The sequence below is a fragment of the Miscanthus floridulus genome, chromosome 7 (genome assembly GCF_019320115.1).
Source record: "Miscanthus floridulus cultivar M001 chromosome 7, ASM1932011v1, whole genome shotgun sequence".
NCBI classification, from domain to species: domain Eukaryota; kingdom Viridiplantae; phylum Streptophyta; class Magnoliopsida; order Poales; family Poaceae; genus Miscanthus; species Miscanthus floridulus.
The window spans coordinates 57,630,532-57,702,620 of NC_089586.1; the positions used below are offsets into that span (position 1 = coordinate 57,630,532).

The 72,089-nt window shown below is 44.0% G+C and overlaps 2 protein-coding genes across 2 annotated transcripts; one reads left to right on the top strand and one right to left on the bottom strand.

The window, feature by feature from the left end:
• Positions 1-19,702: 19,702 nt before the first annotated feature.
• LOC136465559 (proline-rich receptor-like protein kinase PERK8) lies at positions 19,703-20,833 on the bottom strand. The gene is made up of 3 exons (XM_066464242.1): positions 20,591-20,833; positions 19,809-19,890; positions 19,703-19,713 (listed from the first exon to the last, which is right to left on the bottom strand). The coding sequence occupies exons 1-3, from the start codon at positions 20,831-20,833 to the stop codon at positions 19,703-19,705; spliced, it is 336 nt and encodes a 111-aa protein (XP_066320339.1).
• Positions 20,834-25,567: 4,734 nt separating this feature from the next.
• On the top strand, positions 25,568-29,393 carry LOC136463295 (uncharacterized). The gene is made up of 2 exons (XM_066462304.1): positions 25,568-26,087; positions 29,101-29,393. Exons 1-2 carry the CDS (start codon positions 25,692-25,694, stop codon positions 29,131-29,133), a joined length of 429 nt encoding a protein of 142 aa, XP_066318401.1. The 5' UTR covers positions 25,568-25,691; the 3' UTR covers positions 29,134-29,393.
• Positions 29,394-72,089: the final 42,696 nt, after the last annotated feature.

The following is a 72,089-nucleotide window of genomic DNA, read 5'->3' on the forward strand; positions in this document are numbered from 1 at the left end:
ACAAGAGCATGACCTGCCTGTAACCCCACGTGGAAAGCCTATCATCACTAGTTCACCTTTAGGAGACCTAAAGTGCACCCATATCTATAAGGGAGTGAGTCTTACCATTGAGGGTCTTATCTTTAAAGCTGACCTAACCCTGTTACCTTCCACAAACCTAGATGTCATCTTAGGCATGGATTGGCTAACCATTCACCGAGGTATCATATCATGTTCACCTAGATACGTCCAAGTGACCCACCCATCAGGCCAAGTTATTAGGTGTGAACCTCAGTCCGGAAAGTCCACTTCTATCCTATGTGCCCTTAAAGCGAGTTTAGAATCGTAGAAAGAGGAGAAGACAGTTCATGATGTGCCTGTGGTCAGAGACTATCCCGATGTATTCCCTAAAGAATTACTGGGTATGCCACCAGACCATGATGTAGAGTTCATCATTAATCTTTTGCCGAGAATAGGACCCATTGCTAAGAGACCCTATCGCATGTCAGTTGATGAACTGGCCGAGCTCAAGAAATAGCTTGATGAGCTCATCTCGAAGGGATATATCAGACCTAGTGCTTTGCCCTAGGGATCCCCTGTTCTGTTTGTTAAGAAGAAGGATGGCTCGATGAGAATGTGCATTGACTACCAGAACTTGAACGCAGTCACCATCAAGAACAAGTACCCTCTGCTGAGAATCGATGATCTGCTTGATCAACTTTGAGGTGCCAAGTATTTCTCCAAGATTGATCTCAGATCTGGCTATCATTAGATGAAGATTCGAGAGAGTGACATCCCGAAGATAGCTTTCGTGACTAGGTATGGGCAGTTTGAGTTCACCGTGGTGTCCTTTGGACTCACGAATGCTCCCGCATACTTCATGAACATGATGAATAAGGTTTTCATGAATGAACTAGATAAGTTCGTGGTGGTATTCATTGATGACATCCTTGTCTATTCACCCACCGTTGAAGAACATGAACATCATCTGAGAACTGTGCTTGAGAAACTAGCCCAACATTAGCTCTACGCAAAGTTCAGCAAATGTGAATTTTGGCTACAGGAAGTTGCCTTCTTAGGCCATGTACTATCAGCTGAAGGTGTCGTAGTTGACCCGCCCAAGATTGAAGCTACGAAAGAGTGGGATCAACCCCGTAATGTGATAGAAGTTAGAAGTTTCTTGGGATTGGCTGGATATTATCGCCGATTCATTGAGAACTTCTCCAAGATAGCCCATCCAATGACCAACCTCCTGAAGAAGACTAAGGAGTTTGAATGGATGCCCGAGTGCAAACAAAGCTTCTAGGAATTGAAACAGAAGCTTACCACAACTCCTGTGCTAGCATTGCCTGATATCAGCAAAGATTTCATGGTCTATTGTGACGCATCCCATTAAGGACTTGGTTGTGTATTGATGCAAGGTGCAAGAGTGATTGCATATGCTTCCCGACAGTTGAAAGAACATGAGAACCGTTACCCAACCCATGATCTTGAGTTAGCAGCAGTTGTGCATGCCTTGAAGATCTGGAGACACTACTTGATAGGCAACAAGTGTGATATCTATACGGATCACAAGAGCTTGAAGCACTTTTTCACTCAGGAAGATCTAAATATGAGGCAACGCCGATGGCTAGAGTTGATCAAGGACTACGACCTAGAAATTCACTATCATCCAGGAAAAGCTAATGTAGTCGCAGATGCTCTCAGTCGCAAGAGTTACTGTCACACTTTGATCACTGAATCTATACCACCTGAGCTCAAGGAAGAAATTAAAGATTTCCAACTTGAGATACTACCGCATGACTTGTTGAATGAGCTCCGCATATAGTATGATCTCACAGATCGCATCCGTCAAGCTCAGAAAAGTTGCGAAGAGATCGAATATCTCCATGGTCTGATGAAACTAGGCTACAAGACTAGCCACCAGGAAGATGAACAAGGAACCATCTGGTTCAAGAACAGAATCTATGTTCCATCTAACCCAGCACTACAGGAGGAAATTCTATCCGAAGCCCATGATTCTAAGTACTATATCCACCCTGGAGGTTCAAAGATGTATCAAGACTTGAAGAAACACTTTTGGTGGAAAGGCATGAAGACAGACATTATGGGACATGTGGCATGATGTGACACCTGTAATAGAGTCAAGGCTGAACATCAAAGGCCTGCAGGATTGCTGAAGCCTCTTAACGTTCCCGAGTGGAAATGGGAGAGCATATCCATGGATTTCATAGTTGAATTGCCCCGTTCATAGAAAGGCAATGATTCCATCTGGGTGATTGTTGATCGTTTGACCAAGATTGCTCACTTTGTACCAGTTAAGACCAAAACCAATGCAGAAAAATTAGCAGATCTATATGTTGAGCATATTCTCAGACTGCATGGAGCTCCCTCTAGTATTATATCTGATCATGGTCCTCAGTTTATGTCCCGATTCTGGGAAGCCCTACACAAGTCCATTGGAACCAAACTTGATTTCAATACCGCTTACCACCCATAGACAGATGGACAGACTGAATGAGTAAATCAGATCTTAGAAGACATGCTTCGCGCTAGTGTACTGAATTATGGCTCTGATTGGGAGAAATGCTTACCCTATGCAGAGTTCTCTTACAATAACAGCTACCAAGCCAGCATCAAGATGTCGCTGTTTGAAGCCCTATATGGCAGATCTTGTAGAACACCTTTGATGTGGTCTCAATCGGGTGAAAGATCGTTCTTTGACTCCACTAAGATTCAAGATGCCGAAGGAGTTGCTCAAGTGAAGATGAATTTAAGAATTGCCCAAAGTCGATACAAGAGCTATGCTGACAAAAGAAGAAGAGAACTTGAGTTCAATGTGGAAGACTTTGTCTACCTCAAGGTATCCCCGCTACGTGGAACTGTCAGATTCCATGTGAAAGGAAAGCTAGCCCCTAGATTTGTTGGGCCATACAAGATCCGCAAAAGAATTGGAAAACTCGCTTACAAACTTGAGCTACCTGAGGAATTGGTGGGTGTACATCCCGTATTCCATGTCTCACAGCTACGCAAGTGTTTGAGAGTGCCCGATGAAGTAATTCCAACTGATACACTTGACATCCAGAACACTCTCGAGTATAAAGAGCATCCTATCAGAATTCTAGGTAGAGATACCAAAGAGACCCGAAGCAAAACTATTCCTATGTGCAAGATCCAATGGAGCAACCACACTGAGAGAGAAGCAACATGGGAGAAAGAGTATGACCTCCGGCTACGATACCCTTACCTCTTCGAAGAGTACGTTACGCTTTAATCTTGGGGATGAGATTCTGTTAAGGGGGTAGGACTGTAACAACCCAAAAATCCACACACCAAAAATCACAACTACAAAATTTGTGTTGTTACCCTATGCAATGTTGAGTGACATCTATAGGAGCCAACCCTAGGTGTTGCATTAGATGTAACCCAACTAGACAATTTCATGAGCATGGCATGTCATTTGTTAATTATGTTTATTTAAATCCTAACAAATAAAATGTAGCATACATTGTTAATTCAAATAGTGATTTGGATTTCCATTTGCTTTATGTAATGATTAACAACTCTTTTAGAGTAATAAACCATAAAGTAATTATTAATCAAACCAAAGAATAAATGATTAAAGAGAAAACTAGTTCTATTTTTGTATAACAAAACTACACCTATTTTTGTTATACAAAATAGCTAAATAAAGTTCCTAATATGTATAAGAGTGTTGTGGACCTCACATCTAATAATCCAATGGATGAGGTACACTAGATTTGAATTCAAACTCCAAACCAAATTTGAATTCAAATAAAGAAGAAGAAAAACAAAACAGAAAAAGAAAAAGAAGAAAGCCTACAGCCGGCTCGGCCTGCTCAGCCCGCAACTGGCCCAACTCACGCGACCGAACGGCCAGCCCAGCTTGCGCGCGGCAGCACCCGGCCCAGCAAACCAGCCCAGCACGCCGCTCACGCCCGCGTGCCCATCTGCTCCACCTGCTGTCGCTGCCACCGGACCCCACACGTCAGCCACGCCCCGGCACAGTGTCTTCTTCCTCCCCACGCCGGCACCTCCTCCGACCAAATCCTGACCAAAACAATAGGCGCGGGCCTAGGATCACGTGAATCACCTGGCCCTGTCCCCTTGGCACCGCGCCCACACAACCCTTGCGCCAACCACCCGCGCTCGCGATACCGTCCGATGCCAACGGCGCATCGCCAGCCGTCCGCCCCGTCCGCCATGGATGAAGCTCGGACCTAGGGGCTATAAAGTGATGCCAGAGAGCCCTAGGGATTCCTCAGCCCATGACGCCGCCGCTCGGTGGCCCAACAGCCCGCACTGCACCGAGAGAAGAGGGCCGAGAAGGAATTCGAAAGAGGGGAGGCGAGCAGTGAGCTCGGAGACGCCGATCACCAGAGCATCGCCCTGAGCGCCTACCCCGACGACGTGCCTCGCCACTGCACCACCACCGAACGCCGCCAGCACCACTCGGTGAGTCTTTTGGCTGAGACCTCCTCCTAGCCCTTGGACGCCATAGCAGAGCACGCGGACGCCGCGCTCACGACACCGCCGTCATGGCGCGGCCACCACTTGCGCACCCGGCCGCCTCGCTAGACTAGGAAGTAGCCATAGCACCACCGTGATGCCCAGAGGATAGTCGCATAGACCCAAACACCGATAGCCGGCCGCATCACCTTGGCCATGAGCACCGAACCTCGGCCGGAGCTCCGCCGTGCACCACTACCGCGTGTGGACTCCGCCACGCCCTAAGGTCGTCGTTGATGCTATACCCTGTCGCCCGCTAAACGTCTGAAAGAGAACGAGGCACTAGGACCCCTGGAACTGCCCCTAGATGCCCCGCCGGCGAGCACCGCCACAACTAAGCCGCCGACCACCTTGGCCAAAGCCCCATGAAGCCCTGGCCGCCACCTTGACCCCACTACCGTACACGCCGAGGCCTGGTGAAGCTTTTCCCCACCTCAATTGGACGCCAGCACCGCTGTGGGAGCTCGTCGGTGAGCACACCACCAGCGGGAACACGCTAGGGAAGGCAGCAGAGGATTTCCCTCACCGGTTGCACGCACCTGCACTCGGTGCACGTAGACTAAGCCAAAGGGAAGAAGGGTAGACTCGGTCCACCGAAGACCTAGCCTACGGTCCATGGACCATGAACACCAGTTCACCATGAGCCATGCGGTGTGGGCCGAGCTGTGGACGAAGCCCAGTGGAGGCCCTTGGCTACGACGTGGCAATGCCACATCATGCCATGTGGTGGGCCAAAGCCCAGCCCATATCCAGGCCCAACCGGCCCAGTTTGGACCCAGTCTGTGTTGACCATTGACCGGTAAATGTTGACCGATTAATCGGACCCACATGTCAGCGACACAGAGACTCTAGACTCACTTGTCAGTAAGTGACATCATGCTGATGTCACGATGATGTCATGCGGGTCCCACCTGTTAGTAACAAACACAGCTGAGGTGACGTCAGCTGCTGACGTCAGCAGCCCTAGCCCCACACGTCAGTGACTATGACCCGTTGACCGTTGACTTGCCCATTGACTTGATGTTGACTTTGATCGGACCCACACGTCAGTGATCCAAGAGACCCTGGCCCCACCTGTCGGAAACGATGACGTTGATGACGTCATGCTAACATCAAGATGATGTCAGCAGGACCCCACCTGTCAGCTCGGAATCGAGATGATGATGTCATGCTGACATCACGCTAACATCAGCATGCCACGTGGACTAGTCACAGTGTGACACGTGTCAGCCCCAAATTAATTTAGCCTTTTCCAATTTTAGAGATGATTTAAACTTTGGAAATTCATAACTAATTCATACGACCTCAGAAAAATACGAAACCAGGACCAAAATTCATCTAAAATTGAACTTTACGCAATGAACCATTGTTTGAGTGCATTTGGCTCTTTTGAATTTTCATTGCTTCTTTGTGCTATTCTATAACACGACTATAATTCGATCGTATGTAGACTCAGAGGAGAACCAGACAGACGAGGATCGTGAGTACCGTGAGGAGTACGGAGACGACTACACTAAAGGTGTCACATCCCACCCAATCTCGTAGCACCTATTACGCATGGCTAATATAGAACTGCTATTGCTTTACTTTACTGCTATAATCATACTATGATATGACTTGCATGGTAGTATGCTTACTTGATGGCCTCTACCTTGATGCAACCTTACCCCTACATACCCTGCTATTAGGCTAGACACACGCTTACTGCTATATTTCATTGCTTATACTTCTACTACGCTTATACTAAATGCGTGGTGGAAACTGATGTTATCTGGACTATGGGGAGAGTGATGCATGTGTGACTTGGGTGTGTGGAGGGTGAGGGTTGTGTCGACCAAGTTGGAGTATACGACGAGCCTAGGGCAAGTCTTGCCATGGGGTGCTACCTGGGCACCCTTGGAAATGGATACCTATGGTGGGTAAATGGTATATGAGGTGGTCTTGGGTGTGAACCTGTGATGGGAGGAGCCTAGGGTGGAGGTGCTGTGGTGGCATGGTAAATGGAAACCCTGATGAAGACATTCTGGCTTGGTCATCCCTAAGGACTTACTAGTACTCAGATTCACCGGGAAGCCTTATGTACCACTCGCCCTATATGGTGTGGGACGGCCGAACTACTTGGTAGGATATTGCCACTACTGCTAGGTTGATAGCGGATAGTGTAAGGAGGTACGGGGCGTGGAGGATTTCCCCCACACCCTTTCGAGACTTCATGGAGACCTTGTGGACCCGGCTCATGACTCATAGTTTTAGCCACCCTAGACTAGACTTGGGGTGTACCAGGGCTGAATGGTAGAGTGGCATTATCCTAGGCTAGCAAGCGGACAGAATCAGCCCAGTTGACAATGGTCAGCGAAGAAGGCAGATCTTGTGGTTATGTAAAACCTCTGCAGAGTGTATGGTTGATCGATCGATACATGTGCCGACCTGTCGGCTATGGACCTTTCCTGGGTTTCGCTTAAACTAGATAGTGAGATGAGTCCTTCTCTTCTTCCCCCGTGAGAGAGTGTCGGTCGTAGCCAGGGGCTATGGGCCTTGAGGCAGTGCCGAGAGGGAGTTGGCCTATCGACTGAGCGATGGTATTGTGATGATATGGAGATGGTGGTATATCGATCCTAGGATCGAAACCTGGCTCTAGACGGGAATGGGGGTGGAATGTGTGTGGGAATGGTGTTAAAACTTGACCAACTTTTATTATACACTTAATATGCTAATACATAGGAAACCCCAGCCTTATAGGTTCCTTTTGATTATATCCAACTTGCATCCAATTTCCACAAAGCATTGCTCATAGGGTGGGAGTGGCCAGTACAAATCGTACTGATAAATTTTGGCACATAGGTTCTGCTGAGGAGTTTAGCTCTGAGGAGTTTGACGGTTGAGGGGTTTGTACCTACGCTCGAGTTTGGCGATCTTATCTTCAAGCTGTTCTGAATGAATGCTACTTTTGATTCCGCTAATGCGGCGATGTAATAAATTATGTAATTCCGCACTATTTGTACTCTGATATTATCGTTGTATGGATGTGGTATTCGACTGGAAATTTGGGTAATATGATCTACAACGGTCTTATTACACTTCGACTCTGTGGATTTCCCTTCGTGGAAATCAGGTCGTTTCAACCATAGTCTAGCTCCCATATCTCCTCTATGAAACCTTAGTACGTCGCATGCACGTTGTTGTTTTCGTCATGAGCATCGAAACGAACACCACTATTTTAGTATGTGCTCTTTCCATCTTGCTTTTTTGTGTAAAATGTAAATCCATTTATCTCATACCCTTGGTACTTAAGCAATGTAATTGACGGTCCCTTGGCTAAGATATCTAGCTAATTTCCCAACATTGTTCCAATTAAGTGACATCGCAACCAGCTGATAAATTTGTTCGTGTGTTTCTTTATCAAGCCAAGCCTGCAACTTGCTCGAATACAAAGTTTGCAGTGATTGCCTATGCTCATCAATGTATGGCATCACATTCTCTGCTTGCTGGAGAATAGTGAATTGTGCTTGTCTAAAAGAAATGGGGTCATCTACTATGATAGATTTCTCCCCGATCATTCCTTTACCACCTAGTCTTCCCTTATGACGAGATTCTAGAACTCCGACCCTATTGATGTCTAAATAATATGTGCAAAACTCAATGGCCTCCTCCGTTCACCATCCTTCAACCATGCCCCCTTCTATCTTGAATCTATTCCTAACATAAATCCTGAAAACTTCCATCAACCTTTCAAAAGGGAACATCTAATGTAGGTACATTGGGCCAAGGGCTCTAATTTGGTCAACAAGATGAACGAGCAGATGCACTGAGATATCAATGTAAGTTGGTGGGAAATGCATCTCAAGTCTAACGAGAGTTTTGGCTATGTCTTGTTGTAGCTAGTCTAGCGTGGACAAATCAATGATATTTTTTGAGATCACGTTGAAGAACGAGCACAACTTTATGATTGGGGCACCGACCTTTGGGGGAGGATACCACGCAGGGCAACAGGGAGCAGCTGAGTCATAATGGCATGATAGTCATGGGCCTTCATACAACCATAGTTGAACTTGAGTTCTCTCATGTTCACAAGCCTCTTCAGGTTCGCACAGTAGCCCATCGGGACTTTGAGTTCATTGAAGAAAGAACTAAGCGCACGTTTTTCTTCCTCCTTCAAGGTCCATGACGCAACCAGAAGTTCAAACTAGCCATCCTCTAGCGCCATGGGATGCAGCTCCTTCCTGATTCCCAGGTGTTGCGTGTCCAGGCATGTGGCTAGTGAATCCTTCGATGTCCCCCTGGTGTCCATCAAGGTGTTAAGCGTGTTACCGCACACGCTTTAGTAATGTGCATGGGATCAAGACAGTGGCGTACACTCAACACTGCCCAGTAAGGTAGTTTCTAAAAAAATGATTTTTTCTTCTAGACGCTCCCATCAGGCACTACTACTACATTGTGCCCCTTCCCAAGGACAACCTCTAGTTTGTTGACTTCTCAAAGTACCACATGCCCATCTTGATATTTTCGAGGTAAGCGTTTCTCAATAGTCCCATCAAAATCTTTTCTATTCCTATGGGAAGGGTGATCCTTAGGTAGGAACCTACGGTGTCCCATATAAACTACTTTGAGTTCTTTGGCAGATGTACCGCATCGGTGTCATCCAAGCACTCGACACATCCAGTATAGCCCTTTGTCTTCTCTCCGGACAAGCACCATGACCTGGCAGGTCGGTGATTGTAGCGATAAGTACTGCCTTGATCGTTACATGTTCCTTTTTGTACTCGTCCCAAACATCCTCCACACTCTTTTCAAACATCTCCACTAGTTCATCGATCATTGGTTCCAGAAACACATCAATGTCAGTCCCAGGTTGTCTTGGTCCTTAGATCAGTAGTGGCATTTGGATGTATAACCGCTTCATACAGAGCCAAGGTAGAAGATTGTATATACAAAGCATCACTGGCCAGGTGCTATGATTGCTTCTAACCTGGTCGAAAGGATTCATCCTATCTTTGCTCAAATCAAACCAAACCTTTCCATTGATGTTCTTATAGAACACGGTATTGACTGTCCTCCAGTCCTTCCCAACGGCGAGGTGCCTCATCATTGTATCTTTCTTATGCTCTTCGCCATGTCAGCGCAACAGCCTGGCTGACTTTACACATGCAAACACCCTATGCACCCGGGGAGCTATAGGGAAATACCAAACGACCTTCATGGGACCTCCTCTGGTCTTGTTACCCTCATCTGACGGCCCTTCCTTGTATCATGGAGCTTCACACTTGGGGCATGCATCTAAGTCTTTGTGTTCGTCTCCATGGTATAATATGCAATTATTGGAACACGTGTGGATTTTTTCAACCTCGAGGCCGATGGGGCATATCATTTGCTTGGCCATGTATGTTTTTTCTAGCAACTCATCGTCGGTTCTTATCTAGAACCGATAGTGATAGCCCAACATCACTAACGGTTCTTGGCTAGAACGGGCAGTGATAAGTAGACATCAAGCCACTACCGGTGCAAGCCATAAACCGGTAGTGATATGGACCTTCACTGCCGGTTGTGGCCCAGCCCCAATCATTTTCTGATTTTCAAGCTCAGAACCGGCAGTGAAGGTACATCACTGCCGGTTCACCCTAATGCGGCAGTGATGAGACCGGCAGTGATGTCTAGATCTATAGTAGTGCCGCCTACACCTGCTCCGTATCGCGCTCCCTCCACCTACGGATGTGCGCCGTGTGACTCTGGCCGTCCCAGTGAACGCTTGAAACATGAAAACACTTGAAACACAAAAAAACTTGCTACAACATATATCGGAAATAGATGAAACATTTGGAACAAACGTGTGCAACATCTGTGTGAAACATATGCAACATCCACATAAAACACTTGCAACATGCGTCCGAAATGGATGAAACATTTTGAACAAATGCTTTTAACATCTGTGTGAAAACATATGCAACATCCAAATAAAACATTTGCAACATAGTCTGAAAAATAGATGAAACATTTCGAACAAACGCTTGCAATATACATGTATAGCTATTGCAACATGTACAACATCTTGATCTACTTTTGCAACACCCATATGCAACACTTGTAACATACCTCTGAAACATCAAAAACACTTGAAACATACACTTCCAACATGGGCTTCTTTCTGTCGTGGTGTCTTCGGCCAACCGCGTGAGACGATGTCCTGGCTGGCAACGACCTTCAACTGGTGGCATAGGAGGGGTGGTGGCGCGGTGCACGCCGTGGTCATGACAGGCGAGCACGGAGTGGGGCGCAGCGGTGGATGGCCGCAGCGGCGAGGCAGAGTGGGCGACGTGGCGCATGATGGGTGTGTGCGCGGCGAGATGGCCACGACAGCAAGGAAGAGTGGGGTGACGGTGCGTAGGACGAGAGCACGCACGAGGAGATGGCTGCGGCGGCGATGCGGATTGGGGCAAGCGGATGGCTGCACGGTGCGGTGAAGCAAGCAATGGGTGAGCGAAGTGGGGAGATTTTTTTGAAGAGAGATGAGGAGACGTAGAGAGCAGACAGGCCTATTGGGCCGGTAGCAGTAGCTCTAATTGTTAGTTGAGTGGTAGGTACGACATTAGCTGAACTTATTAGGTAAGAATCTAAACAAGTCTTTACCTAATTTTTAGCAGCTAACTATTAGTTATAGGGATCCAGATAGACCCTTAGAACTTGAGTCTGCGTCCTCCTGAAAAACAAAAAAAAGTCGAGAGAACCACACGGCAAACCGCAACTAGACCATTGTTGTTGCTGAATAAATAAAACAGCTGCTATACTACCGTGCTAATTAACAGTATTATTGTTGAAACATTGATTTATATTACTTGAATGTGTTCAAAAAATATTCCATACATGCATATCCAAATTCTTTAGAGATCACTCAAAAGAAATGTGTGGTCCATCATCACACATGCATGCACGTTGGCCTGAAGTGCCTCGCCTTTTTTCTTCAATCTCTACTCCGAGTGAATGCAAAGTGTCTCTTCTTTTCTTTAATCTCTATTTCTACCCAATATTAAACAGTCAAGGTTTCTTCCAATCTGTTTCTTTATTTTAGAATACCCTCATCTTCCATGTCATGTATGTGATCTGGGTCATATAAGTTAGAACGATCTACATCCAATAATGGTATGAAATCCAATTCTAAGATGTACTGGGTCACATTGCATTGCTTGGGCATGTTTGCTAGTCACTGCAATGGAAAAGCTAGCCATCATACTGTAGTCTTCCCCTTGGTCCGACTACTGGCAGTTATACGAAGGAGGCATAGAAAAAGTGAAAGACCTAGTTTGGTTTTAGTATTTGAGTGATAATTTAGGTGGCCTAATATGTGTTTACACAGGTGATTAGTTGTGGTAGAACAGCCAGTTTAAACTAATCAAATACATACCCGCTCACCACTGAGCACTAAGTAAGCAAGGATTAAATTAAATCCGGTCGTCTGTCGAGTCCACCGTACAGGAGAACTCGAAACCACCTACGTTTGATACATGATCCATAAATGAGTAGCGAAGTACATAAATAATATTACAAGCTTTAGTTCATATACAGTACATGATCCAAATACATTACAATACCAGTTTTCAGAATGCAGTGGAATTTAATACATACGGATTACAATACCAGAGGTTCCTTTTTACATTAATGAAAGCTCAAGTCGACGCTACAAACTTAACTATGATAGTAGTCGAAGCTGAAATACTCACTGTGCCCACCAGGGAAGATTCAACAAAGCAGAAGCGGAGGCAACACATGGGTACGCTCTTCCAAGGAAGGACCTGCAAATGGATGAACACCCGATTACACCTTAGGGTTAACATATGCAACAACAGGGTGGAACAAACCCTGAGTAGAAGATGTACTCCGCAAGACTTACCCGACTAGGTGGAATAGTTTTCCGACTCTCAAGGACATGCAAGGGGCTATTTGGTTTGCTGGTTCATTTACTTTTGCAGGAAAGCATTATTAGGACTACATCCTTATATTCCAAATTTTAGTAGTCACATTAAATTAATCACCTATCCATTCTAGTTAAGCACTTGTACTACTTTGAAACATGTGGTAAGCAATTAGAATATCTCAACTCCCTGGTTTCATTCTTTCATCATCGTATCATGTTATAATTGTTACTACGATAGCAGTGATACGACAAGTGGTATCCATATCCGAGGAGAGCGGCGATTGCAATCGATGTACATCCAGCTAGGCAATCCCAAACACACGCTCATACTGCTTAGAGGAGCAAGTACAAGGCAGCTCTTCCAATCGTATGACCAAGGCCCGAAATGATCTGACCACCCCGGGGAACCCACCCTATGAGGTCCGCCCCGCGAACCCGCGATGGGTTTTCCGTCATAAGTTTGGTCCATGGACATTCCCCTCCCAAAAACAGCTGCTAGAATGGCTAGAGAAACACTTCAGTGAATGTTTTGTGCACCTTAGTCATAAGAGAGTACTAAGCTTCACAGTCAACCGTAACTCAGGCCCCTGTTACGTGTTTGGTACCTTCAAACTTGTCAGTATGACCACTAACGAACGGCCCTTAATCGACACGGACGGGACTAAGAACAAGCACCTAGAACCTCCATGCCCTGTTGCCACCCAAACACCACTTCCCGCCTGGTCTCCAGTTGTTATACAACTCACAAGTATGATATAAGGACCAGTGCAAGCCTATCATGCATGACGACAGGTCACACACGTACTACCAAAATTCCTAAGCAAGGCAGCTACTCGGACCTATCATACTAGTATGACACAGGGTTAATATATATATGCAAGTGTGTTTCAACCAAGTCTATAACCTAATGCATACATCACATAACAACAAGTACGTTGAAATATATGAGTTATGCACCGGGGCTGGCCTTGGTTCTAGAACAGGTCAGCGGAAAAGTCAGCAGAGGTTCAGGAACACCCTCAATGAGGATCTCCTCCTCGTACTCCTCGATAATCTCCTCGTACTCTGATTCTGCGTTCGCCACGGGATCAGTTGCCAAATTTTCATTCAGGCATTGGGTCATGTGGCCAGCTGCAGCCATGGCCAAAGGCCTAAGGGTGCACAACGCGGTGGCCTAGCCAGGCTCCCCACACCACCACACCATGGGATTTTTACGGAAAACCCTGTGGACTTCTTCATCTTCTTCCCCGAGATCCCTGCTCCTCTTCTCCATTCACAAAAACAAAGACATAGGATGCACCGGCCTGTGCAGCCTGTTCGTTTCGACTGAAACGATCATGGATTATTACTGCTGGCTAATTTGGTGTGAGAGAAAAATACTGTTGTGGCTTATAATCCACGATCATTTATGACCAAGCGAACATGTAGCAAATTTCTGGCTGAGCTAGCCACGATAGCAGAGGAGGAGTGGACCTAGATGTGACCCAGCCCGCACCAGGGCAGGGAACGGTAGCCTGACCGTGCGCACGCGCGGGGATGCGGCGACATGAACGCCGGCCACAGCCATGGCTTTAACCAACGACGCCGACGGGGCATGGGAAAGGGAGAAAAGGGGCGCAGAGGCTTACCAGGCTTCACGGCATGAGCAGGGGATGCACAAATTGACGAACGAAGAAAAATAGCGGATGATTTTGAGAGACAGCGAGAGAAACGGAGCTGGCGGCCGAGTTATATGCGAAACGGCGAGGCCGGCGCTTGTCCATCGGTCTAAAAGGAGCGCGTCCTCCTCCGCTGTAGCCACAGCACCGACATAGGGATGGCACAGGCCCAGCGTCACAGGGCTAGAGATGGGCGATGATGAGCACCTGTCAGACCGTACCCTCGCGAGCCCTTCCTCTCTCTGCGCGCGCGAAACCCAAGCGCAGCAAAGACCTTCGCGACGGCATGGGCAGCGGGGTGTGGGTCCTATGGCGTACAACGTAGGGCTCGTCTAGCGCGACACCTAACCAGCGCGGCAAGCGCCCCTGTGTGCATGGATTTTTTTTTAATTTTAACACTTTTTTGAAACTAATTTGAAATCTAACACAGTCAGTTTTTTTTAAACTAACACTTTTGGCCGCGTCTATTGCCCTAGCGCGGCCATATGCCTATGCCGTGCCATGTATGGTGGCGCAGTAGAGGGCTGATGTGGTGGGGACCGGAGTCGCTGACCACTGATGGGGCAGGGCCTGCCGCACCACCGATCTTGGTGCGGCACTCCTGCGCCCTGATCCGTGGAGCGGCAGAGCCGAATAAAACCGACGTGGCCAGTCCTGGCCCCCGCCCGGCCCTTCATTGCCACCTCCCTTCCCTTCCATTCCTTGGCTGCCTCCCTCCCACCTCGTCCTCGTGCAAGGTAACGACGCATATTTTATTTTTGTTTCAATTGTGGATAGGTATATTATGAATGGGAGCTATTATTTAGTTAGAAGTATGTTTACCATGTATATTTTTGTTGCTCTAATTGTCGGTTATATTATTTTAGTTGCATTGCAAATGATTATATTTTACAATAATTTGCATTGTTTTGATTGATGTTTAATTTGAACCATTTTATTAGATGGAAGACATGTTTCGGGAGCAGTTATGGCAAAAACGGGGTCGTCCTAGAGAATTGTACCCCGGCGAGTCTAGCAAAGATGCCCCCATCCCTCCTGAACTCTCTGTCCCTAACTATGATTGTGGTCGTCCGACCGACGTGTTTCAATCGAGACATCCAGACACAACGGCTCGTTGCTTCTACACGTGCAGTCGTTTTAATGTAAGTAATTATTTTCATTTGTATTACTAGGTTACTAATATTTTGTTGGAATTTTGTTGTGTAGGCCCATGAGAGGTGCTTTTTCTTTCTGTGGATCGACAGTGCAGACAAGTTTGACCCTGGGTACCTCCTTTTCGATGATTGGTGGAGAGGGCGACATCCACGAGAGCACTTCGAGCGGTGGGTTCCACCTCCCCCTAACCCCCCTCTAATGACAGCTAAGGAGAAGCACTTAGCCGCAGTTAGACGACTCAAGGAACCTCCTATGTGCCATTGCAGAGACCAAGCCGTGATAAACCCTGATAATACGTTGGAGTTTGTGTGTCCAAACAAGCATGAAGTAAGTGCAAAGTGTATGTGTTGAAATATTAAGCTATATGAGTCATGTACTAATGTCACGTTATTTAGGTGTATTCAATGACGAAGTGTCGTTTCAAGGAGTGGTTGTATGGTCCTAAGAACAAATGGCCCGAAGAACCTCCAAAAGCAAAGCAAAAGAAGAAAGAAAGGTTAATTTACAAAGCACGGCCAGTCAAGTGTGAATGTGGTGTTAAATCTAACTATGGTCTAGTCCCTTCAGAGCTTGGAATAGACCATTATTGTGGCCATATGATTAACTATGATAAGGTTGGTTATTTTTGTGGTAACCATGGAATCGTATTTTGTTTCTTTTGCTAAGACATATATGATATAATTTATCGTTTGAACAGAGCACTAGGAAATGCAGGTGGGAATGTTATAATGGTCAAGCTAAGTTCTTGGATGAACTGAAGGGGAAGCAAGTAATTGCACGAAAGAGGGGATATGGACCTGACTACGTCAACCTTTTCGTTAAACATCACAAAGATAAGATGCGTGAGTTTGCTAGACAGCGTGGTATTTGTAACCCGATCGACGTTGGGCTTGTCAAATGGGGATTGGAGAGGCAGATGACATTAGAGGAGGAGAGGGCAAGGAAGGAGGCAAGGGAGGAGACAAGAGTACAGATGCAGGTCTTAAACGAGCATGTTGTTTCATTATGTGCTAGTTAGTACTTCGAAGTTTTTTTTCCATTGCCTGATTTTAAATGTAATATAGTCACGTTGCTAACTGATTGCATTTTATACATGAAGGGATTGGATGCAGCGAGGACCATGTTGTAGAGGTGGCTCATGCAAGGTACGAGGAAAAGAAGTTAGATGAGCACAGAAAGCAAGCTGGTCACACCGTTGAATCACCGATTATGTAGTCTGATGAGGGGGACGAGGATGAGGATGAAACTACCAGACTTAGCAAGCTCATCGCTCTAGCAGAGGCGGGCTTGCAGGCGGAGGAGGATGAAGATGACACTGATAGACTGAGTGAGCTCATCGCTCTAGCAGAGGCGGGCTTGCAGGCGGAGGAGGCTGAGGATGACACTAACAGACTGAGCGAACTCATCGCTCTAGCAGAGGCAGGCTTGTAGGTGGAGGAGGAGGAGGAGGAGGATGACACGTTCTTCACTCAGGCCGCAGAGGCCGCAGATGAAGCAGAGGCCGCTTACTACAGACAAATGGCAGATCAGGGCAATGCAGGTGAGACTAGCCACAACAACAGGGTTGTGGTTGAGGATTGGTCATCGGACGACGAGTTGCTTACTCAGTATGTTTCTGACTGAGGGTTTTTAAATGCGCCGATTGTTAGTTCCATGCTTTATTAATGATCAATGTAGCCATGCTTTATTATGTAGTAGAAATTCCATGCTTTATTCCATTTGAACTACTGATGTATTGTACCCATGATCGATCTTAAGTGATCACATCTGTTTGTATCATGCGTTCAAAATTTCTAAAATGAACGTAATCGGGTGAAATTATCTCAACCGTAACCCACTAGTTTGGCCGCGCCATAGCCTAGGTTCTGCCATGCCAGAGTCCATGGTGCGTCAGTGTCACACCATACTAAACGGCGCGTTAGTGCCACGCCATAGACGACGGCACGGCAGTGACACGGACAGACAGCATCTAGCTTCAATTGAGTTGTTGTCGGTGCTGCACAAAACTACAAGTGGTGCCATGACCGTGCGCAAGTTGAAATGAACATGAAGCAAATAAATGAATGACAAGTTGCCACATTTCATTTTCATTGGTTTATGAGTCTGCAAGTTTTCGACAACAATATTTGTTTGACATAAGTTTGACGTAATGAATTAAGTCCCTGGAATGTAAGGATCCCTCGAACGCCTCTTGGAAACCTCATCGTCCGGTGGAAGAAGGGGGGCGTCGTACTCCACCTCAAGAAGGGGGTACAACTGGTGCGGTATGGGAGGGGCCATCCTGTTACAAATTGATAAAAAAAAGGGTTAGAGTATTCAAATTAACAATATTCATATTAACATTATGTAGCATTGCAAAATTTGAACTACTTGTTATGCAGTACGAACACAATATGAAATCACCTGCTGCCCTCATCTTCTATGCCTGCTAGCCTTGTGACCAGATTGTTTGCAAACGGAGCATAGATTCCTGCCATGGGTCTCGTTGAAGTCTCCCCCGCCGTACATGTCTTTGTCATACCCTCTCATAGCGTCCATTTCCCCCTTGAGTTGCTTCTTCTTCCTCCTACCCTTCCCTACCTTCATTAGATCTAGATGCTGCACATAGTCATAACCATTATAAGGTGGCCACTATGTTAGGTCAAGGTATGGCTCGAAGCTCATCTCCCAAACACTAACGGTGTTTGAACGGAGATACAAGGGTGACATATATGGTAGATCCTTATAGTTGTACCCGCGAACCCTATAGGCCGTGATCATATGAGAGCAAGGGGCATGCATGATCTGAGGGATGTTGCAACTGCACTCTACCTTTTCAAGATCAACTCAGTAGTTTTGTCCACCATAACATTCACCACCCAAGCTTGTGCCACCCTTGCCCCGTACACTAAAGATATGGTGGCGGGGTCCATACGGCTTGACAGTGTGCTGCTTGGCCAATTCCTCAGATTCCTTCAAATGTTCAGCTTTGGCCTTTCCAAAATGCCCCTGCTCAGCTATATTTCTCTGCGCAAGTTCCCACCTCTTCACAAAGTATTTGTTGCACTTATGAAACGAGAACTCAACAATTCCAGAAACAGGCAACAATCAAACTCCGGTGAATACATGGTTGAAGGACTCTGAGGAGTTAGTGGTCATGATGCCATACCTGAAACCCCCTCATCATATGCTAACATCCACTGAGCCTTATGTTCCATCTATGCCTCTAACCAGGCCTTTTCCGCTACATTTACCATCTTGTCTAGTTCTCTCTTTGTCTCCTTGAACTGGTGCTCTATACGTACACAACATAGAGCCTTTACCTTATCACATACCTCCTGCTTTCGCTGACACCGCCAAAAAGTAGCGGCAAAGTGTCTCATGCACCATCTATGTACTAGAGGCGGGAACCCATCTATATGCTCAGCTGTAGCATTAAGAAGCCTTGCGTGATGGTCCGAGATCAAACATATAGTGCGAGTTGGGCTAAGCACTTGCACACGTAGAAGTCGCATGAACCATGACCATGATTCATTGTTCTCTCCCTCTGTCAAAGCAAAAGCCATGGGTACTATCTGGTCCTCAAGATCAACACAACAACCATCATCAAGGTGCCCCTGTACTTTTCTATTAGGAAAGTGCCATCAACAAGTACGACTGGTCGACAAAACTGGAATGCATGTTCCGTTTACGCGAACGACCAGAACACACGATAGAGGACATGCCTCAATGGGTCCTAAAAAAACATCCCTCCGGTGTCCACAAACCATTTCAAGCCAGGGTTGTAGTAATGCATTGCATAAAGGATGTGGGGCACCCTGTTGTACGCTTCCTCTCAAGTACCCCATCGAATCACCGGAGCAATTTGCTTAGCACGCCAAGCCTTTCCGTACGTCACATCATACCTAACAAATTTAAATATGGACTATTGTAAAGAAGACACCGAGATGTTGTTATTATCATCAATGAGCCCCAATATACGACGAGCATGGTAATTGTAGTGAGCTGCTTATGATTTTCCTTCCCCCTATTATCTAGGCAAGTGTGGGGTTCGACAACTTTAGTTATCCTCCACTTGCCATCACTCTATCTCTTTCGTGCATTTAACCTCCACAAACAACCGTTCTTGCATATCATGTGGTACCTCAACTCTTGGTCTGAATGAGTGATGGTGTACGGCCTATGGTGGTACACAACATAGTCCTGAAGGAAGAGTTTCATCTCTGACATTGTGTTGAATATCATCCCCTTCCTAAGGGTTTCTTTCTCATGGTTATACAATGAATTCCTACACAACTGGAGACCGGTGTCACAAACTGCCATATCCATCATGCTAACATCCCTATAGTTCGAAACGCCCATGAAAGATACGTTCTTGGACCTTAGTTGCTCAAGCTCAGTCGCTGTGTATGGTGGTGGTGGAACATACTGTTGCGCTTCGCTAATTCTAGCCCATGAATCATAGGGGGTATCATATGTAGCCAAATCTGTGACTAGTCTACCCTGAGCCTGGACACCATGCAAAACCTCAATTGGTACTAGTAATGGCATAGTATGAACTGGTACTTGCATGGCATCAGCCGCTATTGGCGTAGCATCTGTACCTCCTTGGTCATCATCAGAATCGTCTGAATCACTGCTAACTACATCACCGATCCTATCCTCCTCCTCCTGCTCCTCCTCTTCCTGTTAGAAATCATTAACATCGAAGTCATTGCTTATACAATCTACTACAGTTGAATGAAACTGCTCCTACATCAACTGACCATCCAAATCTATGTTACCCTGAGTTGCTTTCCCTTCGACCCCCAATTCTTGCTTATTGCCTCCAACACCATCAATGGACGAGCCGTCCTGGACACCCTACATCCTATACCCATTCTCCACCACCACCTCAGCCATGGGCACATTGGAACCTTAGAGAACCCTAGTGTAGTGGGACCAGTGAGCAGGGTCGCGCAAGGGCATGAGAACATAGTGTGCCCTAGTCTTCCCAGTATCAAACCTCCCCTTCGGTGTGAAATCACCGTCAAACTTTGCATTCAAACAAACACAAAGGTCATTGAAGCTAGAAGGTTCATCAAACCATTCCAATTCTTCTTCCATATCCTCAAACATACCATCTTCACTCCTAACACTTTCTCCATACAAAACTCTAACACAACAATCCATCTGCAAAAGTATTAAAAGAAACAACTAATTAGACTAAATCCAATGTATAACTAGACTCAATAACTGTACTAACTAAACTACCTAACTTTACTACCTATACTAACTTACTATATTACCTATACTAACTAAACTAAATAACTTTACTAACTATCCTAACTATACTGTAATAATTTTACTACCTATTAGGGGAGTACCTCGCTGCAGCGCGCTAGACCAGGCCGGGAGGCATGGGTGCAGTCCTCGGCGGGCAGCCTCCGTGCGTGGCCGGAGGGGGTGGCGCGTAGGCATGGGGGCTCGGCGGCCACACCGGGCGGCCGACGACCGTGCCGTGCTGGGCGGCGGGCTGGCTGGCGCGGGCAGCCACGACCGTGGTGGCCGGCGTGCTTGGCGGTGGGCTGGCGTGGGCGGACACGGCGGCCTTGCTGCGCTGCTCGGGCAACGGCGGCTGCCCGACCATTGGCGGACGCGGCAGCGACGGCCGGTTTTATTTGGCTCTGCTGCGCCACGGATCAGGGTGTGGCAGTGCCGCGCCAAGATCAGTGGTGCGGCAGGCCCTGCCCCGTCAGCAGTCAGCGACTCCGGTCGCTGCCACGTCAGCCCTCTACCGCGCCACCATGCATGGCGCGACACAGGCATTTGGCCGCGCCATGGCAATAGGCGCGGCCAAAAGTGTTAGTTAAAAAAAACCCGACCGTGTTAGATTTCAAATTAGTTTCCAAAAAGTGTTAAAATTAAAAAAAATCTATGTGTGCGGGTGACCACGCCGTCACTGGACCGTGTCCGTTCGCCTCCTCATTTTCTTTTCATCATTTTTTTACCAAAACTAATTTCCTTTCCTTTTTTACAGAGAAAAGGGGAGGCACGTGCGATCTGCTAGCCATCCCAGGGGCAGTGCTGCTGTCCACCATCTTTCTTTTTTTGTTTTTTTCTCTTTCGTCTCCTCTTAATTTTCTTTTTTCCCTAATTAACATTATTAGCACACATAAAACTAGCTCCACCTCGATCTCTAACACGGCTTAAGATAATTAATCAGGGTGTTACATTAGTTTTCATAGGTGCACTATTGTGAGCAACATATGCCATGGTGGTGAAATGGCTTAGAGTTGTTGCAATGCACAACTAGTGTGATGAAGAAGCTCATTGCATATGAGACATGACATGGTCTCATGTGGCCATGCGGAGAAGATCAAGAGAAATGGCTTGACTCTGAAGGACCGGGTTGCTAGTGTGAAGGGAAAGTCAAAGGCTCGGATGCGATGGACCATGTGTGGTAGTGAAGCTAGAGCAAGGACTTGGTGCCGATGGAATAGGTGCAGCGGTGAAGAGCAAGCAAAGTTGCGATCAATGAACCAATAAGGCCACGTGATGACATGAAGTGGATCATATCATCTACGGGAGATCAAGCCAAGTGTTGATTACAAGTGGCTTGATGGAGGATGGATGCTTGTGTGGCATCACCGACAGTGGAGATGAAATGGAATGCGCAAGGCAAAGATATATTTGTAGGGCATTTCATTTCACCGGTCTAAGAGTGAGTAGAGAAGTGCTTAACCGGGTTTAGATTAGATGGCCATACTATTAAGAGGGGCAAACTTATTTGCATATCGGTCATCTAGTGCCACTTAAGCGATTTAGCTTTGCATATGTTGCTAAGATCGCATGACGGTTGAAAGTGGAGAGAAAAACCTTTGAAAAATGGTTTTAAAATTCTAACTAAGGCTTAAAGGTGTTGATCATTCTGTGGGAGATCATTTGGAGTTGGCAAATGGCATGCTTTGAAAAAAGTTTTTTTGGTACGCACCTAATAGTGGGGTGGATCTTGGATTGGAATTCAGGGTTGATTCATTGTGTTTTGGATCAATTATTCAAGTGGTTTGTGTATCTCTTTGAATAAGATTTCCAAAAGTCCAAGATTACCGAAATCAAAGTTCAGAGTAAGAAGTTATGGTCGTTTTAGTTAAATTGTCCTAAAATTTCCAAGCAACAGCCGGAAATTCTGAGCCTCACCTGGAATTTCCATGGCGGGAAGGAAATTTCCAAGTGGCCGCCTCGGTTGGACGCACAAACAGCACCCGAAACTTTTGAGCTAGGGTGGCCAAAAATTCCAAGGTGGGATGTGAGTGCGCGTGGTTTGACCATGTTCAACCAACCATTGGGCCGTGGAAAGCCGCCCCAGAATTTCAAAGCTGGGCAGGCCAAAAATTCTAATATAGGAGTGTGCGCACGTGTGCTTACCGTGTTGACTGATTATTGTGGTTGCTTGAGCCGCTCCATAGTTTTCGAGGGCAGTGGGCCAAAAATTCTAAGGTGGGGCTAGAAGCCCACCAATGGCTAGTTTTTCGCCCTCTCTTTAAAGGCGACCATGGGCTGGATACTAAGGCCTTTGGGACTTTGTGTTCCCCTTTGAGAAGTGAAATAGCACCTCCATCTCACATTTGCTAAAATGCTAAGTGCATTCGACTGTGAGAGAGTGTTCCTAGTGAGGTGCTTTGAGAGTTTGCTTGAGTGACATTAGGTGATCAAGTTGTAAGCCGGTGATGCTTGTTACTCTTGGTGGTTGCCACCTCCTAAACGACTTGGTGTCCTATGGTCTCTGTTGTGAATCCCACATGAAGTTGTGCGTAGCTCAGGAGCAAGATTTGTTAGGGGTGTTGTGCTCACCTCGCGGGGATTGTGAAGACCAATTCTAGTAGAGCTAGGTGTGAAGAGTGTCAAGTTGTCGGTCAGATCAAAGTGCTAGAGCTCTTGTGTGAGCACTCCCTTTGGTGGAGAGAGTGAGCTTGTGTGCTCACCACTAGCAAGAGGATCGGCGACAATCTTAGGCTGGCCTCAATGGGGATTAAGTACTTGGCAAACTACCGAACCTCAGGATAAAAATCTCTGTGCCATTATCTTCCTATTGGTTTGCAATTCCCTACACAAACTTGTATTTACTTGTTCATATATTGTGCTTGTGTTGTTACTCTTGTGCTTGCTTAGCTTGTGTAGCTTTGCTAGTTGAGTGGTGCTAGTGTTACTTAGGCTTTATGCTCTTTGCTCGCTAGTATGTGTAGGAGCTCCTGGTATGCTTAGTTGACTAGTTGCATAGATTTGTGTGACCTAGCTAACTAGAATTATTTAGGTGGGCTCATACTAGCTCGGCACCTTAGTTTCTTTGATTAAGATCTTTTGTAAGGTGCCTATGATAGATAGAGGGATACATGCCTAGCTAGACCGAATAGTCTTAATTATGTATTTGTTTTGGTTAGACGACGTGTTTAAGTCTTAGAAAGGATTATTCACTGCACCTTTAGTCCGCCTGATTTTATGTCTAAAATTGCAAAGCTAGACATTTACCCCCCCTCCCCCTCCCCCCTAAAATTTCAAAACTATTCACATTACACCTCCTTGCCCTGGTTTGGTTGGACTGGTTTTGTCTTATTTAGTTAAAAGAATTCATTAAATACTTAATAAGGTTTTGAGCCATAGATAATATATCTATGCTTTTAAAAATTCTGATAAAAAATCTAGAGATAGATTGTCATATGAAAATTCCAAATAAATATTTAAAGCTCATGAAAATATCTCTAGATACTTAAAAAATAGATTTAGTTCTAGGAAAATGAAAAAACATATCTAGAAAATATAAAAAACACAAATCATTCTAATCGGTGCATAAATTTTGCACGACAAAAATATGAGATAAAACTAGCATGAATACAAGATACATTAACGTTGAATGCATTCATGTTATGCATTTGTGCTAGTTGCATATTATGTTTTCTATTGCAACAATTTTTAAAACAAGTTTATACATTGATTAAAATGTTTTGGGAGAATTTTTAGATTTTTCCAGATATTTTCCCTATTTTCTAGATCTAAATATATTTATTTAAGCTATCTAGAGAAATTTTCATGAGTTTAAAATATTTTTTTGGATTTGGTGTACCCCAGTCTATCTTTAGAATTTTAAAAGCTTAGAGATATTTTTTGTGGTTGAAAACCTTATTAAATGTTTATATTTTTTAAATTAAAAAGAGAGAACCCACTTTAAACCACTCTAAACGAGGATAAAGAAGTAATTTGAATGGTTTTAAAACTTTAGGGGGAAATTGTATAGTTTTGGAATTTGAGAAAGAAAATGGACTATGACAATAGTTCAGAGAGGTAGAATGGATTTTTTTCCCATGCCTCTTTTGTATATAACTGCCAATACTTAGCATCTCCTAAGAATTCCTAAAACCCACTTCTAATCTTGATTTTTGGCGAAATTGAAAAATACTCTTTGGTAACTCCTTATCTCAACTCCTAATCTTTCTACACTTGGGAAAATCGATCCAATCGCGTGGAAAATTGATCGATTCGCACGAAAATATAGGCAAAATTGATCAACTAATCTAGAGGTGGAAGAACATGGGGAACAATATAGAGTAAGGATGGGTTCCAAATGATAATGTATAGGAGAGAAAGAAAGTATAAAAATGGTTGGGGTGATTTGGGAATAGTCTAGGAGTCCTGATAGCAAAGTTGTCTTGTATTTTTAGGAGCGAGATTTTAAAATGGTTAAAGGAACCCAACAAATGTGCTCCTAACTTTTTAGCCACTTAGAAAACTCATTAAGTTATCTATTGTTTTTTAGAAACTCTTGGAGTTAGAGCATCTCCAGTAGTTCTAAAAAAGAATTGGTAAATCGATAAGTTTTTCAAGTGGCTAAAAAAAGTTGGGAGCACATTTGTTAGGTTGCTCCAACTATTTATAAAATCTCGGTCCTAAAATATAAAAGACAATTTTACATTGGAAATCTCAGGACTATTTTGAAATCATCCAAACCATTTTTACTTTCTTCTCTTATACATTTGCAATAGAAACCATGGCATACTCCTTATTCTTCCTCAAGTCCTTCCACCTCCAGATTGGTCGATGGATACGCGAGCGTATATATCCGCGTGATTAGGTCGAGTTTTCCAAGTGCGAAAAGATTAAGAGTTGACATATTGTGTTGTTGGAGAGCAGTTTTTTTAATCTTGCCAAAAAAATCTAGATTAGGACTTAGGAGTGAAGATTTTGGAAACTCTTGGAGATGCTCTCACTGAAGGAAAATAAGACTATGCTATATATTTTGGGACGTAGAATGGACATTTTTCAAGAGGCATCTACTTGTGGTCCGACCCATAACCAAGTTTGGGCTTGGCCCAACCCAAATTGCTCGGCATCCAACCATGGCATGAAACCTCGCGCCCCCACCGAATCTCCGGGGAGCGACGAGGTGACTGCAGCGAGTGCGCGACAAGCCGACAACGACGACGAAGGCGGCAAGGCCAGCGGCGAGAGGAGGCATGCTTAAGTTCCTGTCCAAGGTGGTGGTGGAGTACTGCCCTCTGGACCCGCGGAAGGCGGCGGCAGTTGAGCTCCTCGCGCAGTGCAACGGCCGCAAGGCCAAGGACTCCAACCCGGCCTGCTCCGTCGAGCTCCGCCGCCTCCCCTCCCCGCCGCCGTCCACGGACCCCAAATCGCAGCCGACTCTCCCGCCTCCGCGGGTCCTCGTGACCTATCTCAACGGAGCCGAGGAGGCCATCATCGCCGCTGAGGGCGCTACGGCGCAGGGCATCCGTGACCAGATCGTCGCACGGGGCCGGCTCATCGACACGGAGCAGATGTTCTGCGACGGCGGGGAGAAGTGGCCCGTCGTCATCCCCGAGGAGGAGCTCGGCATGTCGTTCGCTGGCATCAAGGTACGGCATGTTTTTCCCTTTTGTGCGTATCTTCTCATTTCGTCGAACGCCATGCGTGCGTGGGTGTTTCTTTCTACACTGCACTGAACACGCTCTAGATCTTTTCTTGGATTTGCTGTGTGCCTGTTAAGGTATCCATTGGGCACCTTGTGTGTTTTACCATTGTGGTTGTTGTGACGTTCCGGTGATGGAGACATGTAGTTTGTTACACTGCTCATCCTATTGTCGAACAAGAATGCACAATTTGCTTGTCACCAGAATTTGTTACTGTTTCCTCCATTCCTAATTACAGATCGTTTTGGCTTTTTTAGACACATAGTCTTTAGACATAGAGTATATCAAAGTGCATAAAAAAATTATATATCTAAGTGCATAGCAAAATTATGGACCTAGAAAAGCCAAAATAACATATAATTTGGGACAACGGGAGTAGTTGCCTTGCCTAGAATGGTATCATCTGGGTTGGTTTCATGTTGTTTCTACCTGGAAGTTATGGTATGTCACGTACGTTCTGCTTACCTACATCTCGTGTAGCACCTAGTCACAGTTCATTATGAGCAAGAATTACAATAAATATTGCAGTTGTATATGATACTTAGTCTAAAAAAGCATGTCTGTGCAAATGCTTAAGTGCAGCTGCATAGGATACTTAGTCGTAAAGAGCACGTTTGTGCAAACGGTGAATTTAGTGTCACCTGGATCATTGGTTTATTCATTCTTGGAGATGTGGATATTCATGGAATTGTAGAATTTGGTCTAGCTAGTTTGAAGGTCTAGTTAAAACCTAAAGGATTACAGGAAAGGTATCAAGTACCAGGTTCTTGGTTGAGAAATTTTTCTAGCAAGCTATAATTAGTAAGTTACACAGCAGCACCCGTAGGACCTTTAGTTGTTCACACTCCATATGTGTCCAATTTGCAGGCATATGATAAGGTTGCTCAACAGTTGTCCAGGGCATATTCAGGATTTTTCAATTCTACTATAATTAATTTGACCCAAAATCTAACTCTGACATGCAAGTTGTATGCAGCTATGCACAAAATATACTTATAATGTGCTCCATATACATGTGAGAATTGCATACCAGAGATGAGAAAAGGGGCATTTTCTTGTCTGATTACCGGATACCGCTATGTGATTAGTCTTTACACGAACAATTAATCTACATTTAGTGGATAATTATGCAATATGCATTCTTTATAATGTTTTCATTTATATTTGAAATTGATGAAGACAACTTTTTGTATGTAGTATAATCATTAAATAAATGAAGTAAACTGTATTGGATGTACCGCAATTTGCACAGTTTGGGCGCAAATAGGTCAAGGAACATGTAAATGCTCTTGATTGCTATGTGCATTTTCTAAGATGGGCAAATCTTACATGGCCTAAAGTGCTAACGTGGCATTATTAGCCCATGATGAGGTATGAGCAAGTTGCAGATCCTTAGCCCTCCTTTGTTGTGGTGGGGTTGATCTAATAAGCAGAAGGGTTGCTATCGCTAACTATCACCAGAGACAGATAGGCATAAGTGGCCAGCGGTGGAGTGGAGTCTTATGGAACTATAACGATGGTGGTACCCACCTTACTTTGGGATGATAAAGTCAATTGCAGTGCACTGCTCATTAGCTGCATCAGCCATGTGTCCCAGCGGCGCTCTTGGTGCTCAACAGTCAAGGGTCACTCCCAGAAGCATTCATATATCTATGCAGTGTCTTATTAGTCAATAACAGCATGAGTTGTGAGCATCAGGCTAGGCTATTTGATCAACCTAGTACTAGAAATGACCTTCCTCGTTCTTTGGAATTTTCATTACATATAACTTGTTTTAGTATTCTTATTTACTGATTTGGAGCATACTCCCTCCGTCCCTTTTTAAGTGTTGTTCTCACGTATCGAAGGAGTCAAACATGCTCAATTTTGACCAAATATATACAAGAGATTACTAATATTTATGGTGCGTAATAAGTATCATTAGATTAATGATTAAATATATTTTTTATAGTACACTTATTTGGAGATACAAATGTTACTAATTTTTTCTATAAATCTACTAGCACAAAAATCTAGGCAACACTTAAAAAGGGACAGAGGGCGTATAATGCATATTGTCATGTGTTCCCAAGCAACCAAGCAGGATATGTGCACTCCATGAACCATATTATACTTGCAGCTAAGAAACTTCTTACTGCCTGCTCTCAGCACTGCCCACTTTCTGCCTGCAACCTACTGCTGCCCTTATCTGGTCAGGACTAAGGAGAGAAAGACTGAACGAGTGAAGAGTATGGGCCTCCACAATGAATGTACATCATGACAAACATGGAAGACTGATAGCACCACACTGGTGTCCACCTCATAAGGGCATGCAAATATTAAGGCTAATGACTTGTTTGAGCATTTTACAAGTTCTGGCTTCCACCCACCGAGCAAGTTGGTGGTACCTCCAATGCAATTTGCTCAAATAAGTTACTGGAATCAGTATTGATGCCACAATCCATGATATTGGTTTCTGGATCATGGGTGGTTTGTGTTGAGAGCCAATTAGTTACATCGGATTAGATTTGCAACTATTATGTAGTGGAGCTTGTTATGGCCTCTATAAAAGGAACACCATCTCTCACATGGGATAGAAAGCTCACTCGTATCCTTCTGTTATACTGCTAATACATCCTGCTCCTAACTGAAACCTATGTACTCCATTTTTCCAATTCTTACTGTATTTAACCTCTCCAAAAGTCAGTCCATAACAACCTTCTGCGTGCCACTAGTATAATGCCAATTGGGTTGAGCTACTGGTGAGTATGTGACTTTCTTTCCCAATATTTTCTTGGAATTTTACTAAGGTCAAACTAAGACAACTTCTGGTGAACATTCTACATTGTTACCACAGGACTTTTATATCAAGGTCTATCATGCGTGCTGTGGATGACATCCTCAACGAGTTTCTTTGCACATGCCTCTCTATTTTCACAGTTATTGACTGGATTATTCTCTCTCTTTTTTTTGTTGACAGCCAAAGAAAGCCGAGGATAAGCCCCAGGCCTAGTGACCTAAGTCAGAGTTTTCTATTTGATATAGCATGGTTAACTATGGACATTTGTACACCCACAAAAGTGGGGTAAAAAATTCTCTGACTGCTGCTGCCACTTAGAATGTGCGTTACCTGCTGTTTGAAGGCCAGGTCTGGTTCAATTTTTGTTTTCCCACATTGAGGTGTGCTTTCAGTTGGTGCTCTGTACTCGCATATCATTTTGGCTCTTGTCAGCACATTATGCTGTGAACAAATTGACTCAGAATAAGCAACTTTCATAATATTGTGGTCTTAAGTCACTGCTGCACGGTTGATTTCTCAGCAGTTGCTGTTGAGCTGTTAAGAGTTATATTAGTGGGGGCCGATTTGGGACAGCCGCACAGGAGAATGAATCTGCATGATTGCCAGTTCACCCAAAGGCCATCCTGGCCTGAAAGTTCAAATCAGGTATTCAGGTGTAACAGTACGGAATACTGTAGTGTCTATTCTTACTGACTCACAATATTGACATCACTATACAAAGTTAATGATAATTAAACAGCTGATTGAACATAGAGTAATGTATGGTACAAGATACACATGAAAACAGGGTATACGCATAGTTATTAAGGTGGTTAGGCGAGGTGCGGCGCGCTACCTCTTCTAGACGCCTAGGCGTTTAAGGCATGTGGCTGAGGCGACGCCATAAATGTATATAATGCCACTAGAGCTCAGAAGCAAACCATATAATATCATAATACATAGTGCTGCTACAGTAGTAGTACACAACATAAAATAGCAAATCCGAAATCTCTCTCCCAATAACAACAAATTAGACTCTAGTGAGATAACATCATCTAGGCTTGACCATTCAAGCAGTCTTTCATCTCCATTCAACCAGCGCAGAGCAGAAGGAGCAGAGCACGAGTACAAGAAGCAGAGCAGAGGAAGATGGGGCAGGGAAAGCAGAGCAGGCAGGGGAAAGAGGAGAGGAGGACTGGAGCAAGAACAAAGGAGGGATAGGTCAAGAGGGAGGACATACCCGTGGTCGTGGATGGGGCAGGAACCGCGATCATGCATGGATGGGGTGGAAATTGCAGATGCGGACGGGGCGGGAGTCGCGGACTCACGGTCGCAGGCGCCATCGGCCCCCCGATTTCAGGTGAGCCATCGAGTTCTCTCTCCCTCTCACCTCCCTTCCCTCCCTCTCCCTCTCGCCGCCTGTTGACAGTAATTAACGACCATTATAAACCATCAATATAATACATGAAAGTGATCACCAACATAGGTTTAGGGGTTTAAACTAATAAATTCCACGAGTTCTGGTGAATCTGTGTTTTCAGCAAGGTTTATTCAGAAAACCATCAAGGTAGACCTAAACATCATATTTAATCGCAATTATCGCGACGAAAACAACTCCAGAAGGTTGCAGAAGACTCTAGGAGGCAAACCACCGAAACAGAGGGCAGGTGGTGGTCGGCCCCACCTACAGGCCGGCCGACCTATGGGCCCACCTGTCAGCCTCCGTCTCGCTATGTCGGTTTGAAAGGTCCTAATGGCTAGAGGGGGGGGGGTGAATAGCCTATTTAATGTTTCTACAACAACACTTAACAAACTGGTTAGACAATTATGAGGCGAAGCAAGTGTTGCGCTAGTCTACTAAAAAGCAAGTCACCTACCACAATTCTAGTTTATATAGTTTCTATCCACACAATAGCTATGACACTACACTAAATTAGTGTGCTCTCAAAAGCTAACTAAAGAGCCACACTAACCAAACTAACAAGCTCTCACAACTAGCTACACTAAAGAGCTTGACAATTAGTTTGCGGTAAAGTAAAGAGAGTGAGTAAGAAGGTTATACCGCCGTGTTGAGGAAGGAGCCAATCAATCACAAGAATGAATAACAATGAAGACCAATCACCTCGGAATCAAATGATGACACAATGATTTTTTACCGAGGTTCACTTGCTTGCTGGCAAGCTACACCTCGTTGTGGTGATTCACTCACTTGGAGGTTCACGAGCTAATTAGCATCATACACCAAACCCTCAATAGGGTGCCGCACAACCAACACAAGATGAGGATCACACAAGCCACGAGCAATCCACTAGAGTACCTTTTGGCTCTCCGCCGGGGAAAGGTCAAGAACCCCTCACAATCACCATGATCGGAGCCAAAGACAATCACCACTCTCCGCTCGACGATTCTCGCAGCTCCAAGCTGTCTCAGTGGTGGCAACCACCAAGAGTAACAAGCGAATCCCACAGCGAAACACGAACACCAAGTGCCTCTAGATGCAAACACTTAAGCAATGCACTTGGATTCTCTCCCAATCTCACAAAGATGATGAATTAATGATGAAGATGAGTGGGAGGGCTTTAGCTAAGCTCATAAGGTTGCTATGTCAATGCAAATGGCCAAGTAAGTGAGCTTGAGCCGACTATGGGGCTTAAATAGAAGCCCCCATGAAATAGAGTCGTTGTACCCCTTCACTGGGCACAACACGGGGTGACCGGACGCTCCGATCATATCGACCGGACGCTGGACCTCAGTGTCCGGTCACGTGTTGCGTGCCATGTGTCCCCTCTCTTCAAATACTGAACGCCCGATCTCAACAGTCATATGACGACCGGACGCTGCAGCTCAAAGTGACCGAACGCTGGACCTCAGCGTCCGGTCATTTCTAGTAAGCATCCAGAGACGACTTTTCACGACCGGATGCGTCCGGTCATGCTCGACTGGACACACCTAGCGTCTGGTCACTCAGCAACTCCTCTGTGTGTGACCATGTCAGTGTGACCGGACGTAGCCAGCCAGCGTCCGGTCGTTTCAGCGCCAGCGTCCGATCGATGACCGACGCTATGCTTTTTCTGCTGCTACTGACCGAACGCGCCGGTCCTTTAGAGACTAGCGTCCGGTCACTTACCATGACCTCCATCTTTTCTGTCTAGGGCGCCGGTGGCACTGTCGGACTGTTCACACACTATGGGTGGACACTCCGCCAGTGAAGTATCTTAACCCTTGCTCAAATGTGCCAACCACCAAGTGTATCACCTTGTGCACATGTGTTAGCATATTTTCACAAACATTTTCAAGGGTGTTAGCACTCCACTAGATCCTAAATGCATATGCAATGAGTTAGAGCATCTAGTGGCACTTTGATAACCGCATTTCGATACGAGTTTCACCCCTCTTAATAGTACGGCTATCAAACCTAAATGTGATCACACTCTCTAAGTGTCTTGATCACCAAAACAAAATAGCTCCTACCATTTATACCTTTGCCTTGAGCCTTTTGTTTTTCTCTTTCTTCTTTTCAAGTCCAAGCACTTGATCATCATCATGGCATCACCATCATCATGTCATGATCTTCATTTGCTTCGCCACTTGGAATGTGCTACCTATGTCATGATCACTTGATAAACTAGGTTAGCACTTAGGGTTTCATCAATTCACCAAAACCAAACTAGAGCTTTCAATCTCTCCCTTTTTGGTAATTGATGACAACCCTTTCACAAAGATATGAATTAAAATTCAATTGAATCCATGTTGCTTGCCCAAGCATATTTACCATGTGTAAAAGGATATGGATAGGTTTCATGAACCCCATATGGTAGCAATCGCTCCCCCTATATATGTGCTAAGAGTTTGGATTATAGCTTGCACATATGCTTAGATAGGAAATATAGGAGACAATGTCTACCAAATGATGCTAAGGTATAAAAGATGGACCTTTGAAGCGTGATACCAATCGGAGTGCACCAATATACCATCCTTAGCATCATGGTTAGCTCTATACCACTTGGAAACACTTGGAAATGAAATTACTAGATAAACTTATGCATGCTAGATTTTATTTCATCATTCAAACCTACAACTAGCATACACCACACAAGCATGGATATTGAAAATTTAAAACTTGTGCCATGCAAGCAAACATATGAAATGCACCTTCAAATGCACCATCCAAGTTCATGAGCTTGCTCCCCCTACTTGTGTGCACAAAGTTTTAATTTATCCCTTTCCTTTGTCATATTTCTCCCCCTATGTCAAATCTCCCCTTTGTTGTCTTTTTCACTATCTTTGTACACTATTTCTCCCCCTTTGTCATCAATGGCCACAAAGGTTCAAAATGTAGATAGGTTGAGATTATCAATGTCAATCAATGGTGTGAGGATCATATTTCCAAATCTGGTTCAATCTAAATCATTTGCCAAAGATATTTAACTCGGTTTGATCCAAGGACAAGCTTCTTCACACCTCCAAATAAGGGTTATCTTGTACCATGTTGAGTTAAACACTTAGAGCTCATTTTCTAGATCAAACACTAGGTTTACAAGCCCACAAACATGTCATATGCTACCACTAGATCAAAATAAGCATAGAAGCAATAGTGGTACCATATAATCATCAAATTCATTTGATTTTCATTAATGAGCCTATTAAATATGAAAGATGTCTAGATGCACTAAACATGTCCTTAGTAAGTATGTATGCCATGTCAATCAACTTTTACCTTGGATTGCTCGAAGGAGAGGCATGTCATATAAGTGGGGGTGCATCAACACATATTTGAGAAATCCAATATGTTCAACTCATTCCTTAGCTTGCAAAATCTTTTCTCATCCAATGGCTTGGTGAATATATCAGCAAGTTGATCTTCGGTGCCTACACTCTAAATGCAAATGCCCCCTTTTAGTTGGTGATCTCTTATGAAATGGTGGCGGACATCAATATGCTTTGTTCTTGCATGTTGAACTGGATTGTTGGTCAACTTGATTGCACTCTCATTGTCACATAGCAATGGCACTTTCTTGAACTTGATTCCAAAATCACTCAAAGCGGCCTTCATCCAAAGTATTTGTGCACAACAACTACCGACGGATATATATTCGGCTTCAGCAGTTGATAATGCAACACTATTTTGCTTCTTTGATGACCATGAAACAAGTGATCTTCCCAACAATTGATATGTGCCCGAGGTGCTCTTCCTTTCAACCTTGCATCCCGCATAATCTGAGTTGAAGTAACCAACTAGCTCAAACTTTGCTCCTTTGGGATACCACAAACCAACATTTTGTGTATGCTTCAAGTACCTTAATATTCTCTTGGTAGCCTTCAAATGACTTTCTCTTGGTGAGGCTTAAAATCTTGCACACATGCATACACTAAACATGACATCCGGCCTTGATGCGGTCACATAGAGTAGGCTTCCAATCATAGACCGATACAATTTTTGATCCATCATATTTCCACTTGCATCACTATCCAAGTTGCCATTGGTTCCCATTGGTGTGCTAATGGTCTTGCTATCACTCATGCCAAACTTCTTGATCATGTCATTGATATACTTGCCTTGACTCACAAATGTACCATTCTTCAATTGCTTGATTTGAAGACCAAGGAAGTAACTTAACTCTCCAATTATGGACATCTCAAACTCATTAGCCATCATCTTTCCAAACTCATCACAAAAATCTTGATTGGTTGATCCAAATATGATGTCATCTACATAGATTTGCAACACAAATAAATATTTTCCAATCTTCTTGATGAAAAGAGTGGTGTCAACCTTGCCCATCATGAACCCTTTTGAGAGTAGGAAGTCCCTCAATCTCTCATACCATGCTCTAGGTGCTTGCTTCAAGCCATACAATGCCTTCTTCATCTTGTACACATGGTCGGGTTTCTTGTCATCTTCAAAACCGGAAGGTTGCTCAACATATACTTCTTCATTGATGTAACCATTGAGAAATGCACTCTTAACATCCATTTGATAGAGCTTGATGTTGTGGGTACAAGCATAGGCTAGCAAGATTCTAATTGCTTTCAATCTAGCAACCGGGGCATATGTTTCTCCAAAGTCAAGACCTTCAACTTGTGTATAGCCTTGTGCTACCAATCTTGCTTTGTTTCTTAATACTATCCCATCTTGATCTTGCTTGTTTCTAAAGACCCATTTGGTTCCAATCACATTGTGTCCTTTTGGTCTCTCTACTAATTCCCACACTTGATTTCTTGTGAAGTTATTCAATTCTTCATGCATAGCATTCATCCAATCAACATCCTTCAATGCTTCATCTATCTTCTTTGGTTTAATGGATGACACAAATGAGAAATGCTCACAAAATAAAGCCAATCTAGATCTTGTTTGTACTCCTCTTGAAATATCACCAATGATAGTGTCCAATGGATGATGCCTTGCAACAATGGTTGGTTGGAGGATTGGAACTTGATTGCTTGCACTTGCTTGATCATTAGGTTGAGATGATTTACTAGCCACTTGATCTTGTTCATTATCATGAGAGCCACTTGTACTAACTTGATTTGTATCTCTTGCACATTTGAGTTGGAGAGCACTTGCACTTGATCATCTTCCTCACCATTCACTTGCCTAGGCCTCAATTCACCAACATCCATGTTCTTCATGGCATTTGAATGTTGAATGCCTCTTACATCTTCCAAATTTTCTACCATTCAAGAGTTCATATGATGTCTTCTCTTTCAATGGGTGACAATAGAGACGGTTGCTACAATAGCAAGCGTGTTGATAGCTTCGGCCCAAAAAGATTGACTCACATTGTACTCACTAAGCATAGACCTTGCCATATCAATGAGTGTTCTATTCTTTCTCTCAACAAGACCATTTGATTGTGGAGTGTACTTGGCTGAGAATTGATATCTAATTCCAAATTCATCACACAACTCATCAATTCTAGTGTTCTTGAACTCACTACCATTGTCACTTCTAACTCTCTTAATGGTTGTTTCAAACTCATTGTGAATGCCCTTGACAAATGATTTGAATGTTGCAAACACATCACTTTTGTCCACTAGAAAAAATACCCAAGTGTATCTAGTATAATCATCCACTATCACAAAGCCATATTTGTTACCACCGATGCTAGTGTATTGTGTTGGCCCAAACAAATCCATGTGCAATAACTCAAATGCTTTACTAGTGCTCATCATGCTTTTCTTGGGATGGGTGTTTCCAACTTGTTTTCTGGCTTGACAAGAGCTACAAAGCTTATCCTTTTCAAACACAACATCTTTCAAGCCTCTAACCAAGTCATGCTTAACCAATCTATTTAATTGTTTCATTCCAACATGACCAAGTGCTAGACTTAGTGAACAAGCATGTAGATAATCTAGCTTCACTAGCATTGAAATCAACCAAGTATCGATTCTCATATCTAAAACCTTTGAAGATCAAATTAGAGCCATCTACACTTATGATCTCTACATCATCTACCCCAAATATGCATTTGAATCCAAGATCACACAACTGAGCCACGGATAGCAAATTGAAGTTTAAGCTCTCTACTAGCAACACATTGGATATGCTCATGTCATTGGATATTGCAATCTTACCAAGCCCTTTGACCTTGCCTTTGCCATTGTCACCAAATGTGATACTATCATAACCATCATTGCCATTGGTGTTGATTGAGTTGAACATTCTTGCATCACCGGTCATGTGTTGAGTGCACCCACTATCAAGAACCCAATGCCTTTCTCTAACTTTGTAATTGACCTACAAAAGAAGATTAATTCTTTTTAGGTACCCAAACTTGCTTGGGTCCTTGAAGGTTAGTAACTAAGCTCTTTGGTACCCAAATGACTTTCTTCTTTGAGCCCATCCATAGTTTACCAATGAACTGAGCCTTTATACCATTTGCACCCTTTGTAAGCATATAAAAAGAATCAAGCTTAATGAAGGATACATTAGCATTTTTGCTCTTGTTTTTGCATTCATGCTCTTTATGACCAACTTGCTTACAACTAGTGCAAAATTGACCATTGTTCTTCACAAAACTAGTCTTGTGAGGAGCAAAGGCCGCCTTGCCTTTCTTAGGGGTATAGCCCAATCCCTCTTTGTAGAGAGAAGCTCTTTGGCTACCCAAGCACATAAGCAAGCGGTCATCACCACCATAGGCCTTAGCCAAGGTGTGAGTGAGCTTGTTGACCTCCTTCTTGAGGTTCTCATTCTCAACCATTAGTGAGGCATCACAAGTGAAACCATCACTACTAGATGAGGTGGAAGTAGAAGTACTACAAGAAGGGTTCGTGGGAGCAACAATGATAGACATAGATAATGATTCATCAATTATATCACAAGTTAAACCTACATCACAAGTCTTAACATGCTTCTTTTTATCTTGCTCATTAAGCAAGGAGGAATGAGCCTTTTCAAGCTTTTTGTGAGCCTTGCCAAGCTTCTCATGGGCTTCCTCTAGCCTCTCATGAGTTGCTTTGAGCTCATCAAGGGCTTGCTTAAGGGTTTTTACCTCCTTATTCAAGCTCTTGCATTCCCTTCTCTTAATGTCAAAGTGTTCTTTGGCATCTTCTAGCATGTCAAATAATTCATCTTTAGTAGGTTCATCATCATCACTATCACTATCATTTTCATTATCATGTTCATCATTACTTCCATCATCATCACAAGTTTGTACCTTAGTGGCCTTAGCCATGAAGCATGATGGAGTGTCAAAGAGAGAAGGCTTCTCATTGATAGCAATGCTTGCAAGTGCCTTCTTCTTGGTGGTCTTGTCATCATCACTATCATCATCATCACTTGAGGAAGCATCACTATCCCAAGTGACCACATATGAACCACCCTTCTTCTTCTTAAAGGTCATCTTGTCCTTCTTCACTTTCTTTTCCTTTTTGTCCTTCTTGTTCTTCTTGTTGTCATCATCATTGTCGCTATTGTATGGACATTGAGCAACAAGATGATCTTTGCTTCCACATTTAAAGCACCTTCTTGACTCTTCCTTGTTCTTGGATGAAGACTTCTTTCTTCTAGCATGGTACCCTTTCTTCATTATGAACTTGCCAAATTCTTTACAAAGAGAGCCATCTTCTTATCATCATCATCATCCCATGAGCCATCATCTTCACTTGATGTTTCTTGCTTTGCCTTGCCCTTGGATGATGTGGCCTTGAATGCTACACTCTTCTTCTTCTCATCCTTCTTCTCATCTTTCTTCTCCTTCTTTTCTTCTTTCTCATCATCATCTCTATAAGTTTCATCGGTCATTATATCTCCCAACACTTGATTTGGTGTCATGGTGTCCAAACCACTCCTCACTAGAATAGTGACCAATGTGCCAAATCTTGAAGGCAAACATCTCAAGAACTTGTGGGAGAAGTCCTTGTCCTTCACTCTTCTCCAAGTGCTTTGAGATCATTGACAAGCACCTAAAGCCTATGGAACATCTCCAGCAAACTCTCGTCCTCCTTCATCTTGAAGCTTGCAAACTTCTCTTTGAGAATGTATGCCTTTGCACCCTTCACGGCTTGAGTGCCCTCAAATGATTCCTCTAATTTCTTTCATGCCTCATGAGCTTTCTCAATATTCTTGATTTGCTCAAATGTTCTTTCATCCAAAGCATCATGGATGGCACTAAGAGCAAGTCATTACCCTTCACGGCTTGAGTGCCCTCAAATGATTCCTCCAATTTCTTCCATGCCTCATGAGCTTTCTCAATATTCTTGATTTGCTCAAATGTTCTTTCATCCAAAGCATCATGGATGTCATTATTTTTTTGTTTTTAAGAGATGAATAAATAAAAAGGACTATGAAGATAATCTCTTCAAATGAAAATGATGAATAGTTGCTCTGTTGTAATTTCTTTCAAGTACCTAGTTTTTAGCCTTGAATTCTCTTGAGATTTGGATAAGATTGTTTTGATATAAGAATTTACTCTGAACTTGAAACTCGTGGGTGCATATGCTTGATCTAAGTCTAGGTAATTGATGGATATGATATGAGAAGGTCTGAGCTATTGTTTATTTTGTTCCAAATGATACTAAAGATCTAGAGATTTTTCTTTTAAAAACATAAAATGCTACATGATGAGTTCCTATATGACAAAGCTTGAATTCCTACCAGAGTCATACATGATATTAAGACTAGGAAAACTTCCACTTATATATGCTACTTGTTTTGCATTGAGTTTTATCAAGCTTTGTTGACCCTTATGAGAGGTTTGTCATGCTCTTAAAATCAAGATCACATACACACCACCCATATATGCACTACTCCAACACTAGGGGTAGGCACAAAAATATGCCATTCTATTTAGATCCACCCAAAAAATGTTTTACTCCTACACTGAGAGTAAACACCAAAAATATGCTTGATAGGGGTTCCACCAAATAAATGCTCCAAGTTCTTGTTGCTATCTCTCAAAAGTTTTGTTGCCGAAAATAAGCTTGGGCTATGCAAAAGTTATTTAAAAAAAGAAGAGAAAAAATGGACAAGTGTCCGAGATATCTAAAACAATGGGTACTTAGATGCCCGCCTAGAAAAAAAGAGATGAATAAGATAGTCCCTGTTTTCTTGCAAAAAGATTTCCTAGTTTTGAAAGGGAGATATGTTCTCAAGCAGCATAGTAGAATTAGGTTAGCCACCATATATCCACACATATGCATATCTTGATTTGATTGTATGACTCAACTCTCTTTGGATCTAAGGTTTGACTTCACAATATATTCATTGCAAGTATGTTCTTTCATGTTATTTCCACTCCTATAAGCTCCACATAAGCCTTAGTTGTAGGAAGAAAGAAAGGCATAACATCACTATTGCCTTGGTGAAGATCCACAAATACCACATATATTGAGAGACTTGAGAGTGTCATACAATGGAAGCTCTGAGTTTTATTTTAAAAACTTATAAAACTCCAAAATAATGGTTGAGCAAAGAACTTGAGACATAGTGCTTGACTTGATTGTTCTGTCTTTCAATTGCTCAAGACCCAAGTGAAGGTTAAGAAGCCCCATGGTTGAAGATAATATGGGTAAGTTTGAAAGTTAGATCAGTTTGTTCTAATCTGGAGGGGAATTCTTGTTTGAACGCATGTGTACTTTTAAGGAGTTGCTACAATATTTTCAAAAAACTTAAAACTCCTGTGTAACAGAACCGACCAATTATACGAAATTAAGTAAGAAAATCATCCGCTAGTGCAGACGATTTAACAAACTTAAGCCCGTATAACCCGGTAGTCCGTGAAATCACGAAGGATTTCAAACCAACTCACATACTAGCCAAGATCGTAATAAGTTTAGCGGTCACCATCACATATTACATAAAAGTTCGCATCTCAGATACATTAGAGTTTAAACATAGTTATTACAAAACGAGTTCGAATAAAAGTAGCGGAAGCCATTTGTTCAAAACCACACACACTCACACGGAGTTCAAATACAGTGCCAGCTAATGATCATCTCCAACAAAAGCATCAGACGAGACATAAGGAATGACCATGCCCATGGTCCTAAGCATCACCCATCGTAGGATAAAGGCAGTTGATACAATAGCCATAATACATCTGCCCATCTACAACAAGTGGGAATAAAACCCTGAGTACGAGAAGGTACTCAGCTAGACTTACCCGACATAACCGAAAATAAAGTGACACCAAGGATTATGAAGGGCTTTATAGCAGGGTAGCCGACTCATTTGCAAAAAGAAGCATTTTTAGCATTTCAATAACCTTTTCAAAAGCATTATTGTCAAGTTAATTGTTATTAACCTGTCGGCTAAAATTGCACCTATACTAGAGCAAGCATGTGATTAAGCCAATAATGATAACCCATGATCATCAACAACTTCCATAATGTCATATTCATTATAACTGTCCAAGTGTTCCATTAACATTACTACGATGAAGTCACTCAAGTCAAGTGCTCACTATCCAGGAGCGATGGCGATTCAAATCGATTCCTAACCAGCAGGTGATTTATTCCTTACACAAACCTCACTCACCCGCTAAAGTGAGGTATTGGTCACTGAGTCAACTATCCAGGAATCTCGAGTTTGCCAGGAACCACATGTACCCAGGGGCCGACCGACTGCACTTTGGTATTATCATCTCGCCCCCGTGTCCTACCACACCTGCTCCGGCACAGTGCGCTGCGGGCAATCTACTCGGCCCGAATAATCTCCCAGCTTCGCGGTCGAAAGGTACTTTATTCGGCCAGCTAAATGTAAGGCATGCGTTCAACATGACTCGAGGCCCAACAACGGTCGGTCCTTAATCAACATAGACGGAAAGCACTACAGTCCAAAGCTCTGTAAGTCTCCATCCGGTCTCAACTTCATATAACACTTAGTTATACCATGACTACATAGTTATCCAAGCAGATCCAGGTAACCACCTATAGCTCGCAGGCGACAGAAAATCACCCGACTTCTACCGGTCTAAGCCAGCTAAGCATCGACTCGACTACGGATACTAGGGTAACAAGGATATAGTATAATAAAGGTAGACAAGGTATAATGCAGCAACGGTTGCAAACAACTCCTGAACGTAATGCATCAATTAAAGTAAAGCATTTAATTAATAATTGCAAACCGGGGAGAAAATGCTCCGGGGCTTGCCTCTCTCGAAGGAGCTCGGGCGGTGATCGGGGCACTCCGGAAGTTCCTCAACGTCCTTCTCGTCAGCTTCGGTCACTTCCTGCGGCTGCACCTCGAGCTGCTCCTCGGGCTCCTCGGGTATGACGACTGGGCTCTCGGTTTGCGATCCTGTATGATGCATGTGCGTAAGTGCTTATGCAAAAGTGCATCGGATGAAATGAACATAAGGGATATGCTTGAATGCAAGGTAGTCAACATCATCCAAGAACTTATACAACAAGCACATGTCATCTACTGCATTCTCTTCTACTACTAATATGCTAAGTTAACACATCTCATTAAATGCTTCAAAGATACACCAAAGCTTCACTAATTTCTTAAGCATACACAAAGCAACATTTGATTAACCCTAGTTAATAATAATAGGTTTGAATAACAACATCTATTTTTATAGCTCAGAAAAATCTTAGAAAATTACCATAGCTCAGTACTACCCTAAGTAGTCTACCACCAAATTTTTATGGCACTTGAATAAGTGGAATAGCCTACACAAAAATGACAAGCTTGGACCTAAGTATGAGCATGAAAATACTTTGTATTGTGAAAAGTGCCAAACAATAGATTTAGTATTTTTCCTATGTTCTACACAACAAATAATCACTGTACAAAAATTATCACATGCATGTTTTATACAAATTTTGCTCTCTAGCAAAAATAACAAAAATCAGCCATTAAAGGTACTTGAACTACACCTCATACTTTTTCTACAGGACATGCATGGCATATATTTTTCCTAGGTAGTACATTACACAAGAAGAATAACACACTTGGAAGCATATTTTTCTGCAGCATATATGTTTTACTACACATTTTTCAAGATATCAGCAATATCAAGGATTAAATAAAGCTCTATAGAAAAGTATCTCAAAAATGACATGTAATATTTTTATCATGTAGATCTGGTGACAAGAAACCTAGCAAAATTTGTTTCAACAAATTTGGAGCCAAAATGAGTACCCAAACATTTTCCAAAGTATTTAACAAAAATCTAAAAATTCCTTTTTCTTAATTCCTTTTTAAAACCAACCGACGAAAAAGGCTGGGTGCACCCGGTGCTGTGCACCCGGAACCTTCACCAGCCACTACGGCTGGGCCCTACGGCCCCATGGGTCAGTGACCCGAGAGTAGGGGAGAAGCTCCGCCGACCGGTGCTCACCAGCGGCGAGCCCTTCCGGTGGCGCGGGCGGTGCCAGCGTGCACACCACGCCGAGCCGCACCGGCTGGGAGGGTGGCGTTGGCCCGGTGGCGTGATGGACCACGCGGCCATGGCAGCGCGCTCGCCGGAGAGGAAGAAGGCGCCAAGCTCGGCCCTTACCTCGACGACGGCGACCGCGAGCGAGCGCTGGCAAAGCAGGGACCCAAGGCGGAGCTGCTGGCGGTGGAAATCGAAGAATGGAGGCGCGGAAGGAGGGTACGTCGCTGGCGGGGCAGCGGCGGCGTTCGGTGGTGAGAGCGGGCGCGCGCTGCTGCTGTCGCGGCTTCTGAGCGAGCGGGAGTGTGGAGTGGGGAGCGCAGCTGGGCAGCAAATGAAGGCGAGCGCGTGGAGGGCGAGGCAGGCCAGGGCTACCGCGCGGCGTGCGTCGCCGGTGCATGGTGGCCACGCGGCGAGCTTGTCCTGACGCGGTCGGGCGCGGCGCGCGGGAACGACGCGGCGCAGCGCTGGGGCAGGCCGGGCGAGCGGGCCAGCGCGGAGGCAGGCGAGGCGCACGAGGTGGGCTGGGCCAGACACGGGGCGGGCGAGCGAGCGATGGGCGCGGTGGCAGGCCGAGTCGGCTTCGGCCATGGGCCAGAAAGGAGGCGGCGGCCCGCGAAAGGAGAAACATTTTTTTTTCAATTTCTATTTTCAAGAAATTTTCAAATACCAGTTTTCAAATATCATTTTGAGCAAGAAAATGACTTCTTTTTAAAATGTCCCAAAAATAAAAGTTGCTTAGAATTTAATCCTCTACAACTTTGCTTTAGGGACCAACTAAAAATTTTGCATAGATTTTGAATTGGGAAGCAACAGCTAAATTGGGAGGATTTTTGACCATTTTCAATAAAGGTTTCAAATGCATATTTTGTCAAAAGCTTGAATACAAACTTTGCTCCAAAAACTATGCTAAATAATTCTAGATGATTTACAATTATAGCCAAACATGTTTTACTAACCTAGCAAGCATAATTAGGGTAAAAACAACTCTAAACAAGTGTATGCAACATTCATGTTTCACGAGCATGTTTCATACGTTTCGAAGCATGGTTTTAGTTATCATTTACATAGTTAGGCATGGATACTTAGGATGCTTGATGTTGCATAATATGCATGATTTGCAGTGCCTAAATGCTGGCATAACACCAGGGTGTTACAGCCCTCCCCCTTTATAAAAATCTCGTCCCGAGATTTGGGTTACGAACCATTTGTTATAAAAATCTTCATAAGCTTTTTGTAGACATTCTCCCATTTCCCAAGTTGCATCTCCCTCATCATGATGATTCCACTGTATCTTGTATGTTTTCACCACACTATTCTGAGTAGCACATTCTTTAGTGTCTAACACACGGACCGGTTGCTCACGATACACCAAATCTGACTTGAGTTGGATGCCTCGAGGTTCTATTCTTTCCTCCGGAACACGCAAACACTTCTTGAGATGTGATACATGGAAAACTAGGAAGACGGTACTCATTGTCTCAGGTAACTCTAACTTATAAGCTACTAGACCTCTTCTTTCCAAGATCTTGTATGGTCCTACGAATCTAGCTGCAAGCTTTCTTCGGACTCCAAACCGTTTCTTTTTCATTGGCGTGACCTTCAGACAAACATAGTCACCAACTTCAAACACAAGGGGTCTCCTTCTGTCTGCATAATTTTTCTGACGCGATTGGGACGCCTTCATATTTTGTTGAATAATATGAACTTTCTTCTCGGCCTCTTCTACAAAGTCAATGCCATAATACCTTCTATCTCTAGGCTCGACCCAATTCAATGGTGTTCTACATTTTCTGCCATACAAAGCTTCGAATGGAGCCATCTGGATGCTTTCTTATAACTGTTATTGTAAGCAAACTCAGCTAATGGTAACCATGACTCCCATGATCCCCTAGAAGACAACACACAAGCTCTTAACATATCCTCCAAAACAGCATTCACTCGTTTAGTCTGACCATCTGTCTGAGGATGATAAGCGGTACTACGAATCAAACTAGTTCCTAAGCCTTTGTGCAAATGTTCCCAAAAGTGAGCCGTGAACTGGGGCCCTCTATCAGATACTATAGTCCTTGGTATACCATGTAACCTCATAATTTCTGCAATATACTTCTCGACATACTGAGGTGGTCGATAAGTTGTCTTGACAGGTAGGAAATGAGCGGTCTTGGTAAGACGGTCCACAATCACCCAAATCAAATCATGTCCTTTTTGAGTCATGGGCAAACCCGAGATAAAATCCATACTTATATCATCCCACTTCCAACTAGGTACGGACAAAGGTTGCAACAAACCGGCAGGTTTCATATGAATAGCTTTCACTCTACAACACGTGTCACATCTGGCAACATATGCTGTAACTTCTTTCTTCATTTTGGTCCACCAATAACGAGGTCTTAGTTCTTGATACATCTTACTACTTCCTGGATGGATAGATAGCTTATAAAGGTGAGCTTCATCCATGAGTTTATTCCTAAGCTCTTGATCCTTGGGAACCACAAGACGGTCGTCAAACCACAACACGCCCTGTTCATCCACTTTAAAGTGCTTAGACGACTTTTCTTTTATTTTCTCTTTGATGTGGAATATCCCCTTGTCGGTTTTCTAGCCTTCTATTATCTTACTCTCCAAAGAGCAACTAATCTAAATACTATGTAACACAGCAGGATGCATCAGATCGAACCCATCTTCAAGTAATGGCTGCACATTCAAGCAATGTGACTTTCTACTCAAAGCATCTGCCACTACATTGGCCTTTCCAGGATGATATTGTACATTCAAGTTGTAATCTTTGATCAATTCCAACCATCTGCGCTGTCTCATGTTCAGCTCGGGTTGGGTAAAGATGTACTTGAGACTCTTGTGATCTGTGAAAATGTTGCACACATTACCAAGTAGATAATGTCTCCAAATTTTTAGGGCATGCACGATTGCAGCAAGTTCAAGATCATGTGTCGGATAGTTGACCTCGTGCTTTCTCAACTGACGTGAGACATAAGCAATGACTCTTCCTTCTTGCATAAGAACACAGCCCAAACCAGTTTTCGATGCGTCGCAAAACACATCAAATGGTTTCTCAATGTCTGGTTGTGCGAGAACAGGAGCAGTGGTCAACAGCTTCCGCAAGGTGTGGAAAGCTGCTTCGCACTCCTCTGTCCACACAAACTTGTGATCTTTCTATAGCAGACTTGTCATTGGCTTGGCAATCTTCGAGAAGTCCGATATAAAACGACGGTAGTAACCGGCTAATCCTAAGAAACTTCTAATCTCACGAACTGTGGTCGGTGCCTTCCAATCCATAACCTCTTGCACCTTACTTGGATCGACTGAAACTCCATTTTCTGATAGAATGTGACCAAGGAAAGGAACTTTCTTCAACCAGAATTCGCATTTGCTAAACTTAGCATATAGCTTATGATCTCTAAGTCTAGTTAAGACAATTCTCAGATGCTCTTCATGATCCTTCTCGTTCTCGGAGTACACCAGAATGTCATTGATGAACACAACCACGAACTTATCCAATTCTGGCATGAAAACTGTATTCATCAAAAACATAAAGTATGCAGGAGCATTTGTCAAGCCAAAGGACATGACAAGATACTCATACAACCCATATCTGGTGGAAATGCAGTTTTTGGTATATCTTGTGGCCTAATCTTGATCTGATGATAACCGGATCTCAAATCTATCTTTGAGAACACCTTAGCCTTGGCTAACTGGTCAAACAGAACATCAATATGAGGCAAGGGATACTTATTCTTGATGGTTATAGCGTTAAGTGGCCTATAATCTACGCACATTCTCAAAGTGCCCTCTTTCTTTTTCTTCACAAACAAGGCGGGACATCCCCATTCATACTTGCTTGGCCGGATAAACCCCTTTTTTGATAACTCTTCTAGTTGCTTCTTCAGCTCAACTAATTCATCAGGAGGCATCCGATAGGGTCTCCTTGAAATCGAAGCTATTCCAGGGATTAACTCAATTCCAAACTCAATATCCCTATCTGGCGGAAGACCAGGTAGCTCATCCAGGAATACATCCGAAAACTCACACACTACCGGAATCTGATGAATAGGAATAACTTCAGTAGCACATGTAACACTTATAAGGTCTGTTCTCCGAGGCAATGGTACTTGGAAAGTACCCTCACCTAGGGGATCCTTAATGGTAAGTACCTAACTTCTGGTATCTATGACTGCTCCCCAATCCTTCATCCAATTCATCCCTATAATGACATCCAAAACTAGTCCAGGCATAACTATCAAGTTCACTCGAAACTTCCTACTACCTAATTCAAGGGTTACCCCTCGAACCATCCGGTTGGTCAAAACATCAGCCCCTGCTAAACTTATACGGTAACCATAACCCAATTCTGTGCATAGTTGTTCATGTTTCTGTGCAAATGCTTGACTCATAAAAGAATGCGATGATCCAGAATCAAATAGAACAACTGTAGGGTTTTCGTTGATAGGAAACTTACCAGCGGTTACGGGCTCTCCTTCAGGAATCTCATCCACAGTCGTACTATGCACCCTAGCATTATAAGTCTGCTGCTTCTTCTTGGGCGAATAAGGACAGAACCTTGAGAAGTGGCCGGGTTGGTCACAATTGTAGCAGGGTCCCCTCACTGTACCAGCAGATCCCATAGCTCCCTTGGAACTGCCCTATACCGCAGTTGCGGCTGCCTTGTTAGACTGTATTGCCATCTTGTAAGGCTTCTGTGGTCCCCTGAAATTTTGACCTCTCTGCTGAGGTGGCCTGAACCTAGCGCCAGGTGCTAATGGACAATAGGGAGGATGACCTCCTGCAGGTGCTCTTGCTTGGGACGAACCACCTTCTAGGGCTCTCTTGCGAGTCTTAGCTGCGGTGCTGGCGTTGTTGTTCTTTTCCTGCTTCAGGCAATCACTAATGAAGTCATTGAATCTAGCGCGGGTGTTGGTACCCACATGCTTCATCATCTTTGGATTGAGTCCTCTCTTGAAACTGGCGATTCTCTTAGCATCAGTGTCAACCATGTTGGGAGCATAACGACACAAGTTATTGAAAGCATGCAAATATTGCGTCACGGTCTTGGTGCCCTAATTCAACGCCAAGAACTCTCCCAACTTCATCTCGATCAGCCCGGGTGGAATATAAACTCCATGGAAGGCCTCAGCAAACTCTCTCCACGTAATCTGAGTATTTGGAGGGAAGGTTGTGCGATGGTGCTTCCACCACATTCCCGCTGGTCCTTGCAACTGATGTGCAGCATACTCAGTTTTCAATACCTCAGTCATCCTCAACACACAGAATTTATCTTCCATAGTGTTGATCCATTCTTCAGCATCAAGGGGTTCCGTTGCTTCCTTGAATATTGGCGGTCGGGTGTCCATAAAATCTTTGAAGCTACTGTATTGATTCACCCCAATGCCACCACCCTGATTGTTACTGCGCTAAACATTGTTGGCGATAGTATGCAGAAAATCCTCCATGTTCTTCTGGGACCGTTCCATGTTGCGCTGACTCCCGAGCAACTATGCGAGGAACACCTCTGGGGTAAACGGGGGAGGAGGTGGCAAATGCGGTTTATGGGGAGGCTCATTGTTGTTGCCGTGGTTTCCACCACCACCACCGGTCCCCGCACCGTTAGCACCGGTCTCAGCGGACTCATACGTGGTACGGCGAGTATTTGTCATCTGCATATTTCAGCAACAAGTAATGATTGAGTGAAGCTGTAATAATTGTGAGTGAAGGAAAAATTATGCCAAACTGAATTTACTGGAGAGAATAAATTCATATAATAAAACAGAGGCACAATAATCGCATCCCAATTAAAACAACCTCACTAATTAAATTACTTCAAAAGCAAACATCGCGTCCATACAACCAAATTGCCAGCATACATACACTGGACTTTTATGCGTTCAGATATCGCATTACTAGCCAAGTTCCCATCACATGCCAAGTCTCATGATTCCAAAGCAAGATACATTAGGTTACATGACAACAAAAGAAAGGTCATCGCGACAAGACCTAGATACTAGCGCAAGGCAACTAGCCTACTCCTCGGGGCCATCGTCTGGATCAGAGACGTCACCATCGCCCCTAGGTGAAACTACAGGCTCGTCCTCGTTGTCGTCGTCGATGTCCATGCCAGCGGCATCTGGAGGAGCATATGGGCCAACTCCATTGTAGAGCGCGTGAAACTCCTCGTGTAGGTTGATGTTGTACTCCTCTAGCTCATCGACCCTCTGCAGTAGAAGGTCCCTCTCGTCCCAGGCTTCATTCCTCTCCTGAACCAACTGTCCAATCATGCGGTCTGCATTGTTGTTGGCTTGAGTCAATGTATGCACCCGCTGCATAGATCTATCACCTCTCTCAACCGCCTAGTTTCGCTGTAAGTTCATATCAGCCAACTGCTCCTGCAAACTAGCTATAGCACATGCCTGCTTCTTCTTCTGCTTTCCTACCTTGAGCTTATCATGACTATGTAAGCCAGTCAAAGTCCAGTAGGTACTCTCAAGACCCTCATACGCTCTAATGGCGGTGAACATAGCACTCATAGCATGGTTATCGCTAGCCTATCCCTCAGCTAGACCTCTGACCAAGGCACTTCCCTGAGGCTGAACCCAAATAGCATCACGAGGATCATCCCTAGGAAAGGTGCCAGCTAGAGCTGCTACAAGCTCATTGGGGAAACTGCTCATGATAGCCCTGATGACACGGAAAGCTGCTCCCTCTACACCCTCAATAGGAGTGCGACCCTCAAACTCCAAGTGCCAACCATCCCAATCTGGAGCATCACCAAGGGCAGGAATGGTGATCTCTACCACTGCAAGTCCATCCTCTGCTAACTGGCTCTCATTCCAAGAGTACACCGGCTCTTGACCCTCTAGGTACCCCACATCAAGGAGCACTCTCCAAAGCAAGGTCGGCATGCCAAACTCGCTCAAGAAGGTGTCCGTGGTGCGGTGCTCCCTTAGGGCCAACGGACGTTGAGGTGCTCTTCCTCCGGTGGACTTACGGGCGGTCTGCTTCGTGCGGGCCATCTGTAGCAAAATTTCTTTTATTACTTCATGGGAATATATTTCTGGTGATACAACTTTTATCAAAATGAGATAATCAATTTATAAGGGGAGGAATGCATGACATGAAGGAAATGCACAAGTAATATGATGTATGTACGTGCCGTACGTTCTCACAAACTTATGAAATAAATAATTTCTAGCGACGAATTCGGTGGCATACAAACAATCTCTCAAATACGTATCTAATATGTTCTACATGATAACGTTGTTATGTACCTACAGAAGATTCATTTCAGCCCAATTCCCAATGAATGCATAAAAGCAGTAAATTTTTATCTACACGCTCTACACGAATCCCTAGATACGTGTACAACGGTAGTAACTACCCGAACCATCGTCCTATTGACGGCATTGCCTTAACAGACGGAATACCCACACATGAGATACCTTTGTAAAACATGCGTAGAACATGTAATTACTCTAGCATCATATAAGCATTCACCCTAGATCGGCGGTGTATCCGATCATGCTCTCACAACTCACACTTACCGAGGCGTAGAGGCAAATGATCCATCCATTACCACTCAAACAAGTGGCACTCATACAATAGCACGATGTATGAGCAACGAAAGATAAATATGATGCAAGAACCCCAAGTCAGTACTTAATTAAGCCACCTAGAGTCCTTAACTGGGCATAAAGGATATGACCACTGGCACACTTTTTAGTTTGGAAATCACATTTTTCAAATGCCTTTTTGTTTTAAATACACTTGTGAATAGTAACATGCCTAACCTAATCTGGCTCTGATGCCAGCTATAACAGAACCGACCAATTATACGAAATTAAGTAAGAAAATCATCTGCCAGCGTAGACGATTTAACAAACTTAAGCCCGTATAACCCGGTAGTCCGTGAAATCATGAAGGATTTCAAACCAACTCACATACCAGCCAAGATCGTAATAAGTTTAGTGGTCACCATCACATATTACCTAAAAGTTCGTATCTCAGATACATTAGAGTTTAAACATAGTTATTACAAAACGAGTTCGAATAAAAGTAGCGGAAGCCATTTGTTCAAAACCACACACACTCACACGGAGTTCAAATACAGTGCCAGCTAATGATCATCTCCAACGAAAGTATCAGACGAGACGTAAGGAACGACCATGCCCATGGTCCTAAGCATCACCCATCGAAGGATAAAGGCAGTTGATACAATAGCCATAATACATCTGCCCATCTGCAACAAGTGGGAATAAAATCCTGAGTACGAGAAGGTACTCAGCTAGACTTACCCGACATAACCGAAAATAAAGTGACACCAAGGATTATGAAGGGCTTTATAGTAGGGTAGCCGACTCATTTGCAAAAAGAAGCATTTTTAGCATTTCAATAACCTTTTCAAAAGCATTATTGTCAAGTTAATTGTTATTAACCTGTCGGCTAAATTTGCACCTATACTAGAGCAAGCATGTGATTAAGCCAATAATGATAACCCATGATCATCAACAACTTCCATAATGTCATATTCATTATAACTATCCAAGTGTTCCATTAACATTACTACGATGAAGTCACTCAAGTCAAGTGCTCACTATCCAGGAGCGATGGCGATTCAAATCGATTCCTAACCAGCTGGTGATTTATTCCTTACACAAACCTCACTCACCCGCTAAAGTAAGGTATTGGTCACCGAGTCAACTATCTAGGAATCTCGAGTTTGCCAGGAACCACATGTACCCAGGGGCTGACCGACTGCACTTTGGTCTTATCATCTCGCCCCCGTGTCCTACCACACCCGCTCCGGCACAGTGCGCTGCGGGCAATCTACTCGGCCCGAATAATCTCCTAGCTTCGCGGTCGAAAGGTACTTTATTCAGCCAGCTAAATGTAAGGCATGCGTTCAACATGACTCGAGGCCCAACAACGGTCGGTCCTTAATCGACACAGACGGAAAGCACTACAGTCCAAAACTCTGTAAGTCTCCATCCGGTCTCAACTTCATTTAACACTTAGTTATACCATGACTACATAGTTATCCAAGCAGATCCAGGTAACCACCTATAGCTCGCAGGCGACAGGAAATCACCTGACTTCTACCAGTCTAAGCCACCTAAGCATTGACTCGACTGCGGATACCAGGGTAACAAGGATATAGTATAACAAAGGTAGACAAGGTATAATGCAGCAACGGTTGCAAACAACTCCTGAACGTAATGCATCAATTAAAGTAAAGCATTTAATTAATAATTGCAAACCAGGGAGAAAATGCTCCGGGGCTTGCCTCTCTCGAAGGAGCTCAGGCGGTGATCGGGGCACTCCGGAAGTTCCTCAACGTCCTCCTCGTCGGCTTCGGTCACTTCCTGTGGCTGCACCTCGAGCTGCTCCTCGGGCTCCTCGGGTATGACGACTGGGCTCTCGGTTTGTGATCCTGTATGATGCATGTGCGTAAATGCTTATGCAAAAGTGCATCGGATGAAATGAACACAAGGGATATGCTTGAATGCAAGGTAGTCAACATCATCCAAGAACATATACAACAAGCACATGTCATCTACTGCATTCTCTTCTACTACTAATATGCTAAGTTAACACATCTCATTAAATGCTTCAAAGATACACCAAAGCTTCACTAATTTCTTAAGCATACACAAAGCAACATTTGATTAACCCTAGTTAATAATAATAGGTTTGAATAACAACATCTATTTTTCTAGCTCAGAAAAATCTTAGAAAATTACCATAGCTCAGTACTACCCTAAGTAGTCTACCACCAAATTTTTATGGCATTTGAATAAGTGGAATAGCCTACACAAAAATGACAAGCTTGGACCTAAGTATGAGCATGAAAATACTTTGTATTGTGAAAAGTGCCAAACAACAGATTTAGTATTTTTCCTATGTTCTACACAACAAATAATCACTGTACAAAAATTATCACATGCGTGTTTTATACAAATTTTGCTCTCTAGCAAAAATAACAAAAATCAGCCATTAAAGGTACTTGAACTACACCTCATACTTTTTCTACAGAACATGCATGGCATATATTTTTCCTAGGAAGTACATTACACAAGAAGAATAACACACTTGGAAGCATATTTTTCTGCAGCATATATGTTTTACTATACATTTTTCAAGATATCAGCAATATTAAGAATTAAATAAAGCTCTATAGAAAAGTATCTCAAAAATGGCATGCAATATTTTTATCATGTAGATCTAGTGACAAGAAACCTAGCAAAATTTGTTTCAACAAATTTGGAGCCAAAATGAGTACCCAAACATTTTTCAAAGTATTTAACAGAAATCTGAAAATTCCTTTTTCTTAATTCCTTTTTAAAACCAACCGACGAAAAAGGCTGGGTGCACCCGGTGCTGTGCACCCGGAACCTTCACCAGCCACTGCGGCTGGGCCCTGCGGCCCCACGGGTCAGTGACCCGAGAGTAGGGGAGAAGCTCCGCCGACCGGTGCTCACCGGCGGCGAGCCCTTCCGGTGGCGCGGGCGGTGCCAGCGTGCACACCACACCGAGCCACACCGGCTGGGAGGGTGGCGTTGGCCCGGCGGCATGACGGACCACGTGGCCACGGCAGCGTGCTCGTCGGAGAGGAAGGAGGCGCCAAGCTCGGCCCTTACCTCGACGACGGCGGCCGCGAGCGAGCGCAGGCAAAGCAGGGACCCAAGGCGGAGCTGCTGGCAGCGGGAATTGAAGAATGGATGCGCGGAAGGAGGGTACGTCGCTGGCGGGGCAGCGGCGGCGTTTGGTGGCGAGAGCGGGCGCGCGCTGCTGCTGTCGCGGGCGCGGTGGCAGGCCGAGCCGGCTTCGGCCGTGGGCCAGAAAGGAGGCGGCGGCCCACGAAAGGAGAAACATTTTTTTTTAATTTCTATTTTCAAGAAATTTTCAAATACCAGTTTTCAAATATCATTTTGAGCAAGAAAATGACTTCTTTTGAAAATGTCCCAAAAATAAAAGTTGCTTAGAATTTAATCCTCTACAACTTTGCTTTAGGGACCAACTAAAAATTTTGCATAGATTTTGAATTGGGAAGCAACAGCTAAATTGGGAGGATTTTTGACCATTTTCAATAAAGGTTTCAAATGCATATTTTGTCAAAAGCTTGAATACAAACTTTACTCCAAAAACTATGCTAAATAATTCTAGATGATTTACAATTATAGCCAAACATGTTTTACTAACCTAACAAGCATAATTAGGGTAAAAACAACTCTAAACAAGTGTATGCAACATTCATGTTTCACGAGCATGTTTCATACGTTTCGAAGCATGGTTTTAGTTATCATTTACATAGTTAGGCATGGATACTTAGGATGCTTGATGATGCATAATATGCATGATTTGCAGTGCCTAAATGCTGGCATAACACCGGGGTGTTACATCCTGATCCATTGTTGAATTTAGCTTTACCTAGGGATGAGCAAAGGTTAAGCTTAGGGGAGTTGTTGATGGTAATTAATGACCATTATAAACCATTGAAAGGATCAAGATGCACAAGAGGAGGTGGTGAATTGGGCTAATTCTAAATTTCTTGCAATAATTAAGCCCTACACTTAGCCCATTTCACCCTCTTGTGCCTAGAAGTGTTTCTATTGTTCTATCACACAAAAGTTTTGCACACTAGGTTCCAATCCTACTCTAGCTTGGCAATTCTAAGAATGTAAAGACATGAATTGAATTGCTCAAATGTAAATGCTTAATGTAAAGAGAAGAAGAGGAATGCGATGATGTTTTTTCCGAGGTATCAGAGAGTCACCACTCCCCATTAGTCCTCGTTGGAGCACCCGCGCAAGGGTATAGCCCCCCTTGATCCGCGCAAGGATCAAGTGCTCTCTACGGGCTAATTCTTCGACACTCCATCGCGGTGAATCGCCCTACAACTGCTCACATCATGACTTGGGTCATCCATAAGCTCCCTCGTATGATCACCAAGCTTTCAATCACCACCGAGCCATCTAGGTGATGGCGATCACCAAGAGTAACAAGTACAAAATCTCACTTGACCAAGACAAGCCTAATGAAAAAGGTGGATGCACGCTTGCTACTCCCTATGCACTAATAAGGTCCTTAATCTTGGATTATCATATTTTAATCACCCCACTAGGCTCTTACTCTCCCTTGCACTCCAAAAGTGTTTCTATGATAGAACTGCCTAATCTAATGCCTCCTAGGCGTGCTTGTCTTCCATTAGACACTAAGCACTCAAGGGAGATCACTAAATTACATGGTCCCGTCGGGCACACCCCAGGGGAGAACCCGAAAATCCACATTTTTCCATCAGGATCACAAATGAGAGAATAAAGCTTACATCATTATTAACCATTTCTTACATCACTTTCCATGTAACGTCAGAGTATAATATTTATTATTTATAATAGCAGAACATGAACATGTTATCAGAGTTATGAACAATTTAATTTAACAGTGGAATATAAACATGTGATCAGAATTACAGCGGAAATAAATATCTATTCATGATATGATGAAGCATTGGTATATAAGCTGTGACAACAGATTATAAAACTTTCATTAATAAAAACATTTAGTAAGAGTTATAAATAGAGACTATGATCATAGCGTAAAGGAAATCCTCTCTGAGCCCACCAGAAGGAATCCACACACAAGAGTCAGCTCTAGCATCCACCTATCACCTATAACAGGGGGAAATAAACCCTAAGTACTCAATTGTACTCAGCAAGACTTACCTGATAGGAGAAAATAAAAGACTCCAAGGATATGCAAGGCATCTGGCTTGTGGATTTATTGCATCTGCAGGAAGCATTACTAAGCGTGCGTCCTTATATTTGATTTTTATAAGTAGTCGTATTAGTTCATTAACTAACCATTCTATGTAAGAACCTATGCTACTTTCAAGCAGGTGGTAAGCAATCAAAATCATGTTTCCATCTTTCATCTTCCAGTTCTTACTATGGTGCTAGAACGCAGACAAGCCGTACCGGATTGCCCAGTGATTCGCAAATCAATACCCCTAGCTAGGTACCCTGAAAACACATGCCCCGCTTGTACCCTAGGCACAAGCAGGACCAACCCACTACCCTCCCGTCATAGGGTCTAGGTCCCCGTCCAAACTAGGACTCTAAGCCCTTGCCCCTGAGTCCTGGACTCAATGCGGTGCAAGGACCTCCAATACCCAAAAACCACCCTGACAGTCAGTCCAAAAAGAGCCATAACCCATGACAAGAGAGTAACAAGTCTTCCAAGCGCCCATACCCAAGTATGTGCTCGAGATAATAAGTCTGTGACTTGCCTAGAGTCTAATGCAATGGTCGGTCCTTAACCAACATAGACAGGGAAAGCAGTGTAACCAACCTATGCCCCATGGCCGCAGAACACAACCTCTTACACCCACCAATACCCAAACCATATCCCTGCCGGTCACCATTTTCATTTCCACCATTTTATATATTCCAAGTGATAATAATACAGTAATTTATTTCCTATCTCTCGTGAGCGACAGGCAATCACTCGACTCATAGGATAAAGATATATATATATATATATGCAAGTGGGTTTCATTCAACTCCTTAAAACTTAATGCACAAATATAATTTAAAGTGCATAAAAGTAGGGGTTATGCACCGGGGCTTGCCTGGGTAAGATTTAATCAGAAGTTAGCTTTCCATCACGATGGCACGACCATCAACACACCATCTTTTCCGATACTCCATATGACTCCGTGATCCATCGACATCCCTATTATGATATGCCATGCGATGCAATGCAAAGACGTAATTAATCAACTGCATCCGTGACTCGTAAAATATGATTTACGTCTTTCAAGTTAACGAGCTAGTTCTAACGATTAACGTACTAATCTATGTATCAACCTCATCGAGAAAGGTGTCATTTTCCAATAAGTGCTTTAGTTATAAAATTCCAAGGTGTTTCTTTATCCCATTCTACCAATTTAATCTTTATTCGGAATAGGGCATTATTATCTATCTAGCAAACTAATTATTCTGGAGCTACAAAAATTACAGGGAGCAACTAATAATATTAGTAACCTACTATAAAAATTTTAGAGTCAACACTATCACCATTTATCACAGAAATTCCTACAAGTTTACGTCTTAACGATATTAAGTATCTCAAATTAATTATATAGCTTCCAAGAATATTATCAAACTATGTGAACAAAATATACTAGCAAATCGATCATGATTTTGAGAACTCAACAAAATTTGTTTCACAATTTTTGGACACCTACACAATTTTATTTTGAATTTACAAATTTATCTTATAAGCTAAATTAGAAATTGCTTTAGAAAACTAAAGGTCAGCGGCCACTATAACGGCCCAGCGGCCCACGGTAACTGTCACAGCAGCCTGGTGCACAGCGCAGCGCATGCGGCCTAGCGCAGGCGGCACAAGGCCTGGCCTAGTGCGTGGAACTGGTGCGGATGGCCCATGGGTATGCGTGGCCCAGGCATGGGTGCGGGGCACTGAGTAGCCCAGCAAGCTGGCCCATGCGGACACGCGGGAGCAGGCCAACCTAGGAGGGAAAGCCCAGGGCATGCCGTCCACTTTGCAAAAAGGACCCTAGCTTTTTAACTAATAAATCTACGATCTAGCTCAATATTCAAATGAGTCATCAGTTCTTCACCTAGCACCCTATATCTGTTTATATTCACAAACCGCGGTCCCTGAGTGACTCTAGGGTAGAGCAGCGCAGCAGGTCACGGCCTATCGGCATAGGTTCCGGCAGGGGGGGCGGGGGGCTCGCCGGCGATGTGGGGCGAGCAACGAGGCACGCGGGCCCCCGTGCAGAGACAATGTGGCCATGGAGAGTGACCCGAGGGCAGCCAGGGCACCCGACAGTGGGTAGGGCACGACTGCTCGTGTCGGCGCGGTTCACCGGTGGTGGTGCACGCGCTTTGGTGAACTAGGACTATAGATATACCAAACGAAAGGCGGGGAAGCATCAGGGAGTTACCATGGATACACACGGGGTGCTAGTTGAGGTGGAGGAAGACCGAAAAGAGCCGGCCATGCGTGAGCCGATAGGCTCCGCGCGCTCCAGCTTGGCACCACCGCGTCACTTCATCGATGGAGATGTCGCTGACCAAACCTAGGGAAGCATCGGCATTGTGACGTCTAGAGAAGTCAATAGGTGCAAGGATTTGAGCTAATCTCAAGGATTGGAGCTTACCCCTCAACTGACCAGAGCTCTAGCCAAAAAATGACCGGCGACGGGGAAACTCCAAGTTTGCCTCCTCTAGTGCACGCCTGCTACTCGATGTTAGTGGTGTGGCTAGGTAACTTCCCTAGCGAGGCACAGGCGCAAGGAATTGGATTGTAATTGCCCAAGCTGTGCGAAATTGGAAGGCGGAGGTAGCTCATGCGCGCGGGTGACTGCGCAGCAACGGCGCGTGTACGCGATGAGCAGGGCACGGGCCGGGGAAGGCGGTAGCCTATAGTGCGAGGGCGCAGTGGCTGGCGAGGACGCTTAGGCATGCTGTGGAGCTGCGGAGGAGTAGGGAGGGTAGCGCCATGGGCATGCATGCTCTCACAGTGCGCCTTGGCGGCGGCAGGGGCATCGGCGCGTGAGCATGGGAGGAGCGGCGTAGAGAGCTACGGTCCAGCGCAGGGCCGAGGGCGCAGCAACCGGCTATGGTGGCCTAGCGCTCAGAGGGGCAGCGAGAACACGATGAGCGAGCAGTGTGAAAAGCAACAGTGGAAAAGGGAGGGAGAGACAGGTCTAGCATGGCTTGACCTTGTGTTGGCACGACGTGATAGAGCGACAGTGGTGACACGTGCAGGCGCAGCCTCATTGGGTGCTCGGCTCTGTGGAAGTAGACAGAGACAAGACAGAAGCGGACAACAAAGGTTGGCCAAGACAGCCAGAGGCAGTAGAGGCATTCATGGTGCTGTAGGGTGAAGCGATGGAACTTGCAGTTAGACGGAGGCACTTAGCGGGGCTGTGGGCACGACAGAGCCATGTGCTCCCAATAAAATTTAGACAAGACACTAGCGAGGGAGAGGAAGAGTGAAGGACAGTGGCACAGGCAAACAGCCACAGCACGACGGGACAACGAAGGCAGCCAGCTCCTCCATGGTTTGGTGGGTCGCGCAGAACATCGGTTCATAGCCAGAGCACCAATGACACGGTTCAATGCGTTCTAGCGAAGTTTGGCTAATTTTTGTGTGAGCATCATAACGCTAACGTAACCACGACCTGCACCACATCCTAGTATACACCTAACTACAACCGATCGTGCAAAAGCATAGATATAGTGCTTAACCATCTTTGTTGGAAATCGAATGCCAAAATGGTATTGTCTACTATCTTTTCTGACATAGAGAGAATAATAACTTAGCTAGAACTAACAACCTTTAGCTCTTTTGTCGCAATTTTAATATGCCAAAACCTAATTAATTCCAACCACTATGCATTTCATACACTAGTCCATACGTCATACTAACTCATAGAAACAAAACATCTAGGAACTAATTAACCCATTGTTCAATATAATTTGCCAAAATGACACTTTCAAACATAAGTTAAATTTTAAAATCCAAGAAAATCATTTCGGTAAATCCTCTTAGGTCTAAATCTTGGTGCTAAGCAAGCTCGTAACACTAGAGGTGTTACAACCAACCCCCCTTAAAAGAATCTTGTCCCGAGATTCAAAGCAAGAGCCAGAAGAGGGGAAACGTGATTACATTTCGCAGACCAAGGATTACATGACTTCGAATGCTAAACCACATAGGGATTTAGAGATACATGGTTGAGAGCAACCTAATACAACCAAGGCCTAATCCAGAAGTCAGGATAGATGAGGACAATGGAGAAATAGCAGGAAGATGATTATCCAAAACATGGCATAGGTCCAACAGATCCAGAAACATGAGACTCAGAAGTCAGACATCGTGAACCCTAAGACCAAACTAACCAACGGTAGACTTGAACTTCTTTGAGAACCAGATCCTTTCTTCTTCTCAGATTACACCATCACCTCAGACTAACGAGCCTAGTCCCATGAATGATGACTGGATCTTGTAGCTCTACTCTGAATGCGAGGGGAATGGGGATGAAGAAGAAGAGCAAGGACCAAGGGTATCTTATAGTGGTGAACGGAGGTGGAATGCAACACACCAAAAGTGGAGGCGACATGGATGGGGTACACAGAATGGTTCATGCTATGGGGATAAACACGGCCATGGTGCGTTCCCTGCACAAGCAAGCGAAGGAGAAATAAAGGAGGGGAGATAAGAGGGTGCGCTCGATGAGGGATGCATGCGGGCGGTTGTGTCCCCAAAAGAAGAAAGAAGGGAGGGGGAAGGGGGGTCTAGTACGGGGGACAAGGCATGGGATCAAGAACCGACCTGACGCCATAGAAAAGGAAAAGCGCAAAGTGCACAAGGACGGGGAGTGCGGCACGATGCCGTGGCCACGCAAAAATGGGGTGCTAATGGACCTGACAACAACGGTGTCTGCAGGGCACACAATGAAATAACCCGGCATGCTTAGCACGGTCAAACCAAACTAGGGCTTGGGATATGACGTCCACTCAGGCTTTTACAATCATTCCCAACTACCCATGGCTAACTTTCCTTACTACTCTTTTTCTTTTCCTTCCTTGACCACATCCGTCTTTCCTGTAAACTAAGACCATGTCATATGTTCTTCCTCCAAAACCATGTTCTCTTGTGTACCTTGAGAGAACACTATTTCATCAACCCGTTGTGGATTTCCTGTTTGAACACCCTGAATATTTCCAAGGAATATTTTTGTAGCAAAAGCGGTACGGCGGTGTAACTTGGTAAAGGTACTTGGTCTACAACCTCGATACCAGCGCGTGCCGAGCAGCGTCACCATGTGGTAGCTATTCCACAGGGAGCCCCTGGTTTCATCATGGCACCATAAGCTATTAACCAGGCAACTATTACCAACTAGTATATTGCCCGTGCTAACGCTACGGTGACAAACCATGTTGACATCTTAAAAGAAAGCAACACCATGTAAATAACAATATAGTCTCAGTTTAGTTCCTAAAATATTTCCAAAAACCAGCGCAAAAAAATTCAATATTATTGATACAATGTTGAATCCTACAAGTGTCTATGTGTCAGCTCTTATATAATATGTGGAGGTGAAAAAGTTGTAGTTTCTAGCTGTTCTAGAATTGTTAAACCATACAGAAAAAAAATCTTGCCTCATTAGCAGGTGTGTTGCTCCTAATCCATGTCCTCAACAGCTGGAAAAAAAAGAGACTGACTGATAACGACAACCAAGCATGTTGCTCAACCTCGAATGTGATCCTCTCAGTGCCTGGCTCCAACGATTGATATGCCATGAAAATGTGTGGATTTTTGACTTTGGGCATGGTTGCCCCACCCACTTGGTGTCACCTATAGGTGTGAAAAAAGGGAAATCTTTAGTAACATACTAACATCCCACAATTGAGGCATGGACTATCTAGCACACATGAGAATCCCAAATCACCACATCTCCACTACCAGGAAGGAGTTAATGAAACAAAGTGACTACTAGAACTATGCAACGCTCTCATTTTGCTGATTGTAGACATTTATTATCTAATAACACAAGCAAACAAGACTCAAATCAGACAACTTATTCAAAATCATTTGAATACCCCTAGTGGGTTTGATGATCAATAAACTCTCAAGAGCGGTTCCATACCTGGTGGCGGAAGACAACATATGTGAACCCAAAAAGAATACCAATATGAAAGGAAACAAGAATAGTGTCACCATAGCATAAACAAGGCCAAGCAAGAAGTATAGTTGTATTCTAGGTTCGCTTGAGTCAAAGCAGACTGCTGGATCCATTGCCTCTTCTCTGTCCTTTTCAGTTTTGACTAGGAAAAAGTTCTTCAGATGGAAGAATAACAGTGGCATTAGTCTCAATATTTCACCAGCTATTCTAGTCCAACCATCGATATGGAGTCACCAATGATCCTTGGTATGCTGCAGAAATAAGCAATTTAGACATTCTAGAAATCATGAACGCCATTTATAATTTCATTAAGAGAATGAAAGGAATAGATTATCAGAAACATATAATGCCATGCTATCTCCATATGTCAGCAAATGAGTATGTTCTATGCCACATGATATGCTCAAATAATTAAGCTGGTAGCATACATCTTCTTCTTCCAACTGGTCAAGTATCTCCAGAACTCTCTGATGGTAAGCTCTCTCAGCCTCAACCTTAAAGCCAAATAGTGATAGTAAGAACCACCATGGCTCACATAGATCCTAAGTTCTGACTGACAGTTGCTATCGACTCTGAGAATAACTCTCTAGTCTAAGAATAAAGTTTCATCTTTGCAAAGAACTTTGCTTAAGCTAGCAAAGATGCTCACTTGTGGTTTAGCTTCTTGCCTCATTCTGTCATATCTATGGGCTAGATGTCTGGCATCCTCTAAAGGTGCACCCATTACCATTGCCCGCAACCTAGAATCTGAATAGAACTTTTAGTCAGTTTGTCAGAAAATTATATGTCAAAATCTAACTTGCCCATCGCTACTGCTGATCCTTCCCTCCTCGCTCGCTCTCGCTTATTTGCTAGAATTCCTTACTTCCTTCAACACATCCTTCTCCAACCCTCTTGACCATTCTCATCAGCAGTGGTGAGAGTTCCTTAATTACAATGCCATGTCATTTATTTATTGCGACGCGTGAGCGCACGGGATTTTAACCAATGTGTTATTTGATGACTTTTGGATTTCAAAGGAAACTGAATGTCGCAACTTTATGTAAGGTGTGTGTGCGTGCGCTTTTTCTATCAGTGAATCTTTAGAGAAGTTTTCTGCTAACTTCAAATCCTCATCAACTCTGTGGCCATTGACCGCCTCCAAATCTAGCTTTGTAGTCGCTTCATCTAACAACCTCATCCAATAAACATCACAAATCAGATCCAAACCCCATGAAATCCTGCTATCATGTTCATGTCTAAACATTCAAGAAACCCCACCCTCACATCCTCACTAAGCATAATAAACATGGAATGAACTACAAATTCAACCCTAGTAACCAATTAAATCCTAGACAAGCAAAACCTAATTAACGGGAACAACTACAACATGAACCACATCATCCAAAACCAAATCTACAGATCGACATCAAACTCATAAACACAATCTGTGCCGACCCCTAAAACCAGATGACCAAGCACTACTACCAACTTAGCTACAAATCCATTTGTAACTGAGCAATCCAAACCGAAACCACTAACAAAATCAAAGAGAAGTAAATCGAATCAACAGGGACAGGGGATTTTCAAGCAACAAACCGAAGCAGTGCGAATACCTCAAGCTATGGCAGGAGACAAGCGAGCCGTAGGTGGCATCTTGCGGGCAGCATCTTGAGGCGGGGCGCGGGTGTGGAGCCGAGGCGAGGGCACGACATCTGAAACTAGGGTGCTTGTCGTGGAGCGACAGAATCCAACGTCGAGTAGGGCCTAGACGCAGCGTGCGCTCAGTCCAAGGAGTCCCCCATTGGTAGTAACACCGGATGATCCGAACATCTCCCTTAACGTTGTCTCCTGATAAAGCCAAACACGATTGGAAAAAGGGGAAAATTGTCCTGTGCTAACTGCTATGGGCCACATTAATCCAAAGTGAATTCTATCAAATTTTGTATTGTCAGCATCGACATGAAATTGTTCTGAAGAAACATACTGTTAATAATTGACAATGACATCTAGAGCATGATATTTTTCTAGAGCATGATATTTTCTTTAGAAATTAATAATCTGCAAATAAATCATGAGACTTAATGCAAGCACATGTTGGCTCAAAACTTGGGCATGGGGCATTTATATCTGAAACTAATTTGGTAGTGTAAGTACTTCCACAAAAAGAAATTACCTATTTTGACACAAATCACGCTGCCACTTTCTAGATCCTAGAAATCCTGCTCCATCTCCCACAGTAATACCTAGCTTGATAAAATTCCACTCCTAGCAACAAGCTCCATCAATTCTTCTTCCTAGCAAATGAGATGGTCACATTCATAATAGTAGTAGCAGGAGATGATGGAAGATGCATCGATAGACTCCTAGAAGAGAGCTTCATCCTCATCCCACGACTCCAAGCTCGGGAAACTGCCACCGCCACCATAGGCCTCCGCTTGCAATGCCGCACGACTACAAGGTCAAGAAGCCACCGCTGCCACATGCCTCCCCTGCAACACCGCACCTAGATCTACTGCCACCTGCTCGGAGCCATGGCAGTAGGCTACGCTGGCAGGCCACGCACTGCCCCTACCCCCGCCTGCCGTGCCGAGAAGGAACGCTGATGTTGCGCTCCTCTTCCACTACGTCGTAGATGATGGGTGGTGAGCGTCTTCTAGGTGGGCGTCTCTAATGGGGCACCGCAGCGCCGTGTCACCCCGCTGCCATCGTGATGCCGATCTAGAAGGGAGATGGATCGACATGGAGGGGGTCGCAAGCGTGCGGCGTGCGTGAGGGGGTCGAGGCGTGCAGCGTGCGTTGTGCATGAGGGGGGCCACGATGGTGAGGGCGATGGAGGGCAGACGCACTAAATAGGTGCCTGTCAGATTTGGATGAGTAATGAGAGAGAATGGCTAAGAGATAATCTGGTGCATCTGTTTTGGTGGTGTTATATTTTATGGGATGCATTCATGGGTGTGGATGTAGCATAGGTCATGACTGTGGAGCAGGCATTTGTTATGTGGTTGTAGATTTATTCTAAGTGGTGTATTATAGGGTGGGGTAGATTACACGCCATAAAGGCGATGGGGTCATAGACCACAGAATAAGAGGAGTATTGCAAGGGAAAATTCAAACAACAAGGGACAAGGAATTCAAATCCAACGACAGATTTGATTTAAAGAGATCCAAGTGTTCTGCTAGGACATCCACAATTAGGCGATACAATGTCCTATGTTATACAACTATGACTAGCCTGCTGGCATCTGAATGGTAACTTCTCTTGTAACCCACTTAACATCACCATTGAAAACCATAATCATGCCTAACGAGACTTAAGATAGATGGACGCAATAAACACAGCAAAATAAACAAAATGCATATTCCAATGGTCTTATACGGGTACATCATATAGGCATTCAGTCTCCCATTCATTACACATCAGTCACCTTCCTTACTGGTGGACGATCTCAACAACTACGGACAAAAAACAATAGCAAGAATACAATACCGGAGAACAGTGACGAAAAACACTACCAACTACAGTACAGCATCCCAAGGCAACTAATCTACTCCAGACCATGCATCTTCATTCCTAGGGTCGGTGGATTCTTCTATCACCCTAGGCTATGAATCTACCTCTTCTGTTGGCAATGGCTGAGTGAGAGGAATCAAGGGTTCTACTTCTAACACTTCTAAGGGTGGGGGTGCTGGTGGCACGGCAACACCGGTTCTCCTTCTTTCAAGCGGGTGGACAAAGATTCCCTCCACGATCAAGGGATCCTGCCGTTCTACAACCAGCATCCTCCACTTGGCCCTGGTGACAAGATAGGCCTCACCTAGCTAATGGACTTGCTAATCTTTAGCCTCCTTAGAGCTTCCGACATGGCAGTCTCCCGACTCTCAGCGGCTGCCACACTAGCATGCGCTTCGTTAAGTTGCACCTAGAGCATCTTGGAGAAGATCTCGGCTTCCTTGGCATGATGAAGGCACTTCCTCAGCTCTGAGGCTTGCCGGTCATACTACTCATCTAGAGCAAGCAGGTACGTGGTCAAATGCACCATGGTTGGACTATCTTCTTGCGCATCCCACCCTTGCAAAGCCTCCATGCGAGCCCTCCATGCCCGCCGATTCTTGTCCAAAGGTGGAAAGAACCTCATGGGGGTACGGATAATGGGCTCTTTGTAGATCTGGTAAAGGTACCGCAAGGTTTTGCAGGCCATAACCTGATAGGTGTCGATGAAGCGAAACCTAATTGCGATCACATTTTAGGCTTTAGTGAGGTAGGGGAACTCCTCCCTCTTCCCAATGTAGATGGTAACCTCACATTGCTCGGTGCCACTGCTTCTCATACTCACGGCCAGTCATACTCAGGATGATCTTTGACTTCCGAGCTTTTGCAGGGTGGCATGTAGGATTCTAGGAAAACCCTCAAGGTTCAGGCAGTAACTACTAACCCAGGCTCCTGCCATTCCCTGGCGGTGGGTGTGAGGAAGGACTGAGCAAAAAGCTTGCTCAAAGGAAAAGCTTGTCACACCCAATTTTAAGAACAAAAGAGGATGCATAAAAGTCTTATGTGCACCCTAGGAACTGGTCGCAGCACATAAGTGGACAAATTGTGAATTGTACCAACACAATGTTTATTACATAGCGAATAAATATTCAACACATAGTCTCAAACATAGATATAATAGCTACTAAGATAACTCTCTTGCAGAAGCTCCAATAGGGACAGTCAACTGGTGGACACCAAGCCTAATACTCATCACGGTAATCTTCAATCCAATCTTGATATGTTACCCATCCTGGGATTTTTCCAACATAAAAGATAAAGCAAGGCATAAGTACATGTCGTACTTAACAAGATAACTAAGGGTTCATGAGGCTCAATTAGCTGACACTGGTTTACTATGCGGTTAGCATTTAAGTCATCATCAAGTTTAGCATTTATTAACATCAAGGTAGCAATAATCCCATAACACATGATCAATGAACATGAATAATCAATATCTTAAACAATTAACATAAATGATCATCTTAACAAGTAAAAGTCATTATCCCTTAATGTAAGTGTTCCAAGGTCGCTTGTATCTATGAGCACGGCTAGTATACCAGTTTGTTAACTCTGCTGCAGAGGTGTACACTTTCACTGTGAGTCATGTTTCCCAAATGAGTGGGTTAATTACTCCCTAAAACACCTGGAAAACCATATAAAGCCACCCAAGAGCTCAGTCTAACCAGGCCAGGGCCAGCAGGGTCATCAGATATAGGAACCCCCCTTCCAATAATATAAAAGGCCAGCTTCCATAGCTAGGCTCAACAGGACAGAGGCTATCCTATACCCAACTCACAGACCTCTAACCAACTAGAAAAGGGTTTCTCAAGCAACTAGAGCCAAAGCCATATAGCCCTCACAGCTTGTACGTTAAATCCTGGATAATCAGTTACAAGACAAGTCCTTCTGTTGCTAAAAAGTCATCTTGTTTTTGTTTATAGCATATTCATTAATCAAGTTTCAAGATCATGATTGTTGCACTAGCAATAGAACTACCCAATGCAAACCTCCTAGGGTGACAAGGTAATTGAGTATTCAAAAGCTAGGAAATCCTACCATAGGTAGCAAGGAAGACACATGCATATGTATTTTAGTGAGCATCATGAATAGGACAACAAGGAAGATCCTTAGCTATACTTGCCTTGATCAAAGTTCTCCTGAAAGTCTTGCTGGTCTTGCTGGTCGTAGAAGTTCTCTTGATCACCAACGTAAACCTCACCGTCTGAACTCGATCAACAACACCAAGCAGCAACATACAATCATCCGAGCAATCATGCATGAAGCAAACCAAGGGCTATAATTAGAACAATACACCACCAGCAATAAAACAGTTTGAAAAGTGTATAAAAAGCATTCCACTCAGTCACTACGATCACATAGACGCAAAATTCACCGAAATCGGATCCAAAACGAGCAAGATATGGATTTTCCAAGTTTTCCTATAGACTATTAATGTACTAAACATGAACTCGAAATTTAAAAACTAGAACTGAGCTAACAAAGTCACTAACACATTAGATTACGAAATTACTGAATCCAACGCAAATTGAACAGGATCAAATCAGAGTTGAAATGAGCATTTATAAGCATTTGAAATAAATGGAAAAATTGTAAATAGCTGGAACAGTGGACGAATTAAAATAAAACCAAAATTATGATTTTCTGAGTTGGCCAGGGACTGCGGTGCAAATAAGAAAAAGGATAGGGACTCTTTATGAAGTTTTCCTACCGAAGGGTATCCATGATCCCTGGCCTTTGGATGAAATCTAGATGGACCAGATTAGGCCAAGGGTGCTAGGGCGGCGTTCCGGCCGGAGAAGAAGCGGCTGCGGCGGCGCGACATTGCCGGTGGCGAGAAATCTCACCGGCGAACTTGCTTCGGGTGATTCTGGCCATCCCAAGACACGAGACCAGTACCAATCGAAAGAGGAGCTCACTCCGCACTCACCCAAGAGGATGATGGAGTTGGTGATGGGTCGTGGACAGCGGGAGGCTCGCGACGACGGTCGGCGGTGAACTGCACATGGCAACATCACAGAATAAGCAAAGTTGATCCAAGAAAAAGGGCTTTGGGACATTCATGAGATCAAGGTGAGGCTTGTGCGCAAGCTTACGACGACGAAGAGGCAACGGCTGCGATGAATTGAGCTCCGCGGCGGTGACCTAGGGTTACGGCTGCTATGGTTGCTCAAAGGCGAGGCGACGGCTACACCAGAGATCGAAAGAATGACACGAACATGGCGCTGTGCACTTTATAGGTGGCAAGGGCGTGTGGGTTGCACCAGGATGCGAGGATACGCGTGACTCGGTCGGTGCCATGCCTGACCCGAGTCCAGTTCGAGGAGGAAGGCGACCCTGCCACATGGGCCCAGTTCGTCAGCGAGACATAGAGGGAAAGGAGGTGGGCTACTGGCCACTGGCTGCTCATGGGCTGCTGGGCTGAGCAGGCCGAAAGGAGAAAGAACGGGCCTCTCGGCCTAAGAACAGTGACTGAGCAAAGATTTTCCCTTTTCCTTTTTATTTTGCTAGAATTGTTTAAATGCTTTTCAAAAGGGATTTGAAAACCTTTTCTCAAGCAACAAAAACCAGACAAATATAAATCAAATATGCATCAGCATGTAGGCAGCAACATGTTCTTAGACCTAAGACTAATTTTAATTTCACAAGAAAAAATTATTTTGCCTATGTTAAATGCTCACACAAGGCTAATAAATCAAATTCAGCTATTTTAAAGTGATGCAAAGTTTTGGGTGTTACAAATCTACCCCTTTTAAGAGAATCTCATCCTCGAAGATTAGGCTGTGCTTACTCAAACAACTGCGGGTATGTCTTTCTCAATTCATCTTCTCTTTCCCAAGTTGCCTCTGCTTCCGAATACCGATTCCACTGAACCTTGCACATCCTGATTGTTCTGCTTCTCGTAACTTTCTCAGCCATATCCAAAATCTTAATTGGAAACTCCTCATATGTCAGATCATCTTTAACAGCAAGTTCCTCTAATGGTATTTGCTCCTCAGGCACACGCAAACACTTCTTAAGTTGAGACACATGGAATCACATCATGCACACTAGACTAGGTTCTCAGGCAATTCTAATTGATAAGCCACTTCTCCACATCTCTTTAAAACTTTAAACGGACCAACATACCTTGGTGCTAGTTTACCTTTCATATTGAACCTTTTCACACTTCTCATAGGTGATACTTTTAAATAGACATAATCTCCTTCTTCAAATACCAAGTCTCTTCTTCGATTATCTGCATAGCTCTTCTGATGGGTTTGTGCCACTCTCAGGTTCTCTCTAATCTTTCTCACCTGCTCTTCAGCATTTCTAAGCACATCTGGTCCAAACACTTGACTTTCACCTGTTTGATTCCAAAATAAGGGTGTTCTACACTTACGCCCATTACAAAGCTTCAAACGATGACATCTTGAGACTCTGTTGGTAACTGTTGTTGTATGAGAACTCTGCATAAGACAAACTCTTATCCCAACTAGTTCCATACTGCAATGCACATGCTCTCAACATGTCTTCCAAAATCTGATTAAGTCTCTCCTGTCTATCCATCATTCTGAGGATGGTAGGCTGTGCTAAAATTCAACTTTGTCCCCAAAGAACTATGCACTGTCCTCCAAAATTGAGATGTGAATTGCAGTACCTCTATCAGAAATGATCTTCTTAGGAACACCATGCAAACTCACTATCCTTTCCATGTATAGTTCTGCTAACTTTGGTCCTCTATAAGTGGTCTTGATAGGTAAGAAATGAGCAACTTTAGTCAAATGATCCACAATCACCCATATTGAATCATAACCTCTCTGAGTACAGTGGTAACCCCACTATGAAGTCCATTCCAACTTCTTCCCACATCCACTTAGGTATCTTCATAGGTTGCAACAATCCTATAGGTTGCTGATGCTCAGCTTTCACTCTCTGACAAGTATCACATATAGCAACATACTCAGCTACATCTTTCTTCAGACCATACCACCAATACTTCTCTTTAAGATCTAGATACATCTTAGTACTACCAGGATGGATAGAATAAGTTGAATCATGTGCTTCACGTAGAATTGCATCACGAATGGCTTTCACTTTAGGCACACAGATTCTTTTCCCAAACCATAGAGTCCCATTCTCATCTATGCTGAAGCCTAGAGCTTTCCCAAGCGCTACATTACCTGCTATCTCCCTTAGTTTCTCATCCTCCAACTGACCTTTACATATCTCAAGCTCTAGTGTAGGTGTCACTTCTATCTCCATAGCATTATAAACAATACCAAGGTTCAAGTGTTGAAACTCTTCACATAACTCTTCTGGCACTAGGCACCATCTCAAGCTCATTGGCATATCTCTTCCTACTAAGTGCATCAGCCACAACATTTGCTTTACCAGGATGATAGTGCACCTCCAGATCATAATCCTTGATCAGTTCCAACCAACGATGTTGTCTCAAATTTCAGATCCGTCTGAGTGAATATGTACTTCAAACTCTTATGATCGGTAAAGATATCACTCTTATGCCCAATTCAGATAATGTCTCTAGATCTTTAATGCATGAACCACAGCTGCTAACTCCAAATCATAAGTAGGATAATTCAATTCATGTTTCCTCAGTTGTCTAGATGCATAAGTAACAACTCTACCCTCTTGCATAAGAACACATCCCAAACCTTGACGAGACGCATCACAATAGATAGAGAACTTCTTATTTAGATCAGGCAAAATCAGCAATGGAGCTATTGTCAACCGCTTCTTTAATTCTTCAAAACTAGCTTGACACTGATTAGACCACTCAAACTTAGCATTCTTCTCTAACAGGGCTGTCATGGGTTTAGCAAGCTTGGAGAAACCTTCAATGAATCTTCTATAATAACCAGCTAAACCAAGAAAGCTACGGATCTCACTTACATCAGTAGGTGGCTTCCAATTCAGTACATCCTTCACCTTGCCTGGATCCACTGCTATATCCACCATTAGAAACATGTCCAAGAAAAAAGACTTCTCTTAACCTAGAATTCACACTTACTACACTTAGCATATAGCTTATGCTCTCTAAGCTTCTATAGCACCAATCTCAGATGTTCAGCATGATCATCTTCAGTCTTAGAGAATACCAGTATGTCATCAATGAATACTATCCACAAACTTATCAAGATACTCCATAAACACCTTATTCATCATATACATAAAGTAGGCAGGTGCATTGGTCAAACCAAACGACATAACTGTATACTCATATAACCCATACCTCATAGTAAAAGCTGTTTTTGGTATATCAGTATTCCGAATCTTCAACTGATGATAACCAGAACGTAGATCAATCTTAGAAAACACACAAGCACCTCTCAACTGATCAAACAAGTCATCAATTCTAGGCAACAGGTACTTGTTCTTGATAGTTACCTCATTAAGAGATCGATAATCCACACACATACGTTGTGTTCCATCCTTCTTGTCAACAAAGATCACAGGCGCTCCCCAAGGTGATGCACCAGGACGTATGAAACCTTTATCTGACAACTCTTTCAATTGTTTCTTAAGTTCTTCTAATTCGTTAACCCCCATTCTATATGGTCTCTTAGCTATAGGTGCAGTACCAGGTAATAATTCAATTATAAACTCAATGTCACGGTCAGGTGGCATACCTGGCAAATCATCGGGGAAGACATCTGGAAACTCCTCCATAACATGGTCCTGAGGATTAGCATCATTATCTAGTTGATTCACTGTAGCTATTGGTGGTGGTTGCACTATCACGCCAACACTGATTCGATCTCCCTTTGGTGTTGTCACTACTACAACTCTCTCCTGACACTGAATCACAGCTCGTTGTTCTTTCATCCAATCCATACCTAGAATCACATCGATCCCAAAAGTTCTCAACACAATAGGACTGACTGTGAAGTCTACCCCCCTTAAGGTAAGACTTGCTGAAGGGCAACAATGTGCAGCTGGTATTGATCCCCCCGGTGAATTTACTAGCATTTGAGTCTTCATTGCAATTAAAGGTATGCTATGTGTTCTAACAAATGCTTGTGAAATAAAAGAATGTGAAGCTCCAGAGTCAAAAAGAACATTAGCGGGGATAGAGTTGATGTTGAACGTACCCATCATAACTTCTAGT

Coding starts and splice junctions, on each gene's coding strand:
- LOC136463295 (XM_066462304.1), top strand. CDS start 25,692: ATGCTTAAGTTCCTGTCCAAGGTGGTGGTGGAGTACTGCCCTCTGGAC. Junction 26,088..29,100: donor TGTCGTTCGCTGGCATCAAG/GTACGGCATGTT, acceptor TTTTGTTGACAG/CCAAAGAAAGCCGAGGATAA.
- LOC136465559 (XM_066464242.1), bottom strand. CDS start 20,833: ATGGTCGGGCAGCCGCCGTTGCCCGAGCAGCGCAGCAAGGCCGCCGTG. Junction 19,891..20,590: donor CACCCATGCCTCCCGGCCTG/GTCTAGCGCGCT, acceptor GATTTCTAACAG/GAAGAGGAGGAGCAGGAGGA.